Genomic DNA, 60,948 nt, shown 5'->3' with positions numbered 1-60,948 from the left:
TTATCAGGACTTTATTTATAGAGAAAGATAACTTGACAGGAAGGAGATGTTTCACAAAGAAACTTATTTTTTAGTCATGAGTTATCATAATTTAGGTCCACTAGTTCCTTCAACAGAAAGGAATTAACATTATTATAATAAATGTTAAACAAAGGTCAGGTATATGAGGCTGTAAACCTTCACTCTGAACCTCCGAAGTATAAAACTACTATAGAGGCAGGAAGACACGAAGGATAAAAAATACATGAATACATAATCATCAAAAGGAAAGAAAAACGGTTCAGTTTTGAAAGAGAATGTGGGGAGGGCTGCTGGGTTTGACTCCGCCCACCGAGGTTGGCGCCATCTGTCCTCTCTTACGTCCGCAGATAAGATGTAAATACAGCCGGTCTGGTGATGTTGAGCTCATTCGTTTCTAACGATCCAACACCGACTGAAGTCAAAATGTCTGGAAGAGGCAAGGGAGGCAAAGGACTCGGTAAAGGAGGCGCTAAGCGTCACCGTAAAGTTCTCCGTGATAACATCCAGGGCATCACCAAACCCGCCATCCGCCGTCTGGCTCGCCGCGGCGGAGTGAAGCGTATCTCCGGTCTGATCTACGAGGAGACCCGCGGTGTGCTCAAGGTGTTCCTGGAGAACGTCATCCGTGATGCCGTCACCTACACCGAGCACGCCAAGAGGAAGACGGTGACCGCCATGGATGTGGTGTACGCTCTGAAGAGGCAGGGCCGCACCCTGTACGGCTTCGGAGGTTAAACCTGATCCGGACAAACTCAACAACACAACGGCTCTTTTAAGAGCCACACACTTCATCTAAAGACACCCTTCCATATGTCATAAATTATGCGGTCGTACGGGTTCTTGAAATATCAGAACTAATTTTGAACCACAACATTGAAACTTTAAGGTTATCAAATCTCTGAGGAATAAGTCAGATCTGGGCTTAATTGGTTTTTCTAATTACTTAAAGGACAATTCTGGCGCAAAACGAACCTAGGGGTTATTAACAGTGTACCTACTGTCTCTCTGCGACATGTTTTCATGCTAATCGAATGAGTTTGGAGCTCTAATGGGGCTACCGCAGACCGCTGGTTAGTTTACAATGCTAGTATGTAGGGCATGGGGACACTCAAATTAAATCGCTATTTAATACCACTAAAAAGGCTCGAAACATCACCACACGTTAGCATAATTAGGGTTCCTAAATGTGACAGTCGCGTTCATGTTTACTTGCGGGAGCCATCTTGAAAACCAGTCATGACTAGTGGAACGCCATGCAACGTGTAATTCCCATACTGTCTATGGAGATTATCTGAATTGTCTGACAGTAACACGTTTGTCAATGGAATTACAGATGTTTTTTTAAATAAAATTAATAAGGAATATGTGATAGGCCTACCACAATGTGTCCTATAATAACCCATGTATTGAAACATAACATGAATTCAAATTACATTTCACTCAATATGGTCACTGTTCTATATCAAACAGGTTTTTGATTAAAACAGAGACTGCAGCTCTGTTCCTTATGTGTGGGGGTGCAGTGGATATGACACATGCCTTTGGTGTGGGAGACCTGGGTTCAATTCCCACACACTTACTCACACACTTACTCACAACCCCTAGTTGCTCCAGAGACGTGTGACCTCTGACATATATAGCAATTGTAAGTCGCTTTGGATGAAAGCAATAAAGTAGGGTTTTTACACCTTCATATCTGAAACACTTCCTGATATAAACAACATAGTATAGATAAATCCACAGATTTGTACCAAAAAAACAAAACCCAGACATTTGTTAAACTTGTTGGATTATTTGAGAACCCAATAAAACTTTAGTTATTGCATAGGCCGAGATCAAACTCCCCCATGATGGAAAGTCTGTTATTGTCCTCTATAAAACACTTATCACAGCAATAACAAGGCGTCCCTGTTGTATCGAAACAGTTGCCGTGTGTAACATTTCAAGGCACGTTTAAGTTGGGTTGATTTACATTTTGTATTTTCCGTTTTATTTGTGTTGCTGTGGATGAACAAACATCCGTTGACGTGTAAAGTGACAAGCAGCTAAACTTTATCAGAGTCCTGACACATTAAAGCAACACTATGTAACTTTTAGCGCGAGTTGTAGTTCCAATGAGACAACCTGTAGGGGGGACCGAAGTGGGAAAACGCCGCCTCGGCACGTACGTCAGTAGGCCTACAAAAAGAGTAAATATTGAAAATAGAACATTTGACAAACAGTCAAAAGCAAACAAACTTCAAATAATTAAATTAAATACTTTATACACCATGAGAAAGTAAACAAGAAAACACATCAAGAAATAAAATAGAGGTCTAGTCAGGAATCAAAATGTGCATGTTTTCCTAAACATTAAAGGCTTGTTAGGATATACTATACAAATAGTGGTTTGGAAACAGAAAATCTACTTCCATTGATACATTGTTTGGTCATTAGAATCACACTATCACAGTTGTTCTTAATTGCTAAAACACAATTTCTGAAACCTTGCTCCATTTTCTGAAAACATTAAACACAAAACCTCATCTTCAAGCACTATTTACAAAACCTCGGACTCCTCTCGCCTCAAAACAGTTTTACTTGTGTTCAAAATCAAACACTGCTCTCAAATCATAAACAAAGTGATCAACATGATATACACTATCAAGCAGTCAGTAAATAATACACCAAAAAATAGAAAACACATTGTTCATAACATATAGGGGAGAGTGGGGGCAGTTGCAACACTTTTTACATTTCCTTCAGTTTCTCAGCAACCGTTTGTATTAGAAAGACAAAAAATATATATTTTAAACCCATATATGTCACCTACCTGCCCATACTGCTGCAACATGTGTACATATGATGAACATATTTGAACTTAAATGGACCCTGAAAAATGTTGCAACTGTCCCCATATATGGGGACAGTTGCAACAGTACCGAGGGGCAGTTGCAACAGTCATTTAGATGTAATAAAACTCAAACTTCGGCATAATTCAAATATTTTTGTAGTTTATTTGAGACCAGAGTTATTAAACCACTGAATTGCCTTTTATGTCAATTTTATCCAATTGTCATTATTGTTGTCATGAGGGACAGTTGCAACACCATGTGTGGATAGGGGGACAGTTGCAACGATGCAACTGTCCCCCACCCAAAAGCCATCTTAAAACTAATGATGCTAGTCTAACACATTAGCTTTAACACATGGTACTGAAGTCTGTTAAGAGCTAAGAAACTGCACATTCAGACTATATAATGATAAAGATCAATACTTAAACAGTTTAGACAGTATGACAACAAATCTGGTCGTAAAAAAAGTTACTTTTTCACCTTGAATTTCAGTTCTCCCATAAGGAACTTGATTGCTTTGACCTGCTCAAAGAAACTGGGATCCACTCGGTTTTCATCATCACTGTCTCAGCAATGGTGTCCGATTTGAATTTAATGAATTTTTGTGAACATTAGGGGTTTTGTTAGCTACGACTGTCCCTCCAATCCTATGTTTACAGATCGCGGCTAGCTAGCTTCACTTTCGGCATAATTAAAGTATATTTACAGTTTGAATTTCGTCCCGTCGTTTCACTATGGTGTCCGATTTCAATTTAATGCATTTTTGTGAACATTAGGGATTTCGTTAGCTGCTACTGTCCCTTCAATCCTATGAATCGCGGCTAGCTGCAGGCCCTGGAGCTCCATCAGGGCCGCAGCATTTTGTAGTCCAGTAACCCACAAACGGTGACTTTGCGCGGGTATGGAGCGCCGCGGGCTTCCCTTCGTGACGGAGATCCAGCTAGCTCACAGCGAGCCGGAGTCTATGAAGTAGGACACGCCGGGCGGCGAGGCAGCACCGGCCGCTGTCACGTAGCCTGCCGAGCTCCTGCTGAACTGCGCACACAGTTGGACAAAATTTGCAATTAGCCATCAATTTTCGTAAAACAGCCCATATTTGACCTCTACATAGTTTATTTCTCGCATAAAAAAGTCTTAGAAGTGAATTTAATAAATAAAAAAATTTAAATAGCGTACCTCTGGAGATCTGCATGACCTAGCTAGATTCAGAAGACTAAGACTCAGGTCAGCGGTGTAGCCTACGCAAATGTTGGGGCGTGACAAAGACTAGGAGTTGGGATGCTGATGTCTTCTTCTTCTTTGGGATTTTACGCAGCCGGCATCCAAAAAGTTGCATTGCTGCCATCTATGGAACTAGCACCGCAGTGCATTATATCCTGTTATACAGTCCAGTGTCTATTAAAAATTTAAACAAACAACGTTTTCCCCTCCCACTTGATCCTACTTCTAAAATACTCTTCAGAGATACTTCTTCCAAACCAATTTCTCGCAATTCTCTGAGTAGATCTAGTCTTTGTCGATCATAATTTCGACAAGAAATCAAAACATGATGCACTGTCTCAGGTTCTTGACATGAACACAAACCACTCTGATGTTTACCTAAAATGGATGCTGACGTCAGCTTCCAGCTTTGTTGCGATTCGCCCGTTTTCAGCGGCAGTTTCAAAATGTGAGATTTGCTGAGGATAGGGGTAGGCTATCAATGGGATTTTGAGCTTCTATGTATGTCCTATTTACCAACTGTCGTTATTCAACTATGACAAGGTAAAATCGGTTTTGCATTCTATCACCCCTTTAAGTCACAGACTATTATTTTGCAGATTGTCTTTAGATGTGCTGTGTGTCTTCCAGTCAGGTGGTTTGATGATGGCCTTCATGAGAAGAAACATAATGGTAATTAGTAGTAATAGATTTTTGTGCTGTTCTTTCATGCTTTTATCAGATAGTTTATGTGCTTAAGCACTGTAGGCTACTTCAGAAATGATTGTGCTTTTTACTGCACTACATTTGTCTCAAAGCTGGAGTTACTACTGTAACTGTAGTTCCCAAAGTGGAGTCCGGGGTCCTTGAGGGGTTCCCAGGAAATCCCCAGAAAAAGGGGAATAATTTATTTTTTACTATAATTCCATCCATAAGTAACACCATGACACAATGTATGACTATTTTGGTCATGGATTGTATACACTGTAGGCTAATCGCTCACACATAAAAACAGAGGTGGAAAGGAAATTGAAGACTCGCAAAAAATAACAAACTCAAGCCCATTCATGCCAATGTGATGAAACCAAAGGAAGCTGTTTAATTCATTATGATATAATAACTCTCAAAATAATGATAGTATACCGCACTAACCCGTTATTTTGAAAAAGTAGATAGTATCATTATTTTGAGATACAAAAGCTTCTAGGTTTCTAATTATAAAGACTTAGTCTTTTTTCATCACATTGGCGGAAAGTGGCTTCCATCGACATACATTATCTAAAGCTTTCATGTTATTTACAAAAACATATTTGCATCCCACATTTCCTTGCATTTTTATAAATAACTGTGACCTGATCAGATCACGTTACAGAAAGATTTTGAGGCAAACTGAAGCTGGTTGGAGTGATTGACAAACAGTCAGGGTTGTGTACAGCAGAAGAGAGAAATATGACCCTGTGTTTGGAGTCCCATCATGTCAAATCCACAATGTTAAGGATCAATGCTAGCGGATAAACCTGTGACAGGTAACCGCCTAGATTCACACCCAGCACCCAGTGTGTGTTTACCATCACCGAAAACTCCCCCAATTTAAACTAAATAAAACACATTAATGCAGTGATTTCTATTTTATTCTATCCTCACATGTATCTGCTTACCTGAACACAACAGTCACATTTAATTCATATTACTTTTAAATATTTTTAAAGACAAAATGTGAGGAAAACTCGGTGCGAGTAGTCCAAAATGGCTGTGTATCCGAAAGGTTTGAAGCCTCCTGTAATCAAATGAACGAGTCCTCGTCGCCAAACATGTGCTCAGTGTGAAGGGGAGAAGGTTTGCTCGCCGCTACAACAACTATTGTGCTTTAAAACGTTTATCTTCTATGATTTTTATCCCCAAATTGTGAAAGAGAAAACACAAAGTGTCGCCACATTTTCAGCAGGGCAGCGGAGAGGCTGTGGGTTGACCCTCCACGGTTCTCATTAGCTTTATAAATCCCGCCTCCTACCCGAGCTGGAGCACAGCAGACTGTAACGCGACAGAAAAAGACAGACATGGCAGAAGAAGCTCCAGCAGTTCCCGCGGCGAAAGCCCCGGCCAAAGCCCCAAAGAAGAAGGCAGCTCCCCGGGCAAAGAGTGACGGACCCTCCCTCCCGAAGCTCATCCTCGACGCCGTGACTGAGTCCAAGGACCGTAAAGGCACCTCGCTTCCGGCTATCAAAAAAACGTTGGCTACTAAAGGCATCGACCTGGAAAAGTCCAACAAACGCATCAACACCGCGGTGAAGAAGCTGGTGACCGACGGAAAGTTGGTCCAGAATAAAGGGATTGGGGCTTCCGGATCCTTCAAGCTCCCCAAGGCTCAGCCTAAAGCCGCCAAAACAGGCAAGAAAGCTCCCGTTAAAGTGAAGAAGCCCGCGGCCAAGTCCCCGCAGAAGAAAACGGCAGCTAAGAAAACGGCAGTAAAGAAGACTGCAGCCAAGAAAACCGCCGCTAAGAAACCAGCAGTCAAGAAGCCAGCAGCGAAGAAGTCTCCTGTGAAGAAAACTGCCAAAAAGCCAGCAGTCAAATCTACTCCCAAGAAGGCTGCCCCGAAAAAGGTCGCAAAGAAGAAGACCCCTGTGAAGAAAGCTCCGGCAAAGAAAGCTGCAGCGAAGAAGTCCAAGAAGTAAAGTGGCTCTTTAATCTGCACTCAGTGCACCAAAAGGCTCTTTTAAGAGCCACCACACATTCACGAGAGAGCTGTTTTCCTACGTTATCATGTCTGTTTCCATTGTTTATTTTTTTTATCCAATCGAAACATTTCTACATGAAATATGCTCGGTGAAGAGTAATTTGTTTGCAGTTAAATTAATGTGCGACATTTTCAAAGAGCAAAAACAATCTGAATATAATTTCCAACACTAGTCCTTCAGTGCTTTGTCCTCTGAACACCACAGGATGGCGCTAACGCACAGGAAGTGAGTAACACTTCCTCAGAACTCAACCACACTGAAGCCACAGATTCAAAAAAGAGATTTTCCTAAAACCTTCTCATTTATATAAATATTTAATTATAAATATATTTATATGAAAATGAAATGTCCGGATAATGAAGACTTACATTTTGTAATGCATAGGTCTATATTCAAAAGAAGCATGTGATGATTTCATCAACCCCCATACTCAATGTATCTTTTTCTGATTGTAAATCAGATTATGGCACACCTTTTTGATTTTGAATATATTAGTCCCATTGAGATTAACTATCCTGTTTTTCAAGAGAGAGCCAAGACAAGACAGACAACGACATACATTTAAAACCACAGTTACTATTATTGTTATATTCAATAGGAGAAAACAATGGATAATCAACCCTCTTGTTTTATCAATTTAATACCTGATTTTCTGATTGTATATCAGATTTTGTAATCTCATTCAACAACCTTTCTTAATTTGGAGGTGTATAATATTTTAGGCTATTTATATTTATTTTTTTCAAGGAATACCTGGCTAAAACATTTAAAAAAATAAGCATAGGTAACATTTCAAAATGAAATAGTCAGTTACATAACCTGGTCCAGTTCAAAACATTGACATCTCAATGAATCTGCCTCTAAATGTTTCTGTTTGGATTTGAAATAATTTAGCTGAATTAATGAAATAGTCTTAATTCATTCTGTAGGCTACAATAACTCCCATAGTGTGGATGAACTATGTAACGGTGTAAGTAACCAGGTGTGTTTTGATGAAGAAATATTTTATTAACAACCGTTTTAAAATGATACATTGTCACTACATTGTTACTTGACAATGTAATGTCTTATACATTCTACAGTGACTTGTAATGCTTAGTAAAATGTGCGAGAATTCATTTTTCTTCAAGAAATCAGAATGAAGTGTTCAATTCAGTCACGACAAACAGCAGGAAAAATAAACCACAGATGAAAGTAATTAAGTAAAAATATTGACATAACCTAAGCTTTACTGTTTCGACCCTTATATTTCTAACATTTGATGCGACAGCAGCCGTTATCGAGCTGCTGTGTGAGTTTTACTTTGTCCAATAGTTACTCAGCTACAGCCCGCGTGTCTCCCGGTCTGGACCAATCAGCGCTGCCCTGGCTCCGGCAGTTCCTTTATAAAGCCGCTGTTCACTCCGAGCAGTATTCCTTCTTGAACTGTGAACACAGAGAAGATTGAGAAACTAAAATGGCAAGAACCAAGCAGACCGCTCGTAAATCTACCGGAGGCAAAGCGCCCAGGAAGCAGCTGGCCACCAAGGCTGCCCGTAAGAGCGCCCCGGCCACCGGCGGCGTGAAGAAGCCTCACCGTTACAGGCCCGGTACCGTGGCTCTGAGAGAGATCCGTCGCTACCAGAAATCCACGGAGCTGCTGATCCGCAAGCTGCCCTTCCAGCGCCTGGTCAGAGAAATCGCTCAGGACTTCAAGACCGACCTGCGCTTCCAGAGCTCCGCCGTCATGGCTCTGCAGGAGGCCAGCGAGGCTTACCTGGTCGGTCTGTTCGAGGACACCAATCTGTGCGCCATCCACGCCAAGAGGGTCACCATCATGCCCAAAGACATCCAGCTGGCCCGTCGTATCCGCGGGGAGAGGGCTTAAACTGCTGCTGCTACTAAACACACAAAGGCTCTTTTAAGAGCCACATACAAACCCTAATAGAGCAACAGTCCTGAAACAATACGGTTCATATCATACTGTGTATGATAGACTTATGTGGTAGATAGTCTCCTTATTACACCATACAAAAACAGATGTGTGTATTGCTTATTCACTAAGGCTTCATGATGACAACTTAATCGACCTAATAAAATTTAAAAATGTGCCCACCGGTTATGAAAGTAGAGGCTCTATAAACGGTGACTCGAAAAGTACCACTCGGGCATATGCAGTGGGCTACACGTTTGCATTAGTTTGGATTTCATGCATGAAACTGGCCCGTTTAACGTTGCACAGAAATGTGCTTAATGCGTACAATAGGATGACTAATACAAATGTTGTGTAAATTTCATTTTATTTAAAGTAATCCACAATAGGAACGTTAATGGCTCTGGGTGTGTGGCTTTTTCTTGACTGGGGAAAAAGTGAGGTTTATACTGTAACTTAAGATTCAAGACGTATTTAATGTCACCTACACGATCATGTTGCAACAAAACACGGAAAACGATTTACAAGTAGTAAATAAGGACTTGTCTTTAGTTGGATGTGTGTGGCTCTTAAAAGAGCCGTTGTTGGTTTGGTTGAAGCCAGTTCCGGGTATTTATTTCTTGGCGGGCTTCTCGGTCTTCTTGGGCAGCAGGACGGCCTGGATGTTGGGCAGCACGCCGCCCTGAGCGATGGTCACTCCGCCCAGCAGCTTGTTGAGCTCCTCGTCGTTGCGGACAGCCAGCTGCAGGTGACGGGGGATGATACGGGTCTTCTTGTTGTCACGGGCAGCGTTTCCAGCCAGCTCCAGAATCTCAGCGGTCAGGTACTCCAGCACAGCCGCCAGGTAGACGGGGGCGCCGGCACCCACACGCTGAGCGTAGTTGCCTTTGCGGAGCAGCCTGTGAACACGGCCTACTGGGAACTGGAGCCCAGCGCGGGAGGAGCGGGTCTTGGCCTTAGCTCTCGCTTTTCCTCCGGTTTTTCCTCTTCCAGACATCTTTCGGGTTTCTTGTATCTTCGAGTACGAGGAAAAAGTACAAAGACGTTGCCTAAACCGGCATATATCTACCTAGCTGCTTCGTGATTGGCCCGAGTGAGCGTAAGCATGATCGTCCAATCAGAGAAGAGACCAGTCGAGTTGCTGTATTTTTCTTCTTCTTTTTATTTCCGGCAGACTAGACGCATCTATGGCGTATTGCTGCCCTCCGCTGTTCACTAATCGCTATTCACAACTTGCTTAAAAGTAATTATCTATATATTTTTATATACTCCAATACGTCGCAAGTACTCCATCAGTTTCTTCAATTTGTTCCAACTGTCCAAATTCAATAAAGTGCATAAAGTAAAAACAGTTTCTCCAGTTGCACCCAGTTCTCTGAACAGTTTCTTCCTCTGAGGAGAGTACTTCCTGCACTGCACTAATACATGCTTCACTGTTTCCTTGTCTCCACAGTCACACTTTCCATCAGGATGTTTACTAATCAGAGCCAGCCAACTCCTCAGCCCACAATGCCCAAGCCTCAATCTGGATAAAACTACTGCATCTCTTCTCTTACATCTATAAGCACATCTTTCTTTCTCTACCATTCTTTGTACTGAATAATACGTTCTCCCCTTCCTTTCACAATCCCATACATTTTGCCACATTTCTTTTACTGACCTATTAATTATTTCTGCGTAATCTGGTGACCCATACTGCACATTGATTTGAACTCTTTCCTCCTGCACTGCTCTCTTTGCCACCTCATCTGCCTCCTCATTACCCTCCACACCCATGTGCGCCGGAACCCACATAAACCCCACCTCATACCCTGCTTTACCCACCTTACTGCCCATAGAACTGCCACCAACTCTGCAGTAAATACTGATAAGTGATCTGGAATCCTACAGCCTTTTTTATAACCTATTTCAGGTATACTAATACCAAAAGCCACTTTACCGCTCTCAGGATCCTTCGACCCGTCAGTATAAATTTGTAGGTAGCCTCCCCACATTTGACACTGACGGGCTTTTATCTCCTCCACTACCCCCTCTGACATCTTTCTTTTGCTTGTTTTCAAAAAATATAAATCAACAATGGGATCTGGAATCAACCACAAAGGTACATCTGAACGACATATTGGTGGACACACATTCAAATTCACAATACCAATTTCATCTGCTATAGATTTAAGTGTTTCTGTAAAGTTTGTTTTGACCAATCTTGCTGTTCCCATAAACTCCCAATGCTGACTCAACAGGTTTTTTGTTGGTAATTTCCCAGTCTGTCCTTTTAGTTTCATTAAATACTTCAATGCCAGTTTACGTCTTCTTATATCTAACGGCATCTCCCGTTTCTATTAATAGCGCTGGTATTGGAGTTGTACGAAACGCCCCACTACACACTCTAAGGGCTTTTGCTTGGACTATATCAAGTTGACTAATCACTGAAGGGGCTGCTGACCCATATACCATACAACCATAATCAATAGTTGATCTTATCATTGCTATCATTGTATATCATCATCATAGAATCACTATCAGCCCCCCAATCAGATCCAGCCACACACCTTAGAACATTAATTATTTTCCCACATTTAGACGAAACCATCTCAAAATGTTTCCTCCATGTCAGTCTTTCATCTAACCACATCCCCAAAAATTTAAAATTTTTAACTCTTTCAATAGTTGTATTATATATTTGTAACAGCCGTGTTGGCATTTTCTTCTTATATCCAAATACCATGTATTTTGTTTTTTCTATTGATATTTTAAAACCCCAATCATTAGCCCATTCAGATACCCTCTCCAAAGCAGTTTGCGTTTGACCAAAAATTTGACCAAATTATTCCACTCTGTTTACTTGTAAACATGTAATTGTTTAAATAAATCTGCATGCAGTGAACTTCTGCAATCGACATGGAGTCGTCTGACTATTTATTCTGTATGGAGGCCGCTGTGGGGTCTCACGCAGTTAGCAAGTAAATCACTTAACTTTCAATTACATAAATACGCCCTTGAAGTTGAATTAAATGAGTAAGATTGAACCGACAAACCAAGAAAACCACCGCTACAGTTGTTGAGATATTTCAGTCTGGACCAAAGAGGTGGACAGACTGAAATCACCAAACATAATGAACTGGGAAGGCTGCTTCAGCAGTGAAACGTTAACAAAGAGAAGAGAACACGTTTTGCAAGACAAAGTTTTACAAAACTATAAACTGGGAATAAAAAATAAGTGACACCACAGTGTGACAGAGACATATGAGCTGGAGACAGGCTGAGACAGAGAGGCTGAAGACTTCAAGATGAAAGCATCTATTTCATTAAAGTTATATTCCTTTATTTCCTCAGAATGAGTCATATCAAACATGTGACAAACTGGAACTTGTCACTTTACATCATACTGTGTAACTCCAGTAACCTCACACGATGAGAAACAATGGAATGACTTTAGTTTAAAATCTTAAATTTCAGCAGGTAATCTGCAGTCTGGAGGTCTGTTAAGACCAGACACTACAGGCAAAAACATCTTTCAGACAACGCAAATACATTACATTACATTACATGTCATTTAGCTGACGCTTTTATCCAAAGCGACTTACAATTAAGTGCTTTCAACTGTGAAGGTTCAAACTCCAGACCACAAGTAGTAAATGCAAATACAGTAGCTTTAAATAGGCAAAGCTACAAAGAGACAAATGAAAGTGCAGGTTTGAAAGTGCATGTTTTTTTTGTTTTGTTTTTTATCTGAGGTGTAGTCGGAAGAGATGTGTTTTTAGCCTTCGGCGGAAGATGTGTAGGCTTTCGGCCATCCTGATATCGATGGGGAGCTCGTTCCACCATTTGGGAGCCAGGACAGTGAACAGTCGGGATTTCGTTGAGTGATTAGTTCTCCCTCGCTGTGACGGGGCAGCCAGCAGTTTGGCTGATGCAGAACGAAGTGGGCGGGTTGGGGTATATGGTTTGACCATGTCCTGGATGTAAGCGGGTGCTGATCCGTTCGTGGCCCTGTACGGAAGTACTAGTGTCTTGAAGCGGATGCGGGCCGCAATTGGTAACCAGTGAAGAGAGCGGAGGAGAGGTGTAGTGTGAGAGAACTTGGGGAGGTTGAAGACAAGTCGAGCCGCTGCATTCTGAATGAGCTATACACAGCCAGCTGTTTATTTTACAACACGGTGTCTGTTTGTGTCTGTAGATTTTCTCCTAAATGCCTCTTTTGCACATTTAAACATAACATTTCAGAAAAATTGCAATACAAAAAAGATTAGTCTTAATGTCAGTAATCAACAGGGGAAGTTTCATGGTGATATCTATTATTTTTTACTCTATTCACCTGTGGTGTGTTCTGAGAGGAACTTGCAGCACTATTCTGCTGCTGCTTTATCTCCCTCTGCTGATCAAAGTGTTCAACTGAACAGGATTCAACTGTAATAAATGTGACCTGTTCAATTCTTAATTTAACTCGTAATTCACCAGTTTTTTTTTTCCACATTCTGATTATTCTTATTTAAAGAACAAGTTCTCTCCTGAGCCAACACAGCTTATCTCAACATAAAATTCGCTTTATTATAATGTACTTAACCGACAAATTAATAATACAGCTTATTTTAATATTTTTTTCGGAATGGACTTAATATGTCGTCATTGTATTTATGTAAATATCACTTTACACATGTGTGTAGAGATTTTATACTAGGCTACTTCACATTCAGATCACGGTCTGTAAATATTATCGGAGTGATAATGTTACAGCCTGCAAGTTCAGAGGTTTCCTACAAGCTTTGGTGTTTCCTCCCCCCCCTTCAGTTACGCTCAGCTCATATGTTTTAATATTTCATACAAAGTAGGCCTACAGATTGTGCGTTTCGTGTTTAAGACGGAGTAAGAATAAAAAGGAAATGCTCTTTTAGGATGATTTGGTGGCTCTTAAAAGAGCCGTTGTGGTGTGTAGAGCAGCAGCAGTTTAAGCCCTCTCTCCGCGGATGCGACGGGCCAGCTGGATGTCTTTGGGCATGATGGTGACCCTCTTGGCGTGGATGGCGCACAGATTGGTGTCCTCGAACAGACCGACCAGGTAAGCCTCGCTGGCCTCCTGCAGAGCCATGACGGCGGAGCTCTGGAAGCGCAGGTCGGTCTTGAAGTCCTGAGCGATTTCTCTGACCAGGCGCTGGAAGGGCAGCTTGCGGATCAGCAGCTCCGTGGATTTCTGGTAGCGACGGATCTCTCTCAGAGCCACGGTACCGGGCCTGTAACGGTGAGGCTTCTTCACGCCGCCGGTGGCCGGGGCGCTTTTACGAGCAGCCTTGGTGGCCAGCTGCTTCCTGGGAGCTTTGCCTCCAGTAGATTTACGAGCGGTCTGCTTGGTTCTTGCCATGGCTTTTCCTTTCTGCGATCAGGAGAAGTATGAAGTCAAACGGTGAAGCTGTGCTCTTAAACTGTGGGACCGGATGTGAGCTATGCGAGACCGCTTCAGACCTCCGGCTCCTGATTGGTGAGGGGCTCCTCTGGAGCTCAGCACCGCCTCAAGGAGCGACCCACCGCCCGAATCTCCGCTGCTCATTGGCGAACAATGTTTTGAAAAAGTCCGCCAAAAATGTCAGAGCGGGCCGCCCTCTGCTGCTCTGCTGGAAGCCTCTTTTCTGGTTGGTCTGGCTGGAACTGGTCGGCTCCCGCGCTCCGCGGACATAAAAGGAGGGTTTCAGCCGTTGTGAAAACATTTCTCTGAGTCGAGACTTACGAGAGCATCTGAAAATGAGTGGTCGAGGAAAAACCGGAGGAAAAGCCAGAGCTAAGGCAAAGACCCGCTCATCCCGTGCCGGGCTCCAGTTCCCAGTCGGCCGTGTTCACAGGCTGCTCCGCAAAGGGAACTACGCTCAGCGTGTGGGTGCCGGCGCCCCCGTCTACCTGGCGGCTGTGCTGGAGTACCTGACCGCTGAGATCCTGGAGCTGGCTGGAAACGCTGCCCGCGACAACAAGAAGACCCGTATCATCCCCCGTCACCTGCAGCTGGCTGTCCGCAACGACGAGGAGCTCAACAAGCTGCTGGGCGGAGTGACCATCGCTCAGGGCGGCGTGCTGCCCAACATCCAGGCCGTCCTGCTGCCCAAGAAGACCGAGAAGCCCGCCAAGAAGTAAAACTGGAGACTCGCTGACTGCTGGAAACAACACACAAAAAGGCTCTTTTAAGAGCCACACACTCTCCTGATAAAGAGATGTTTCTCATGTGTCGTTGAAAGAAGAATATGTATTGTTTTGAAAATCCAGAGGGCTTTAGCCTATTTGTGTATATAACATCACCATAACTAAACGATATGCTAATAACTTGGAGGAAAAACCCTACAGGCCCCTTGCCATTTGGGAAGATGGTCAAGAATAACACTTAAAGACTTACATGAACTAAATAAGGATTTCTACTCCACCTTCTCCAGGCAAATATTGTTCATTTTACTATTTGTTTAGGCTTTTTTTTTTTTTACTTCAGTTTCCAGATTTAGATTTAGCCTTCTCCAAATATAATCCACATTGACCATAGATCAAGAAAACTTCCTGTTTTTGTTGGTCAATGAATCACTTATTTTTTAATGAGGTTGTTTTATTTAAATAATTTGATAATTGTCATAAAATAACATAAGAAAAACATTTAATATTAACAATTAACTTAAAACTTAAAACTGGTTTCACACATTACACTGTAAACACAGCAGAATTTTGGGGGGCCAATTGTCATCACTGTTCATTGCAACAATAGCCAAACAAAGTCTAAATTAGTTCATAATATCCCTCAAAACCAGATCTCAATAAACACCGTTAGCTGCTTGATGCCTTCAGGAGTGTCCACTGGACTTCAGAGTTTACTGAGCAGCACCTGCATTTAGTTCCCATTTGATTTCAAAATCAATACAAATATTGATATAAATTACTGATTCATCTGGACAGGCTTTTTTATTTAGCCTATCCAAGTCATGGCATCACTTTTCATCATTTAGCATAACCGTCCATAAAAGAGGTTATAATACAATTATGTTGAACAGGTTTTTAAACAAAGTAACTCATCATCACTAATAGTCTATGTCTTATCAGTTATTAACAAACTATAACAGTTTTAGAAAATGATCTATCTGTATAGTTCACAACCGTGTTAATGGTGTAGCAAAGCGAGACTAATGCTGTAGTGATATTTCTTATGAACACACACGAGCACATTCTCTTAATGCATCAATCACCAAACACATTACTTCTCTTTGTTCACGACAATTTGCTCACAGGAACGGCTTCTTGTTCAGCGCATGCTCAGTCCCGTACTCAGGAGACAACCAATCCTGTGCGAGCAACAGCACAGTCACATTTGCATCGAGTGGATACAAATTGAACGTTCTGTGCTGCGTCGCTATATTCGATTTAGGAGAAACTGTCAGTGTATTAACATGCCGGAACCCTCCGTCAAAGCGCCCAAGAAGGGCTCCAAGAAAGCCGTCTCTAAGGCTGTCAGCAAGACCGGCAAGAAGAAGAGAAAGACCAGGAAGGAGAGCTACGCCATCTACGTGTACAAAGTGCTGAAGCAGGTCCACCCCGACACCGGCATCTCCTCCAAGGCTATGGGCATCATGAACTCGTTTGTGAGCGACATCTTTGAGCGCATCGCCGGTGAGTCCTCCCGTCTGGCTCATTACAACAAGCGCTCCACCATCACTTCCAGGGAGATCCAGACCGCCGTGAGGCTGCTGCTGCCCGGGGAGCTGGCCAAGCACGCCGTGTCTGAGGGCACCAAGGCCGTCACCAAGTACACCAGCTCCAAGTAAACATCCCGCTGCTGTAATTCTCTAAACCAACGGCTCTTTTAAGAGCCACTCACTTAATCTAAAGAGGTCTTCCTGTTATAGAAAAACTTCCAGTGCATTATACTAAGTACAGGGTGGCCGCTAGGGATGGGCGATACTACACTTTTAGGATTCGATACCGATACTTTTTCTTGCATTTTCATCGATATCAATACCGTTAATTTCTTATTGGCGATTTTTGTCAGTAAAAATATTAAGACAAAAACAGACCCATTATACAAAATGTATTATGGTCAATACATAATAAAAATTTAAATGAATGAAATAAACTAAATATGAACAAAAACATACACATTGTCACTTTTCTTATTTATATCTTACGCTTCTCTGCTTTTTCCATCGGCTCCCGCATTCGTGCTGGGCTTGGCTGTGTTGCTGTCGGCTGTGTCGCACATTGACGCTCATTCACTCGTCTCCTGTCACGTGACATGGGCCAGCTCAATATGCTGCCAGGTACAGGGGTGTACCGGCACATAGTAATTTAAGTAAGTAATCTAAAACAGCTGAAAGTGATGCATACACCCCCAATTATTATTTTTTAGTTTATATCTATTTTTTTAAGGAAATCAATGCCAAATGAGTAGCGTGGGTATATCGATCTATGATACCACAGGATCAATACGCCCATCCCTAGTGGCCGCAGGTCTTTAAAGCCTTAAGTCTTAAATTACTTTTCCTAAAAAATAAGGCCTTAAAGTATTAAATTGTCTTAAATTCAAATTGGATGGGTCTTAAATATGTGTCATGTTACTGCGCTAGCTATTAAGGTTAGCCTGCAGTTTCGTGATCAGAGCTCATCCATGGCTTCATCCCTCATCCACGTTACAAGCTTTACAGCCCTCAGATGTATCATAAGAGAGAACCAAGGCGATGTAATCACTAGCTATATGTGTGTAAACGTTATGTAGTCATATCGCTAATTATGGTATTACTGTTCTCTTAATACATCCATGCTAGCTACCGCTGATGGCTACTAGCCGATAGCCCCACCAGTTTGGGAAACGCTTCATACATGACATTATATCCGCGTTACAGGCTTTACAGCATACATACATTCCTCGGGTGTATCGTAAGATAATACCATGGACGTATTAATAGAACACACGGTGAATTACAACCATTAGCTATATCCATTATTACAGCTACAGGGAACAGTCATGTGAGTGGGCGGGCGCAGTCCCGCGGGTCTGCTCGTACATAGTATACCTAGTACATACTCTGGATTCGGCTACTAGTGAATGTTAAAAACGTGACGTTTTAAACAAGGACCCTTTAATTGTTCAGGCTGGTAAGTTGATGTACTCCAAAAAAAATTATCCACTGAAATATAGAAGTTTCTTTCGCCTATGTGAAAAGTCTTTCTGGGCCATGGGGTGCAGTACCATCGTTATCCGCTAAGCCCATGGTGGCTTTAAGACATGGAGCTCTTCCTGGGGGCTTGGTTTACTGGCCCATGACGTCATGATGGACATGCACACTAGCAACAGTTTGTTTGTTTTGTCGTAGCAACCGGTAGTAACATGTTCATTCATGAGCTCCTCTCTTGTGTCTCTTACAAGTGGCGAACTCATGAACTTGCCGTTTCATTGTATAAAATATTCACTAACGTTAAACATTGTGTTTTCGTTGTTCCTGAACGTTTACATGCTTATCTAAATAAACAATGGATGTATTTAGACAACCAAGAAGATGTAATCATTATGTCGTGCTACTAGCTAGCTAGCTACTAGCTAGCGCTAGCTGCTAAGGTTAGCCTGCAGTTTCGTGAACAGAGCTTCTCTTAATAACATCCATGGCTTCATCTCTCATCCACGTAACCGGCTTTACAGCATACATACTGTGGATGTATTAATAGAACACATGGTGAATTACAACCATTAGCGTTAGCATTATCCATTATTACAGCTACAGGACCTCGGGAGAACAGTCATATGAGCATGTGCAGTGCAGTCTCCTCGTGTCCATATGCACGTTCATCATGCCTAGTTTAATAACTCTGGATTCGGCTACTAGTGAATGTTAAAAACATGACGTTTTAAACAAGGACCCTTTAAGTGTTCGGTAAGTTGATGTACCCCAAAAAAAATTATCTGCTGAAATATAGAAGTATCTTTCGCCATTCAAAGTCTATGTGAAAAGTCTTTCTGGGCCATGGGGTGCAGTACCACCGTTATCCGCTAAGCCCATGGTTGCTTTTAGACATGGCGCTATTCCTGGGGGCCTGAGGTCAGAGACTACGTAAACGCACGCCAGCAGCCTGCAATTGCTAGTTTCTGCTCCATCATTTCCACCGCTAGCAACGATGTCAACGCTACAATGCTGGATGTTACGATAGGAAATCCACAGCCAACAATGCCATCTGACCTCCGAGCAATTTGTGGCTCTACGCTAACACTCCCAGCAGAGGTGATTTGGGTGCTGAGGACGGTGACAAGCCACAATTCATACAGGTCTAATGACGGGATTGAAGAAGTGTTCAAAGCAATGTTTCCAGATTCTGAGCTTGTACAGTCATTTACCTGTGGATAAGACAAGACCAGATATGTGGCTAAATTTGGAAATTTGGAATTAATCGGTCACATAGAGACATGAGAACATACACATATACACACACACACACACACACACACACACTCACTCACTCACTCACTCACTCACTCACTCACTCACTCACACACACACACACACACTTATTCCCACACACCTCCGCAAAACACTGTTACACACTCTGCTGTCTACTCTCTGTCCATGAGTCAGATGATGCACAAACTGCAACCCATCCATCTGTTTCTCTCTCTGTCACACACACACACACACACACACACACACACACACCTGTATGTAAATTTATTTGCATTTTAAAAGCAGCTGGAATTGTCATTTATTTATGTTACTTTATTTTTTTGTTCAAAAGGAACAGTATTTTTTTTTTTTTTTTTTGCTTGATTTTATAAGCATTTGTTCGTGGGACCTAAATGTTCTGAACATATTGTAATAATAGATATAATTTAGGACAGCAATATTTTTTTGTTATCCTTTCGCATTACATACATTTAGTCAATGTTCTTAAACTCAACCGATTATTATTTTACCATACTGTTCATTTTGAACAGACATCAGTGTGTTTACTTGGAAAGATTACTGTATATTTCTACTTTTGATTTGTATTTCCATCGTAAGTTTGGTCTTAAATTTCATTTAGAAGTGGTATTAAAAGGTCTTAAAAAGTCTTACATTTAACTTGTTTATACCTGTTGACACCCTGTAAGTAATTTCAAGAATGTTTAGGTTATCTATAGTAACAAATAAATGGGAACAATTCAGTAAATGCTCATATAAAGTAAGATGAGATAAATAGGAGCTGCCTGTTCCCTGGACACAAACCAGTAAAAAAAGGAGTTCCACAGTTTTGCAGGTGAATGATTTTCACTTTGAAATAAAAGATTATGAATTATAATTCTGTTAATGATGGTGCTGCAGCCTCAGAATGGGATTAGTAGGCGTAGGACTTTTTCACCCGCAGGATTGCACCTAAATGAAATAGATTATAGGTTAAATACACTTTCACCAGTAACATTATACTTACGATTAAATATGATATTAATACACTATATTGGAACTTACGCATTTACTCTAGCAGCAAATTTTCTCTCTTTTGCAGCAGCCGCTGTGTTGCTTTTTTAATGAAATACATGCTCAAACCATAGACAGTGAAATGAATGGACAAAGCCACGCCGTAGACTTCCACGGAGACCAGTGAAGACTATTAGAAACACTTTTCTGGTGATGGCTGAGCGCTACTGCGCAGGCCATAACGTGAGATACAAGGTAATGGAGCCTTTTATACATTGTCGTGTTTCTTTAGAAATAAACAATGGGCAAATAGAGTCTTTAAACGCTTCAGATGTAAAGTTATTCGCTGTCAAAGTGACGCCAAAATGAATGACAGTCAATGGAATGCTAACGGAAGGTGATTGCTTGGTAGCATCAAAATGGCTCCATAGAAGGTACGCTTTGCGGAGGCTGGCTTACCCCCTTGAGATTTCCATGGAGACCAGTGATGTCACTTTTATGGTGATGGCTGAGCGTTACTGCGCAGCCTCAAACTGAGCTTGACGACGTAGATGTGACGTGAGCAACCTGTCTGAAAGTTGGAAGTCTTCTGGTAGCTGTGCCAAGAGAAATCTCAATCATTCCCAATCTTGCAGATGTCACGTTCCTGCTCCGCTCTTATTTTGTGTTTTTTGGATTTCCTGTTTTATTTTGAAATGTATTGTTTGTTGTTATTACAGGTCACTTGTCTTCCCCTCTTTGTCTGTTTTCCCACCTGTGTGATTACCTTTCCATCCCTAATGTGCATCACCTGTTAGTTATCGTCATCCCCAGTTCCCACTGCATATATTCTCCCAGTGTCCACTCAACCTCTGCCAGATTGTAGTTGTACTTCGTGTCACTCTCTCCAGCGTTATTTTCCTTGTTTGTTCTCTAGTGTTATTTGACTTTTGCCTTACTCCTGACAACGATTACTGTCTACTACTTTCTGTACCGTCGCCTGCTTTGTTCTGAGAACAATAAATCTACTTACCTGTGATTCTCTGTCTGAGTTGTGCATTTGGGTCTGCCATTGTACCGTAACAGCAGAGACGGAGAGCGTAGGTATATTGTAAGGAGATAACATAGGCACAGGCTAATTATTGCTAACTAAATGCTAGTTAACATTAGTAATTAAACTTAACCAGCTAATGTAAGTCCAAACTGCCTGCGATCTTCTCCTGTACTGTACGGTAATTCCTCTACTATGCGACAGTAAGTCTCGTGGTTATGACCCAATCGTTAGCCTATTTTTACAAAAACGTCTGCTATGGAGCCATAACGTGAGGTACAAGGTAATGAAGCCTTTTATACATCGTCGTGTTTCTTTAGAAATAAACAATGGACAAATAGAGTCTTTAAACGCTTCAGATGTTATTCGCTGTCAAAGTGGCCCCAAAATGAATGGGAGTCAATGGAATGCTAACAGGAGGTGATGGCATGTTAGCATCAAAATGGCTCCATAGGAGCTACGCTCTGTGGAGGCAGGCCTACCCCCTTGAAAATTTTGCACGAAAACCAAGATGGCCGACTTCCTGTCAGGTGGAAACATTTAAAAAAAAAATGCTCCATGGACTTCAAGATGAGACCTATGTTCCCTCAAAATTTGGTATATTAACTTCTCATTTTTTCAGAATTCCGAACATCGTTTGGGAGCACTATGGAGCCCCTTGGCAACGCTCGAGCCCAATCACTACAGAACTTTGTAGTTTTTGCCAGGTCTGACGTGTGCAAATTTTTGTAAGTTTTCCAGCATGCTAAGCCCCTCAAAATTGCGAGTGACATTGCGGAATAATAATAATCCTTACATAAACAATAGGCTCCTTCGCACTTTTGCTCGGGCCTTAATAATCCTTACAAAAACCAATAGGTTTCCACAGCCGTGCTGTGTGAACCGTGTAGCATTGCTACCGCGGTTCCCAGCCCCCTCGGGCTTGGACCCCTAATAATACATTTTATTTGGCGGACGCCTTTCTACATACACAAGGTCATCTTACATGTTTAAGAGGGCATAAAAGAAGAAAATACAATAAAATACATTTAGCTTCATAGCAATACATTTTACAAAATAGACATCTGAAAAGTGCTAAGAACGTCTGAAAAGCAGTAAAAAAGTGTGTCGGGAGGGTTTCTATGGCAATGCAGTAGCTACTATGAAGACTTAAAGATTAAAAGCTTTCTTAAAAAGGTCTTTAACATTTTTTAAATGAGTTGAGTCTTGGTGCAGAACAGCTGAAGGCCCTGACCCCCATGGCGGAGAGGTGGAACGTGGGGGTGACAAGGAGGCCAGCCGAGGAACGGACATAACCTGGTAGGAGGTCAGTAGGCTAACGTAGCTGGGTGCGAGATTATGGATTGCTTTGTAGATGAGGAGGGTCTTATATTCAATACTGTAGTGCACAGGGAGCCAGTGGAGATTAGGCAGTAAAGTTGAATTGACAGAAATGTTTGGTCATATTGAGGACTCATTGCGTGCATGTGGCATACATTTGATACAAACAGAACGTCACTAGGTTGGTTAATAATTATTGTACAAGTGGCGTTATGTGGTACTATCACTTGAAAATGAAATTTGATACCTTAAAACTTCCCACCATAATTAAAATGGTAGGTAAAAGTTTATGTTATGAGTTTATGATAACAGGAAGCCGGTCTTTAGATGAAGTGTGTGGCTCTTAAAAGAGCCGTTGTGTTGTTGAGTTTGTCCGGATCAGGTTTAACCTCCGAAGCCGTACAGGGTGCGGCCCTGCCTCTTCAGAGCGTACACCACATCCATGGCGGTCACCGTCTTCCTCTTGGCGTGCTCGGTGTAGGTGACGGCATCACGGATGACGTTCTCCAGGAACACCTTGAGCACACCGCGGGTCTCCTCGTAGATCAGACCGGAGATACGCTTCACTCCGCCGCGGCGAGCCAGACGGCGGATGGCGGGTTTGGTGATGCCCTGGATGTTATCACGGAGAACTTTACGGTGACGCTTAGCGCCTCCTTTACCGAGTCCTTTGCCTCCCTTGCCTCTTCCAGACATTTTGACTTCAGTCGGTGTTGGGTCGTTAGAAACGAATGAGCTCAACATCACCAGACCGGCTGTATTTACATCTTATCTGCGGACGTAAGAGAGGACAGATGGCGCCAACCTCGGTGGGCGGAGTCAAACCCAGCAGCCCTCCCCACATTCTCTTTCAAAACTGAACCGTTTTTCTTTCCTTTTGATGATTATGTATTCATGTATTTTTTATCCTTCGTGTCTTCCTGCCTCTATAGTAGTTTTATACTTCGGAGGTTCAGAGTGAAGGTTTACAGCCTCATATACCTGACCTTTGTTTAACATTTATTATAATAATGTTAATTCCTTTCTGTTGAAGGAACTAGTGGACCTAAATTATGATAACTCATGACTAAAAAATAAGTTTCTTTGTGAAACATCTCCTTCCTGTCAAGTTATCTTTCTCTATAAATAAAGTTGATTTGTTTCAGATATTTTCTAAAATCAAGCTCTATTGTTTTTTACTTTAGTTCACAGCTACCTGACTTTTTCAGTCGAGTTTCAGGATAAAGACTTTATTTCACCCTTAAAAGACTATCAGTTTTAATATATATATATATATATATATAAAATCACACAGAGGTAATGTACGGAAGCCGAGAACGGCCACAAGATAACAGCAGCAAGAGAGAACATCATGGTGAGCTGGGAGGGAATCATTACCAAATGTAACAAATCACAGAGAGGTACTCTAACTACAGGCTATATGTTTGAGACTGATCAGAAACATCAGGGGAACAGATTTGAAATGATAAAAACATAATAGCCTATATGCTGAACAGTTAGAGTCAGAAGCTCACATAAGGAACATATAGGTCAATGGAAGAAACTACATGTATGTATTTGTAGAAAAAAAAGAAGTAAATTTCCCCAAATACAAATGTTTGACTGCAACTGTATGTCTGTCTGTCTGTCTGTCTATCTATCTATCTATCTATCTATCTGAGCAGTTTAACCCATTTTTGTCACTAAGTATATCTCATGCATCATGTTATCCTTTTGTGTGTGCTGATTGCACATTTACACGTCATCAGTCCCAGTCAGATTCAAGCTGTACCAACATTTCCATCTCTGTAGCTCAACGTTATCATCTCTAAAGCACAACGTTTCCATCTCTGTAGCCGCAACGTTTCCATGTCTATAGCACAGTAAGGACATCATTTAATTTCACAGCCCCCACAAACTATTCACAGCAAGATAGCTTATCTAACGGCTTGAACCAACAAGAGTTGTTGGGTCCATCAAAGGAGTGTCCTGGGGCCACTCTTTCTTTAATGGCTTCAGCTGTTATTGTGTCTCATGGAGATTTAGAAGTTGTGTGCAAATAAAATGTCTTGTTCTGGATCCAGAATTTGACTTACTGGAAAAGAGCCAGGAGATGAAAGTAAATGTAGGTGACCCTATCATATTAGAAAACAGTGAACTATTTAGGGATGTACATTATAACAATTATCAGGCGAGGCCATGACTTTGAAAGGCCTCACTAAAAATTGCCAAAATACTCAACTCTTGACAAGAAAATCAGGGTTGCTTTAAGTTGAGTTTGTGAAGAAAAAAATGCTGTTTTATATCCAGCTGCTTCGTTAAAACTATACAAAAAGAATGCCGTATACTGAGGAAAGAAGGTTTATTTTTAAGGGTGCAACAAATGTCGTTCTGATGTGCTGTGTGACTGGGTTGTTGTGCCACGCCCAGTACCATATGACGAAAGCCTCAACGCAGCGTTATTATGGATCCCACTACACAGTCCAACACATCAGGACGATATTCATAAGAACACAGTTCAATAACAAGACGACAGAAGTACAGGTTAAAGTGCTCATATTATGCTTTTTGGCTTTTTCCCTTTCCTTTATTGTGTTATCTTTTTTGTGCATGTTATAGGTTTACAAAGTGAAAAAGCCCAAAGTCCCCCCCAAAGGGACTTACCATCTCCAACAGAAAACACTGTTCACAAACTGCTCCAAACAGCTCTATTGTAGTCCAGCCTTTACTTCAGAGACAAACGTGGTCACTTTGGAACACGTTATAATGCTCACCTAGCTTTGCAACTGACAAGCTAGCAGTACTTACTGAGCATGTGTGACTCCCAACAAAGATGGTACAGAGTGAGATGTCTCACTCTGTAGCTAAAACAGAGAGCTCAACACACAGGGTGAAAAGAGGAGCTGCAGCAATGTGCAGTACAACAAAAATATGGTGTTTTCTGAAAATTAAACCACATAAACCTATTCTGGTACAACCTCTAAATACAATTATGAACCTGAAAATGAGCATAATTAAATTGATTGTTTCTTCACATGTTCAGTTGAGCGTGTGGCATCATTTTGGCACAAATGGATCCCCATAATAACCAAGAGGGAAAATAACAAAAATTATGAAAGAACTGCCAAAATGATTGGGTCATATTGAGCTGTAAGGAGAAATGCCTTAGTTCATTTTAGCTCTGTAGAATCTGAGCTGCTGTATTGATCTGAGGTTTTAAAGGAAGTCCAAATCTAAATTTCAGTCAGTCAGTCTTTACTTTCAACCTCAGCAACATAGCCTACAAAGAATAACTTAATGTAGTTTTCCACTTTTCAGGAATGGTATCATTAAAAGAGTGTAACTGTAACCAGTGGTGTAGTCTCCCTGGAGAAGTGAGTAGCAGTAGCCTAGTATATAACTAAGGAGAAATCCTCCTTTATTTGAATGGGTATAGGTCTGATGGTGATTATACTGTAAATTGACAAAAAAAAAAGATGTGGATATACTCCATTTTTGTCCGTGTGATCAGAAGAACTACTCCCTATAACTATATTTAACGTATTCCTCAGCAGAGGAGCTGTTCACAGCGAGCAGCTCTGATAGGAAGTCTGGCTAAACTCGGCCATCTTCAGTGTGTTTGCTGCCACCAGAAAAACTCCAGTTTATTACAAACTCATCGACAGCAGATGGTTGTTTTAACGTCGAGTCCCTGAACAAACATGTGGGCCAGCTGGAAAACGGCTTTAAATTAAACTGTGATGCGATTTAAATCATTTTAGAGGAGAAATGAGTGGGAAAAGCCGCTGAGCAGTTCTGTTCACGGCGGTGAGGAGGTGAGGTTTGGAGGCTCCACAGACTAAATGCAGAGAGCACCAGAGCTCTGCGGGACTTCAACATGAAGAGACACGAGTCCGGTATCGGCCCCGACACTGTCACACTGCAGCACGTCTCCCACATTTAGTTTGGAGGCTTTTATCAGCGAAGAGAAAACACAAAGTGGCATCCAGACTGCACAGAGGAGCCACCGACTGGGATGGACTGAGTCTCCACGGTTCTCATGGTGTGTTTAAGTGCACCGTCCTGCTCTGTACTTTTCATCAGTCCAGTAAGACTCTGTGTTAAAGTGAGTAGGAACAGAAGCTTGAGTAGAAAATGGCAGAAGTAGCTCCAGCCGCCTCGCCGGCCAAAGTAGCCAAGAAGAAGGTTTCCAAACCGAAGAAGGTCGGCCCCAGCGTCAGCGAGCTCATCGTTCAAACTGTGGCCGCTTCCAAGGAGCGGAGCGGCGTGTCTGCGGCCGCCCTCAAGAAGGCTCTGGCCGCCGGAGGCTACGATGTGGACAAGAACAAGGCCCGCGTCAAGACCGCCATCAAGAGCCTGGTGGCGAAGGGGACTCTGGTCCAGACCAAGGGGACCGGGGCCTCCGGATCCTTCAAGATGAACAAGAAGGCTGTTGACACCAAGGCTAAGAAGCCGGTCAAGAAAGCCGCTCCTAAAGCCAAGAAGCCCGCAGCGGCCAAGAAGCCCAAAGCAGCGGCAGCTAAGAAGCCCGCAGCCGCCAAGAAGTCCCCGAAGAAGGCCAAGAAACCCGCAGCGGTCAAGAAAGCAGCCAAGAGCCCCAAGAAGGCCACAAAGAGCCCCAAAAAGGCGACCAAGAGCCCCAAGAAAGTGGTCAAAAAGGCCCCTGCAGCCAAGAAAGCCCCCGCGAAGAAGGCTGCCAAGCCCAAAGTGAAGAAGGCAGCACCCAAGAAGAAGTGAGCTGTAGTCCGTCTCATCAACAAACGGCTCTTTTAAGAGCCACCACATCATCCTCAGAGAGCATTTTCCTTTTTAATCGTCATTAACAGCACGCTTTATTAGATCAGGAGTAAACACAATGGTTATAATTTATTAAGTCTTTAAAATAAGAAACCTGGCCTACTTAAACGAGACAAAGTAAGAATAATAAATAGAGTAGGCTATTTATATTTTTGTGTCTTTTAAAACCAACAAGTTCCTAAATTTCAGTTTTGTTATATAAATGATCAGTTCAAAGTCCCAGAGGTTGTCTGTGGAAGTGCAATCAAATCCAATAACATCAACATAACTGTAAACATGATCGTTTTATTGAAATAACAAACCAGAAGGGAACACAAATCTTAATTTAAAAAAAAAAAAAAAATTAAACTTCATTTTATACCAAAACAACTATTGTTCAGTCTTTGCTACAAATCTATTCAATCTATTTTTATTAATAAAAGGATTATTTCAGTCTTTTGAATAAAAAGTCTTACATTGTATATTTATGGGCATATTTTATCAAGGGTGAAGGGTCTCAATGGTTCTATCATGGATACACTCAGTCACGTTTAAGACTTAGATTCTTAGTTCTTTAATGGGGGAAAAAAAGTCTTGACATCTCATTTATTCCCCTTTTACATTATGGTTGGATAAACTTATTCTCATAGAGAGCTCTTATTTGTCTCATCTGTTTTACTGTATGAGCTTAAACTGTTCCCAATTGTTTTAGTTTACAGTTCAACCACTGTTGCTATAGATAACCTGAACATTCAGTCACTTTCTTTAGTGTTTAACATTGATAGTGTATCGGTGATAACAGGAAGACCTCTTTAGATGAAGTGAGTGGCTCTTAAAAGAGCCGTTGGTTTAGAGAATTACAGCAGCGGGATGTTTACTTGGAGCTGGTGTACTTGGTGACGGCCTTGGTGCCCTCAGACACGGCGTGCTTGGCCAGCTCCCCAGGCAGCAGCAGCCTCACGGCGGTCTGGATCTCCCTGGAAGTGATGGTGGAGCGCTTGTTGTAATGAGCCAGACGGGAGGACTCACCGGCGATTCGCTCAAAGATGTCGCTCACAAACGAGTTCATGATGCCCATAGCCTTGGAGGAGATGCCGGTGTCGGGGTGGACCTGCTTCAGCACCTTGTACACGTAGATGGCGTAGCTCTCCTTCCTGGTCTTTCTCTTCTTCTTGCCGGTCTTGCTGACAGCCTTAGAGACGGCTTTCTTGGAGCCCTTCTTGGGCGCTTTGACGGAGGGTTCCGGCATGTTAATACACTGACAGTTTCTCCTAAATCGAATATAGCGACGCAGCACAGAACGTTCAATTTGTATCCACTCGATGCAAATGTAACTGTGCTGTTGCTCGCACAGGATTGGTTGTCTCCTGAGCGCAGGACTGAGCATGCGCTGAACAAGTAGCCGTCCTGTGAGCAGATTTATTTACTCAAGGGATCAAAGAAAAGTGTCTTGTGATTATGATTGACTGCATAAAGACAAAGTGCTCGATGTGTTCATAAGAAATATCACTACACGATCAGATGTAAATTATACATTATAGGTACATCTTAAAAGCACTAGACTACAAGCTGGCTTTTTAATAACTAAACATATCTTTGACCTACATTAATCTTTCATAGGTTTTGGTAACCTTTGAAAAGTTAGCTAAAACTCTTAAAAAGTTAAATATCAAGAAATGGTTGATTTTGAAGATATGAAGATGCAAGTACGCTTGTTAATAACTTTTATAAACATGTATGCTAGTGGTAATGAGACATTACTTTTGTTAAAAAAAAATCTGTTAAACATTAAAATGTATACCCTCTTTTATAGAAAGTTATGGTAACTGATAAAAAGTGATATTAAACATGGTTGGTGAGGATATGTAAAGATTAAAATTAGCTGTACCATTACACATCTTGCCATGACTCATGGGGCTATGATTCTAAACAAAAAAAACACCAGTCCAGATGTTTTGGAATTAAATATATTTTAGTCATTTGGGCAGTGGTGACAGAGGTTAAAAAGCGAGGGAGGTCGCAGGTTCAATCCCCAGACCGGCAGGATAAAATCTGGGTGGGGAAAGTGAAAGAGCAGCGCTTGTCCCTCCCTCATTACCACCACTGAGCAAGGCCCTTAACCTCCAACCTCTCCAGTGGAGCTGCTCAGTGGCCAGCAGATCAGACTGTGGTTGTAGGTACTGGGAGGCTTCCAGGTATGAAGGTTCCTTCGAAAATGAAATGGGAACCAAATTCAGGTGCACAGTAAACGTTTGAGTACAGTTGACACTCCCTAAAGGCATCAAGCCACGTGTTTGAGATCTGGTTTTGAGGGATAATATAAACAAATATTGACTTCGGCTATTGTTGCAATGAGTTGTATTGCTTCATGGAAGTTGTTGAAGTGGTGGAGGAACTTAGAGCTTTTTCCTCAAGTAGAAGTAGTAATTCTACTGTAGGCATACTGTTAAAAGATAAAATCCTCCATGAAGTACAAAAATATCAAAATATAGGCTACCCAAAGTGGCAAAGAAAAAAAGTATGCCTAACAATTTTGCAGAATGACATTTCATAAGCTATTGTATTATAGCCTATAGAGGGGAAAAAAAAACAGTGCTCTTTATCAGGAGAGTGTGTGGCTCTTAAAAGAGCCTTTTTGTGTGTTGTTTCCAACAGTCAGCGAGTCTCCAGTTTTACTTCTTGGCGGGCTTCTCGGTCTTCTTGGGCAGCAGGACGGCCTGGATGTTGGGCAGCACGCCGCCCTGAGCGATGGTCACTCCGCCCAGCAGCTTGTTGAGCTCCTCGTCGTTGCGGACAGCCAGCTGCAGGTGACGGGGGATGATACGGGTCTTCTTGTTGTCGCGGGCAGCGTTTCCAGCCAGTTCCAGGATCTCAGCGGTCAGGTACTCCAGCACAGCCGCCAGGTAGACGGGGGCGCCGGCACCCACACGCTGAGCGTAGTTGCCTTTGCGGAGCAGCCTGTGAACACGGCCGACTGGGAACTGGAGCCCGGCACGGGATGAGCGGGTCTTTGCCTTAGCTCTGGCTTTTCCTCCGGTTTTTCCTCGACCACTCATTTTTAGCTGCTCTCGTAAGTCTCGACTCAGAGAAATGTTTTCACAACGGCTGAAACCCTCCTTTTATGTCCGCGGAGCGCGGGAGCCGACCAGTTCCAGCCAGACCAACCAGAAAAGAGGCTTCCAGCAGAGCAGCAGAGGGCGGCCCGCTCTGACATTTTTGGCGGACTTTTTCAAAACATTGTTCGCCAATGAGCAGCGGAGATTCGGGCGGTGGGTCGCTCCTTGAGGCGGTGCTGAGCTCCAGAGGAGCCCCTCACCAATCAGGAGCCGGAGGTCTGAAGCGGTCTCTCATAGCTCACATCCGGTCCCACAGTTTAAGAGCACAGCTTCACCGTTTGACTTCATATTTCTCCTGATCGCAGAAAGGAAAAGCCATGGCAAGAACCAAGCAGACCGCTCGTAAATCTACCGGAGGCAAAGCGCCCAGGAAGCAGCTGGCCACCAAGGCTGCCCGTAAGAGCGCCCCGGCCACCGGCGGCGTGAAGAAGCCTCACCGTTACAGGCCCGGTACCGTGGCTCTGAGAGAGATCCGTCGCTATCAGAAATCCACGGAGCTGCTGATCCGCAAGCTGCCCTTCCAGCGCCTGGTCAGAGAAATCGCTCAGGACTTCAAGACCGACCTGCGCTTCCAGAGCTCCGCCGTCATGGCTCTGCAGGAGGCCAGCGAGGCTTACCTGGTCGGTCTGTTCGAGGACACCAATCTGTGCGCCATCCACGCCAAGAGGGTCACCATCATGCCCAAAGACATCCAGCTGGCCCGTCGTATCCGCGGGGAGAGGGCTTAAACTGCTGCTGCTCTACACACCACAACGGCTCTTTTAAGAGCCACCAAATCATCTTAAAAGAGCATTTCCTTTTTATTCTTCTGTTTTAAACACGAAACGCACAATCTGTACTTGTATGAAATATTGACACATATGAGCTGAACTGAAGTCGAAGGAAGGAAAAAAACGTGTCTGAAAGTTGGAATTTTTCTGGTAGCTGTGAGATAACAGGCACAGGCTAATTATTGTTAACTAACATGCTAGTTATCATTAGTAATTACACTTAAACAGCTAATGTGAGACGAAACTGCCTGCGTGCTTCTCCTGTATTATACGGTAATTTCTCTACTGTGCGACAGTAAGTCTCGTGGTTATGACCCAATCGTTAGCCTATTTTTATAAAAACGTCTGCTACGGAGCCATAACGTGAGGTACAAGGTAATGGAGCCTTTTATACATTGTCGTGTTTCTTTAGAAATAAACAATGGACAAATAGTCTTTAAACGCTTCAGATGTGAAGTTATTTGCTGTCAAAGTGACTCCAAAATGAATGGAAGTCAATGGAATGCTAACGCGGGGGTGATCGTTTGGTAGCATCAAAATGGCGCCATAGGAGGTTCGAGCTCTGAAGCGAAGCCTACCCCCTTGGAAAGAGTAGGTTTTTGTCACCACGGTCAGGTTTTCGTGGATATCCTCACGGCTGTGGTTTGGCTTCGAGGCTGTGGCCGAACCACAGCCGTGAGCCCATATTTATTGTGATCAACAATTATATTCTAGCCTCCGTTGAGGATCGTTTGGAGGTTTTCGTCACCACCGTCAGACTGTACGTGACCACCATGTTTGTTAAATAAAAAAACATTACCTTTTCTATTTAGGGTTAAAGAAAACATTGCATAGATCTTTTAAAGGAGTACACGTGAAACAGTATAAAAAATGAACAAAAGTGAATATTCAACATTTAACAGCATGTGTGTGTACTAAGAATGCCAGATAATGATTTAAAAACTCTAAATACATATTAGACCAAATAAATAAAAAATAATTTGCTTTTTATTGTGTCTGACGGTGTTGACAAAAACAAAGTAATAACTGGAAAAACGTCTATTTTATGAAAAAAATACAAAATGAAGAGGTTTCACCTGTACATTGCTGAACAGCCAAGATGTTGGTCTATAACGATATACCTTCAGATTTTGTAATTTAACTAACTTTTTATTTTCAAAATTAAAACCTGTTTTATCCAAATTCCCAAGAATTAGTGAAATACAATGACGACATATTAAAGTGCCCATATTATGAAAAAAACACTTTTTCTGGGGTTTGGGGTGTTATATTGTGTCTCTGGTACATCCACACACATACAAACTTTGAAAAAAATCCATCCATGCTGTTTAGAGTGAGATACGGTTTCTGAATGTGTCCTGCCTTCAGTCTCTGGGTGAGCTGTTCAAAATCGGCACGGCTTGTGACGTCACAATGCCGATTTTGAACAGCTCACCCAGAACCCTGATACGAGCAGGCTAACCGCAACCATTAGCTCGTAGCGTTAGCATGCTAACGCTAGCATGCTACCTCGTTCTCAATAGCAAAGCACTGCTACAACACCACACAAGTTCACCATAATCTACAAAAGAACTACTTCCATGTGCGCCCTCATTTAGAAGTCTCCCAGCTACTCCTGCCTTGTAACTGACCGAAGTTGTAGAAACAGCCTTTCTTTTACGGTCTATGGAGCTAGCTAGCTGACATGATCTACATCTGAGCTACTGGGCATGTGCATTGCAATCAAAGATGGTACAGAAGAAGAAGAAGAAAAGAGGTCTCACTCTGTAGCTAAAACAGAGACCAGGAGAAAAGAGGATCTGCAGCAGTGAGAGAGAGCGGTGCAGTACAACAAAAATATGGTGTTTTTTGAAAATTAAACGATGTAAACCTATTCTGGTACAACCTTAAAATACAATTATGAACCTGAAAATGAGCATAATATGGCTGCTTTAAGTCCATTCCGAAAGAAAAAAAATGAAATAGAAACAAATCTTTAATGGACTAAAAAACAGCTGTATTATTAATTTGTCGGTTAAGTACATTATAATAAAGCTAATTTTATGTTGAGATAAGCTGTGTTTGCTCAGGAGAGAACTTGTTCTTTAAATAAGAATAATCAGAAGAATGTGAAAAAAACTGGTGAATTATGAATTAAATTAAGAATTGAACAGGTCACATTTATTACAGTTGAATCCTGTTCAGTTGAACACTTTGATCAGCAGAGGGAGATAAAGCAGCAGCAGAATAGTGCTGCAAGTTCCTCTCCTCAGAACACACCACAGGTGAATAGAGTAAAAAATAATAGATATCACCATGAAACTTCCCCTGTTGATTACTGACATTAAGACTAATCTTTTTTGTATTGCAATTTTTCTGAAATGTTATGTTTAAATTTGCAAAAGAGGCATTTAGGAGAAAATCTACAGACACAAACAGACACCGTGTTGTAAAATAAACAGCTGGCTGTGTATAGCTCATTCAGAATGCAGCGGCTCGACTTGTCTTCAAACTCCCCAAGTTCTCTCACACTACACCTCTCCTCCGCTCTCTTCACTGGTTACCAATTGCGGCCCGCATCCGCTTCAAGACACTAGTACTTCCGTACAGGGCCACGAACGGATCAGCACCCGCTTACATCCAGAACATGGTCAAACCATATACCCCAACCCGCCCACTTCGTTCTGCATCAGCCAAACTGCTGGCTGCCCCGTCACAGCGAGGGAGAACTAATCACTCAACGAAATCCTGACTGTTCACTGTCCTGGCTCCCAAATGGTGGAACGAGCTCCCCATCGATATCAGGATGGCCGAAAGCCTACACATCTTCCGCCGAAGGCTAAAAACACATCTCTTCCGACTACACCTCAGATAAAAAACAAAACAAAAAAAACATGCACTTTCAAACCTGCACTTTCATTTGTCTCTTTGTAGCTTTGCCTATTTAAAGCTACTGTATTTGCATTTACTACTTGTGGTCTGGAGTTTGAACCTTCACAGTTGAAAGCACTTAATTGTAAGTCGCTTTGGATAAAAGCGTCAGCTAAATGACATGTAATGTAATGTAATGTATTTGGGTTGTCTGAAAGATGTTTTTGCCTGTAGTGTCTGGTCTTAACAGACCTCCAGACTGCAGATTACCTGCTGAAATTTAAGATTTTAAACTAAAGTCATTCCATTGTTTCTCATCGTGTGAGGTTACGGGAGTTACACAGTATGATGTAAAGTGACAAGTTCCAGTTTGTCACATGTTTGATATGACTCATTCTGAAGAAATAAAGGAATATAACTTTAATGAAATAGATGCTTTCATCTTGAAGTCTTCAGCCTCTCTGTCTCAGCCTGTCTCCAGCTCATATGTCTCTGTCACACTGTGGTGTCACTTATTTTTTATTCCCAGTTTATAGTTTTGTAAAACTTTGTCTTGCAAAACGTGTTCTCTTCTCTTTGTTTACGTTTCACTGCTGAAGCAGCCTTCCCAGTTCATTATGTTTGGTGATTTCAGTCTGTCCACCTCTTTGGTCCAGACTGAAATATCTCAACAACTGTAGCGGTGGTTTTCTTGGTTTGTCGGTTCAATCTTACTCATTTAATTCAACTTCAAGGGCGTATTTATGTAATTGAAAGTTAAGTGATTTACTTGCTAACTGCGTGAGACCCCACAGCGGCCTCCATACAGAATAAATAGTCAGACGACTCCATGTCGATTGCAGAAGTTCACTGCATGCAGATTTATTTAAACAATTACATGTTTACAAGTAAACCGAGTAGAATACACTACATGTTGCAATATCTTAATTATTTATGTTTGGTAGATCATATTACTTTGGAATGGAGCCAGGTACAAGTGAGTTTGATAGTTTTACACACATCATCATCAACTCAGCTTTGTCTCAGAGAGAAAACTCCTCACAGACAAGATGCACATCGGCTATTCTGCCTTCCATGTTTCTGCTCACTCACATCTCCTTCAGTTCATCATCGTTCAAACTGAAGACAGCTTTAAACCTGCCAAGTGGTAGGGGATCTCCCTAGACTCCTCTTTAACCGCTGTGGAGAGTTGCGACCCAGCGGGGACCGATTTTGACAGGCAGGCCTCCTGCTAACTCACCGGGGGTGCATTTTAATAATAATTAATACTGTTTATTGATCCCCAGTGGGGAAATTACAATTTACACTCTGTTTGTTAGAAATCACTACACACAGGTCTGAAATACACACACATGCTCAGGACCTATTCATGCACAAATGGAGAGATGTCAGAATGGGTGGGCTGCCAGTGCTGGACCAGCACCCTGAGCGGTTGGGGGGGTACGGTGCCTTGCTCAAGAGCATCTGGCAGTGCCCAGGAGGTGAACTGGCATCTCTCCAGCTACCAATCCACACTCTGTACTTTGGTCCGTACTGGGACTTGAACCGGCAACCCTCCGGTTCCCAACCCAACTCCCTACAGACTGAGCTACTGGACCTGAACCTTCAGTAGTCCTGTGAGGAACGGCTTCAAAACCGTGAGTATTAACAAAAGACATATGGTTATAAAGCTCCCCTCGGGTAGTACTTTTTCTGTATAGGAGGTTGAAACGCCCGTGAACAAGGGGACATCTAGGGTAATAATCAAAGTCTCTTGCTTCGCCTCTGGGTTCCCTGACCCAGGCGAGGACCCTATAGTATGGGTGTGTGTGTCTCAATAATTAACTTAAAACAGGAAAGTATCTGAAATAACTCCTTTTCATATAGGTCAAAACATCCGCTCCGCTAACAATGACTGGTGTTATTGTAAAGCAGAAGAGGGCATAGTAGACGCGAGGGTTATCGAGGGGAAGATAAAAAGGGAGTTGGCTTTAAAAGAAAAAGTGATACGAAGCCTCGATAACTGCCACATCGCTCATCAGTAGCCCCCAAGGATCACATGAGTAGCCCTCAGGCCTGTTCTAAAAATGAAAATTGAATATTGATATTATCTGTTTCCCACCTTGTTAAGTCATTGTTGATAATTATTGATCATGAGAAATCATTAACGTGATCAGTGTCTTCACATAGATGACTATCATTAATCATTAATAATCATATATAATTAAAGGCAAACTGAGCAAATTTGTTATTTCAGAAGAGTGTACCAAACTGGTAGCCCTTCGTATGACTCAGTACCCATGAAGTAGCTCTCAGTTTCAAAAAGGTTGGTGACCCCTGCTCTAATGTATTGTGTTAGATGAAACAACGAACACAAGATGGCAGCAGGAGATGACATCATGGTGGGCTGTGAGGGCATCATTTCCAAATGGCACAAATCACAGAGAGGTACTCTCACTTTATATGTTTAAACATGAGCCTGATCAGCAACATCAGGAAAATATATCTGAACTGTTCGCCTACATACACAATATATAGGCTACTACTGTCAAAAGTTCGCATTAGGGACATTTAGGTCAATGACATTTGGGGATTGTAATGATGTAATGAAATGTAAAATGTACAATCCATCCATCTGGAAAAGAGCAGTTTAACCCATTTGTCACTAAGTAGGATATGTCAATGCATCAGAGAGTTACATGGATGGTAGATTAGAAGTAGGCCCAGTGTGGTAAATGTCAACATTTAATCTCAAAAACTAAATTTGACAATATTTTGAATTCTATCTACAGCCATTACTTCTAAATGAAGACAAAAAAAACTCATTGAAATCTACGTTTACGCTAACAATTCAATCATCTTGGGATGAAGAAGGATCACATTCAGTTGATTAGATCTTTGAATGAAAGTTCAACTTGACGAAACAGGCATTGATGTAGTTTTTATTTCATCATTTTAATTCTAATTGGAACCTTAAACCACTTGATTGCTTACAACACCTCCACCCAACAAACACCTCATTTAGTTCAACACCAGGGTAAGTCACCGTGCAGAGGTAGGCCTAGTAGTTAACAGATCATATTAATGACTGTGTTGCAAGCATTCATTTTAATGTTTCAAAGTTAGTAAAGCTGCCGTGGCAACATGATAGGGTCTTGTTTTTTTTTTACAGATTTGTAAGTACAGTCTTCATAGCAACATTATGTTTCCACAGCATGAACAGCATTATGATATACAGAGGTGTGCACAAGGCAAAGCATGGTCCTCTTGAAACCCGGAAACCTACACTCCACTCTAGAGTTGTTATATTACTCTAGTTATTTGTCCCCTCCTTCCTCATTTCTCTTGTTTTCCTCTCTTTCAGGCCCCGACAGTAACAGAGCTCCCAGTGACCCGGACTCCATACCAACCGTGCCAGAACTTGGTGTCTTGTCCTCCATGTTCAAAGGTGATGAAACGCATTCCAGGGCCGTAGTCAGAAAACGTATGTTTGATCTGGAGTTCAAACAAAATAAAAGCAAAAAACACTGTGATCTGTACAGTCTGGTGAGTGTGTGGATGAGAAGAACAGTATCAGTAGATTAATTTAGTGCCCCAAAACGTCTTTACATTCAAGAGACAGTGGCTGTGTCTCAAACCGCCTACTTGCACACTTCAAACACTTAGTTTTAAGTATATCGTGTAGATAACGCAAAAAGTCAGTGCACTGAAAGTACCCGGATGACCCCCTAAAAACGGTCAAAAAGTTCAGTGTGGAACGATGGACCCTACTCGCACTAAACGGGCGCCATCTTGACTACAAAGCGGAAGGGGAGGGACCAGGGACGTCGGCAACACCCTTGACTGGCAGCTGATTGGACGAACGTGTCATGTGGGTCTGGCTACTCCCGAATTTCAAAACCTACCATAATGGCGGCTCGTTCGGAATACGATCTCGTATTTTACGCAAATAGTTCACCGAAACGTGTTTCTGAAAACATTTTAAGAGAGAAATAGGCCGTGCAGCTGCTGAATCTCTCTTCATTTCAGATCGACAACGCTCAGTTTAAAAAATTTTCGTCAGATTTTGAGAGGAGGCGTGCCGAGCGACCGCTACTCATTTGCATACAGGAAAGCCCGTATTTTTTAAAATCGCCTTCACATGTGTTGCCTTCGTCGCGTTCGCCACGCTCATCCCACTCATTTCCGGTAAGTGTTTTAACATAAGTGTTCCTTTTGGTACAATACTAACCATTGAAAGTGGGCACTACGGCAGTAAGTGGTCAGTGCACATTAGCAGTGTACTGACGGAAGTATGTGGAATGAGACACAGCCAGTGCCCTCTAGTGGCTGCAGAAATGATGATGGTAGGGAAGGAGGAAGTCAGGTGAGAAATATAGAGTGACAAAGTCCATATTGGGATGAGGTCATGGATGGGTGAACAAAATACCGTACTTTAACACTAAAGACCCTGTTCAACCGTTAATATTAAAACAAAAACATGACCACCATCATTCCCAAACCTTGAAGGAGACATGGTCATTTTCATGTTCATACTTGTATTTTGGGTTTCTACTACAGTGCCTGACAAAAGTCTTGTCTCTTATCTAAGTTGTAGGAACAACAAATAATAACTTGACTTGTAGTTGATCAATTGGAATCAGAAATGGCTTACATGAAAGGCAAAGGCTTCTGGATTATGCTTATTATACCAAAATAAAGTTTTGTATCATTCATTGAGTTTTATCATTGAATTAGGACAGAAAGGTCAGACTTGGCTTGGACAAAAGTCTTGTCGCATACAAAAATACAGTAATGTACGGTAGAAATTATACTTTGTGAATACACAAACATGCTACAATAACATCAGAGCATACGTAAAGTCATGGTGCCTTGGGAAAAAGAAAATGAGCTTGGAGGACTACATCCATACGTCTCGGCAATGACTCAAATAACGTATTGATGAAGTCATCTGGAATAGCAAAGAAAGCAGTCTTGCAGGACTCCCAGAGTTCATCAAGATTCGTCCTCCTTTATCTTACCCCAGACATGCTCAATAATGTTCATGTCTGGTGACTGGGCTGGCCAATCCTGGAGCACCTTGACCTTCTTCGCTTTCAGGAACTTTGATGTGGAGGCTGAAGTATGACAAGGAGCGCCATCCTGCTGAAGAATTTGCCCTCTCTTGTGGTTTGGAATGTAATGGGCAGCAATAATTTGTTGATACTTCAGGCTGTTGATGTTGCCATCCACTCTGCAGATCTCTCGCACACCCCCATACTGCATGTAACCCCAAACCATGATTTTTCCTCCACCAAACTTGACTGTTTTCTGGGTGAATCTTGGGTCCATGCGGGTTCCAACAGGTCTTCTGCAGTATTTGCAGCAATTGGGATGCAGTTCAATGGATGATTCATCAGAAAAATCAACCTTCTGCCACTTTTCCACTGTCCATCCTTTCACCAAGCTGTGGGCCTTTGCAAATGCAACACACTTTTTTAGTTGTCTTCTGTTTAATGCTGGTTTGTGAGCACTAATTCGGCCATGGAGACCACTGCGTGAGAGAATTCGACAAACTGTTGTTATAGATACAGGGGTTTCTGGTGGCCAGCCCAGAAAAAGGGCTGGCCCTGGACTGTCGAAGCAACAAACGGTCCTCTCGAACAGTTGTCTTACGGGGTCTGCCTGACCTGGACTTGTCATGAACTTCACCAGTTTCTTCAAATCTTTTTCTTATCCTTTCCACTTGACGTTTGGATACATTGAAGATGTCTGCCACCTCAGCAGCAGACTTGGTCTTCAGGCTCTTGATGATCAGCACTTTGGTCTGTGGTTGAATCTTTGGCATGTTGTGAGAGGTCAGGTTGCACTTCACATGAAGGTCTGGTGTGCTGGAGTTCTTTTTATACACACCCAGGAATGTGTTAATTACAGTATTTGTCCCAGGTGAAACTCTAATCTGGGATTGGTTGAATCATATAAAGACACAACAAGACTTTTGTCCAAGCCAAATCTGACCTTTCTGTCCTAATTCAATGATAAAACTCAATGAATGATACAAAACTTTATTTTGGTATAATAAGCATAATCCAGAAGCCTTTGCCTTTCATATAAACCATTTCTGATTCCAATTGATCAACTACAAGTCAAGTTATTATTTGTTGTTCCTACAACTTAGATAAGCGACAAGACTTTTGTCAGGCACTGTAGAACATGTTTACATGCTTTAATGTTCAAAAAACACATTATTTTTCTCATACTGTCTGTCTGAATTTACCTGTGTTCAACTTGTCTGAAACGCTCCGTTTTAGTGCCTGTCTCTTTAAGACATCCTCCAGAAAAGCCCAGTCTGCTCTGATTGGCTTGCAAGAAAAAAATGGCGCTTTCAGAGCCCGTCTACGGAGAGCCTGTTCACTCCCTATTCAGCCCCATTGTACCGAATTTGGTTGCCGTTCCACCAGAGTTCCACTGGGGGTGATCCCAGGTGAGCGCAAAATGAATGGGAGTCTTTGGAGCTAGACGGCTAAATTTGTCTCTTTTGCCTGATTGTTGTTGAGAAATCTCAGATTTGATTGTAGTTTTTGCAAGTTCAACATGGATTATAGGTCGAAAGTTGAATGAACGAGTACTTATGTCCTTTCGATTTCTTACAGGTTGAGTCGTTGTTGCCCATAACACGCTAGCATTCTGCTAATGAATGCTGATTGGTCAGTGAAGGACTGATTACGATCGGAGATCCCGATTGACGGCATCCGAAGCAGAACCAGAATGTCAGAGTGAATATTTCGGCGTAGTCTTTAAAACATTAGAAAACCTCTTTCTAGCACGTATATTGACAGGGAGAGCCTAACCTGTCAGCTGTGTTGTCGATGCCTCGACTATTATAAAGCCCAGTTCAGACCAAAGATTCGCGATGATTTGACCGGAGAAAACCTAAGAATATACCGCAAACCCAGACAGAGTACTAAAGGGAAATGAAAATTGAGCGGAAGTAATTAGGAGGGCGGAACCAGGCTAGCGGATCTGTAGTTCCAATGAGACATAATGAGACATTACGACAGCGGTAATGGACAATTCCGCTTCCAACCTGTAGGGGGACCGAAGTGGGAAAAGTGCTTTAGTGTTGCTTTAATATGCCTGCATGTGACGTAGGAAGGGGAGCCAAATTTGAATAGCGTAGCTCAGGAAGATAACGACCCTTTGCCTTGGCCCGGATCCTTCAAGACAAAGAGCAATGCAGGTACACCTAGTGAAAGAGGGGTCATCACAAGGGGCATCTGGCAAAATAGTTGAACCTGGCCTAATTTTTGCCGAAACGCAACATCACATTCCTGGAGGATTACTACATATCGGGAATGCTAAATTTCTACTGTTTACCTTGCGATTGTAGTGAGGAAAGATAAATAGTTGCCGCCATGATAACTTTCCAGGTTTGAAAAACTCTGTCTGTGAGTAACAGTTGTGTTTTAGTGTCTGATGAGCCGTTAAACACATGAATCTGATGACTTCTTGGATTGTATTTTGTTGTCTCACCAGTGTCTTAAACTACACGCCACTACCAACGCAGCGCCAGGAAGTAATGAATGGGGACTTCTGCGACCTTAGTTTGTTTATTGTATTGTATCATGCATGTCCCTGTAGGCTACTCCAGGATGAGCCACTGAATGTACAGAGCGTTCCCCTCTCTGTGTACCTGTTTCCACGAGCAGTCATCAGAGTCGGGGTCAAGAGTCACCAGCTCAGGCTTGAACTCCTGTATGACCTCTTGATTCTCGTCCAGCAGACTCGCGGATATTTGGTAGGTGCAGCCACAATCCGTCCTACTGCAGTACCTGCGGGATGAGCTGCCCATTAATCAGTGACACTAAGCACTTAGAGAAGGTGCATACATGCATGTAACTCTGTCTTACCAGTCTTCCACTGTGACGGTAGGCTGAGCGTCCAAGTGTTCGTCAGTGAAATCCTCCGCTAACAAGTCAATCACCTGTCTCTTCAGACACAGCCTAGGACACACATTGTTTTTCAGAAAGCAGGAGAATTTTGCATAAAAAATAAGTGGCTTTCCAATAAGTTATTCAATTATATTTTTCCCAGAATGTCTTTAACAAAAAACAAATAATGACGCATAGTTTCCCCCACATCCTCTCACTAATGAATTATAGTTTGTTGAATTAGAGTGATAGAATACATTTTCGTGTATTCCATGGGTATTCTCTCCAGAAACTGGATGCAGTAGTTGTATGTATGTGTTTTTCTACAAATCTCTCCCATTTGTTGATAGTTACGCATATTCCCAGTCCTTTTTCCCATCTTTTCTTAGTTTGTACATATTCATCTTGCATCTATTCTAAAATGGTATACATGTTTGTAGTTGGATGTTTGGACTAACTAACTAGTAGATACAGACTGCAGCTGTGTTGACCAGTGCATTGCATTTGTAGTATTTAAATACAGCCACATGACTATACATACAGTAATAAACACTCACTCAAAGGAGGTTGCAAAGTATTTGGTCACTCCGTCGAGGCAGAAGTCGTGGCCACAGTCTCCCGGCATGTCCTCCACTTTCCACTGACTCCCACCGTTCTCTGTCAGCTCCCAGAAGTCCAGCTGTTCTGGGAGGGAAATGCACAGTCTCAGGCTGCCAATAGCAGTATTGCCTGTTTTTTTTATCATGTACACTATCAAGTTTTTACTGAGTCAAGTTCAATTACAAGAGCAGGTTTAGATAAGTTTGACCAGCAACAAAAGGAAATGGTACTTTGACAAAAAACAAGACCCATTTACTGGCTTTGTTCGAAGAATCAACCACATCTCAAGGGGCTGCTGATGAAGACCATGAGATACAGTTAACATTCTGGGATAGGGGAAAAAAACTCTGGGTTGTTTGTATTTCTTTAGTCTCGTTTTGCCAGACCTTCCTCCACAGCGCTGCGGAGGAGGGTCTGGCTAGTCCATACAGCATTACGGGATGGGAAAAAAACATGCTCTGGTTTATTGGCATTTCTTTAAACCAATCACAATCGTCATGGGTGGTGCTAATGGAGCCACGGTGCCTCTGCAAAATAGCCTCGGGAAGGAACTTGTTTTGGTGGAAAATGTGTACGTTCAAAAGTAGTTTTAGTCGTGCAACAGAAAACTCAGATTGGACAGATAGTCTAGCTAGCTGTCTGGATTTAACCTGCAGAGATCTGAGGAGCAGTTAACCATAGTCCTCAGAAATCCACCGGAGTTTAAAATTCCAACACAAAGAAAGCAGAAGGTAACGGACATCCGGCCAAAAAGCCACCTCTAGGAAGTGGAACATTGTGGATATAGACTAGTATTTCTTTAAACCAATCACAATCGTCTTGGGCTGCGCTCATGGAATCTTTAAAAACTTTATTATTTTATTCCTTGGCTAAGCCCCAAATGCACTGACGGTGCCCTTGCAAAATAGATAGCTGAAGGGAAGGATAAAGCCTGACATGTCAGATGTTAGGCTTATACCTGCACTGCACATCTGGTTAACTACACTATAGTTGCAGATCCTCTATGAAGAAAATTACCTCTTACCTTCCCCGCTGGGATTCTTTAGCAGGTTGATGGCCATGATTACAACTTATACAGAGTAGGCAGGGCCTGCACAGGAGAAACAAGAAACAGAAACTCAGATCAATATTTGTCTGTGCTGCAGTTTCAATCGGGCTGCATGGATCCTATCCAACCCGCGGAAGTATGCTGCCATATCCTCATGTTATTGTCCCAAACACGCACACACATACAAGGATCGATTGACTGCTTTAGACTGACTGAAGTGTTTGTGATCTTAAGTAGAATTAAAAATATATTGCTGTAGACACAAATATGTAAATATGTAAGTACCGAGAGACACAGTGTTGGGTCCACCAGTATTGAAAAGGTTAAAAACAAAAGCAGCCCATTAAGAAGGTGGACCCAGGTCATCTCCACAGATTTCAAACACTAATGTCCTATCTGCTGACTCACAGCACAACAGATGGGCGAAAAGCCACCCTCTTTACATGCTGAATAGAAGGTATCACAGAGGATTAACCAGTCATCAAACAGACATCAGTCAGCAGGAAAACAACCTGGGATTGCATGTTGCCGACCATACAAATCAGTGGTTCAAGGGCCTGTTTTAGGACAGTTTTGAGGGTGTCCCGACTCCCGAGTGACACTAAAATGTAAGAGATGAGGCACAGAGAACAGAAAATACTTTAGTCTACCAGATTTGTATGCATTAAACCACACTTCCTGCATTTCTCAGCTCACTGAGGCTCCACACAAAAACAGCTGAATCATCTCTGCCCCTGCAGACTCAAAGTCATACGCATAAACAATGCAGAACAATGCACCTGATGTCATGCTCGACTGTAAATGACACGCTCTGCTCTGTCTAAGACGGCAAATTTGTTACTCACAGCCAGGGGAAGGCGAGTGCAGTCTTCTGTTTCGTCTGTCTCTTTCTCTCACTAAACTTGAGCTCTTCTGCAGGGTAGCTTCCTCGTCACTGTGTGGCTTATATAGCCAGGAAGCACACATACACATACACACACACACACATGCAGTGAGAGAGAGCAGGGAGGGAGGGAGAGGAGGAGGAGAGACATAAAACACCCAATCTGCAGGTTGGGAAAAGCATCCATCCAGCAGAACCACACATGCACACACTCAGCACAAATGTCAGTTAGAGCAAACACATCAATACCAACAGTGGAATAAAACATCCATGCTCTTCTTTAAAGATCAGAGTTTATGTTGCACAAGTTAACAAAAGGAATAAATACAAACAAATACAGAAGAAACATGTAAAATGCACAAGGATGGGTTTAGGAGATGGGTTAAGGGCCAATACCTAAATCTAAAACAAATGCATGAAATAATATCAAAAAAGGTACATCAGTCCAACCTTTCCAGGTCATGCAGAAGGTTACAAAAAGCCACAAAAAGTGACAAAAAAACCCCAAAAAATGTCAGAAAAGAGACAAAAACGTCAGAAAAAAACAGACAAAAACAGCTGTCTGGCAAAATCTTGCCTAGAGCACAAAATTGGTTCTCCTTAAAATGACAACAAAATATAGTAACAGATAGTACCAATAAAAAACAAACATACCATTAGTTACTGTATTTGCCTCATTGCACTGCCTGGGGCATCTAATCTCACTTGTTTTTTTATTGACAAAGTAAACAATGAAGTGTGTATGCAATGATGCCATCCCTAGAATTTGCCTCACTTTCTTTCTGAACACACTTTTAAGGTGTGACAACAACTCACACTTTTTCATTATTATTACTACATTGAGTTTGATGACATCACTTAATTTACATTGCTCTGAGCCGAGCAATGTGGGTGGGCACACTCACTCACCCACATATACAGCACATGTATTATGGGATACAGACAATTGACTGACACCCTCCCATCCCTCCTAGACAACACACACCCTCCCGCACACATATGTGTAAGATAGCAGCAGGTTTTAGCATAAGAAAGAAAGTTCACAAATGAAGTAATGTCCAGAGGTAGTGTGGTTGGTCATGACAGGGGATGGGAGATGGGTTGGGGTGGGAAATGACTGTTATTGCACAGGGTTATTGTTTGTTCAGTGAACGTATGGCCCAGGGGAAAAAGCTGTTTGTTAGTCTGGCAGTGCGTGCTTTCATTGACCTATAGCGCCTGCCAGAGGGAAGCAGAAAAAATTTAAAGATGGACACAGTAACGTAACTTTGTTGGTGTCTTGTGTTGATTTAACAATCATATTCTACTGCTTCAGTAGACCCTAAAGGTGTACATACACACCAGGCACAATATATTTACAGTAATATGATATTAAAACAATGCAATTTACTTGCACTGAAATCACCCTTAACCACGTATCAATGTCCTCTAAATGTCACATCTTGGCATCTGGGTCATTTTCATTACTTGCAGTCATATTAAAGCTATAGTGTAAGTTTCTGAACATAGCCATACTGAGAAACACAGAGAGAGTTGTGTGGAGCTCTTAATTAGCTTTGTAGCAACTCATTTGGCAATGGCTTGACGGACGTTCATTTATATAAAAAGTTATGCACTAAAACTTTAAAATACTGATATTTGTGATGGTGCAAGTAACATATATCACCAGCAGAGGGAAGTCATGGACCACCAAAACATTTGCTGAGTGGTGTAATGCAGTTTTTGCAGTCAACTGATAGATAGATAGCGCATATGAAATGCAATGCGATGCGCGTTGTATGGAATCATCTGTGTTATTTTTCGGTAATTACAATTAGGTAGTAACAAAGAAACCCATATTTCTGATATAGACATTTAGAAAATGGGTCAAATTTGACCCAAAGACAACACAAGGGTTAACAATACTTTTGTTTAATGGCAACTGGTGACAAATATAAAAAAAAAAAAAAAAAGTAACTGTGTGCACATCCCACCTTCTGGCAGATGCAGGACAAATTAAAGTACTGGTGACAAATATCCAGTCTAAAAATCTACATGATGAAACTGAATCGTTTCCTAATAGTTATTGCACTTTTCACTTCCATGACGTGAACATACTCATGACTAACACATCAAAGCATTTTGGGTGGGTATATAAAATTAGGTTTTATTCTGGGCCACAACACCAATGGGTCATAACACATTACAACATACAAAAAATACCTCCCAATATGGGAGAGGAATAAGTCAAGTTAAACATCGCAGTTTCATCAAGACTGTCCTGCAGACAGTACAGCACAACATTCAACAACCAAGGAGAGGAGAAACACTGTGCCATAAATAAAGAGTGGTGTATAAATCATACAAAGGCAGGCATTTCAAGAAATATCAAACACTGGGATTGCAAACATGGCTTAAAACACACCTTTTAGGAATGAAGAAATACTGTAGCGTTAGTGCCTTTTGTTGGAGGTGCATTCTTTTCCTGTACTGATTTGGGCTGTGACGTTCTAATCTTTTCCTGGTCAACACATTGTATTGAGTATTTTCCAACTGACCATTTTCCCACTGAGATGAGCTTCATAAACCTTCTTCTGATTTTACAAATGTGTGATTTCCAAAACAGCAGTGCATATTTAACTGCATGACAATTGTAGTTTTTCCTGCTTTGGCATTTTAGTGCAGGTCCAGTGATACAGCACCCAACTGTCCCTTCATAAATGGGTTGCCTGCTTATCATTAGCAAGTTTCCTCTTTTGTTTGGGAATGTGACGATAATTCCAGTTCTTTGGAACAGCTGCAGGGGAGGCTCCTTCTCGGATCTAAGCTTCAGAGGACGCCTGGGGTTTGAGCTGGGCCTTCTCCATAGTTGTACCGTACGGATCTGACCTTTTGAAGAAGCCCATCTGGAGGGAAACATGGAGAGAGGAAGATGAGATACAAATTAATCTGACACAAAGTCTGGACTGTAATGGCTGGGGGTGTATCCGTGGAAATGTATAGCCTACACACTCTTGTTTATTATAGCTACAATTTGTACAGTTTGCAGTTTGGCCTTCAGAAAATAATCTGAGCATGGCTGGGTTATGATATATGATATATATGATATTTATGATATAAAAAGTTGGTTTCAGTCACACACTGTACGATCACATCCAAAAAGTACCCCTTGTGACGCCATCATAGACAGAAGAAGAAGCGTGTTGCTTCCATATTTAACTCTTTTTAAGTTAAAACATATTTTATAAAGAAACTGTTAAATAATAATAAGTACAAGTGTGAGACAATGGGCCTCTGGGCACAAACATGTAAAAGGTCCACCACCCATGCTAAATAGGAGCAAGACACCCCCATTTAAACGGTACCTGAGATGTTCAGATATTACATTTTAACACATGCCAGCCAGTTAGAAATGGTTATTTTTCTTGTATAAACTGGGTTATTTATCGGCTTGTTACCTTGTATAGTAGATATATGAGCAGGGAGAGTAATAGCAACCCAGCTAGAATAGCCAGGATGATGATCCATACTGGAACAGGGAACGGACTGTCTGGCTTGTTCCACATCACTGCTGTCACCACCTGAACAACAGGAAACCACAGCATTCAGATGAGCCTCCGCAGACTTGTACCCAGATTTGTAAATATAAAAAAATCTGCCCAATAAAACTTCTGATTAAGTCACCTTTTTGGATCCTGATGGCTTGAATTTGGGAGGAATAGAATAAGGCATCCTCTCCACCTTGTACTCAATAGAGCACTCCAGAACATACTGCTTATAGGCCCTCTGTGGACAAACAGAAAACAGTTTAATAAGGGATGGACTAATAGGCTTGAATGCTGCCAATATCTGATATATTTTGTGTCACTTCTCAGTGTCTTAAAAGTGTACCCATATCAAGCAGATCAGACCAGAGTCACTGATAAAACCCACATTTTGAAAAACAAAATATAATTCAGACTTTAAAACACTACTGAAACTAGGAAACCCAGAATGCTACTTATGCATTATATATATAATATTATATACATATAACAGTGTACAAGTGAGTTCAGTGTGATACCTTCCCTGACACAATGGTAGAACTACAGTGTAGAATTTATCAGTTCTACCAAATATATCTAAGGCCCCATACTGTTTACTACATACTAATTCTACCCAGGAAGATGCCAGTAAACTAAAACTGATATTTTTGGGAAACCATTTTGCTTTGTCCTTGTTAAGTGGTTGAAGACTGTCAGTGGGCATGTTGTATTGTTTGCTGGTATTTTAACTAATACAATATACTATGAAAATGGGTATATAGTTTTGTATACTGTATCGAATTTGCATGTATGGAGTGGACACACATCTGTAATTGGTGTTTGATGATCTGCCCGACAGAGGGCAGTATGAACACAGATTGTCAGACTTTATGGTTCTTTTCTCATCCAGTCTGGGATTTCCTCTTGGATTTCGTTTCCTGTACTTAACAGATTACATATGAACAACCGTGCTGCACTGTAGAGCAGTGTGTCCTGTAGTTATACCTCGATGAAGGTTTCAGCCCACAGTCTGGAGCGTAAACTCAGGATAACGCTGGCACCTCTCTCCAGCAGCCCAACATTACACTGCAGTTGCCAGCACTCCACTGTAGAGCATGTCTAAGAAGGGACAGAGCCACAGTCAAACACACAGCACACAGCTAACAGTAATGATTGGATTGGCTGATATTGGCCAAGAAGTCTCAAACCAAAATGATTTGTTACCGAATGATAAAATATGAAATCATTATATTTTATGATTAATATGTTTTGAGTGTTTATTTTGCATATTAGGCTATGGTTTTAACCTTGGAGTCTGTCAACAATTTACCCCTTTAGGTTAATACTAGTCTATATCCACGACGTTCCACTTTCGGGATTGCTCCGGTCCTCTGTCCAATCTGAGCTTTCTGTTGCACGACTAAAACAACCTTTGAACGTACACGTTCCACCAAAACAAGTTCCTTCCCGAGGCTATTTTGCAGAGGCGCCTCTGCTCCGTACGGTGGTTAGTGCCACCCAAGACGATAGTGATTGGTTTTAAGAAATGCCAATAAACGAGAGCACGTTTTTCTCCCATCCCAGAATGCTGTGTGGACTAGCCAGACTCTCCCCCGCAGCGCTGTGGAGGAAGGTCTGGCAATGCGAGACTAGGTTAATACTAATTCAAAAGTAACTTCAGTACTTAAACAAACTTCAACTTTCAAGAATTCAACTTTCAAACAGTGAAGCATGGATGTTTGAAAAAACATCTTCAACATATGGTTAGATTCTTCAATTTAAAGATGGTTCATTTGAGTAACAACAGATTAGCTGTCAAACATTACAGTCAGTGACGCAAACCGCACAAAAGCAACCCAGTAAATCACCAAACTAATTAACTTCCTCTCACAAACAATTACAGCAAGCAGCAGGAGATGTTGACCAGAACTCATTATATCTATTCCCATTTCCTCTGTTGAAAGAGATAATCTCGTTAGAATTCAAATCTTTTTCAAGTTCAGGGGCCAGTGCTACTGTACCTCTTCCTACAATCTGATTGGACTATTTTGGTTTGAATGTACTACATGAATGTGCAAAGCTCACACAGGAGACTGAAAAAAAAGACACAATCCACTTCAGTAAAGAGCCACACACTAATGGAAACACTCTCCCATCAGAAACCTTATGAGGCTGAACACACAACTCAAGAGCCATTGATTCAATTTAAGAAGGAAAGAGAAGGAGAAAAACTCTATGGGACACATGGAGCCAACTCCTCTACGTGGATGAGGAACAACTGTTCTCAGGAAGAAAAGGTAAATCTTCAAATTTTGCCAGTTTACATTTCTGAATTGGCTAGGTCTGTGATCAAGTGAAAAGACACCTAAAAAAATACTGCAGTTTTTGAGTTGCTGGAAAACACATGGTTGCCTTAGCTATGGCTAACAGTTTCACCTTGCTCCAAGTCTGTGTGCTAAGCTAGGCTACACAAAACAATTTGTGGACTAGAGCTGTAATCCCGACAAGTACATTTTGATTGACAGCTTTTTAAAAGCCCGAACCCGTTTACAGCCCGACATTATTCAAATGTGCACACGCACACAGCTCTTTTTCCTTTTTTCAAGAATGAGTCATTTAGCCTATACATTTTTTAACATAATTTATTCATGACTAACGTAGGCTATAGGCCACTTGGAAGTTGGAACAAAGAAATAAAATAAGTCCTCCAGAGGCCAGTCTCCGTTTCACCTCCTCAGCATCCATTTTCGCACTAATCGAAACGCATCACCTGACCGCTCATTTACTGCGCAACCTGGAGCGCAAGCCCGAGCCTGGCCCGAGCCCGTCGGGCAAAGATCTTCAGCTCTATTGTGGACATACAAATACAGGGTTTTCCCTGCCATTATAAGGCTTAGGCACAGTACCCAAGCCGTTTTGGGCAAGCCAAATGAATGTAAAATCAAAAAGAGCATCAAAACTAACTACATTACTTTTCTCAGATCTAATGATTGTAGAGGGTGCCCAGTAGACTTCTTTTGCACAAATTGCGTTTTTATTGAAAAAAAATTTCTTGAGGGAGGACCCTAAACCCTCCGCCAAATACGTGCACCTTAAGCCGCCAATATACATACATACAGTTACAGATACGGTTTCTGAATGTGTCCTGCCTTCAGTCTCCGTGTGAGCTGCTCAAAATCTGCACGGCTTTCTACGTCACTAGCTGAAACGAGGGGCCTGGGGGGCTAATCGTTAGCATGCTAGCGCTAGCATGCTAGCTCGTTCTCAATGGCAAAACACTGCTACAACACACACAAATTCACCCTAATCTACAAAATAAATTGTATAGAACTACTTACATGTCCCTGTTCTGCAGGTATTCCACACAAAGTTGGAAGTGTGCCCTCGTTTAGAAGAAGTCTCCCGGCTAATCCTGCCTTGTACAGGCCGAAGTTGGAGAAACAGCTAGCTAGCTCATGTAATCCTTACCTAGCTACTGCGCATGTGTGACTGACAAAGATGTTACAGCAGTGAGAGGTCTCACTCTGTAGCTAAAACAGAGACCTGAACACAGGGTGAAAAGAAGAGCTGCAGCAATGTGCAGTACAACAAAAATATGGCGTTTTTTGAAAATTAAATCATGTAAATCTATTCTGATACAATCTCAAATTACAATTATGAACCTGAAAATGAGCATAATATGGCCACTTTAAAACGACTTGGCAAAAAACATATTGTAATTTGAAAACATCTGAATAAGCTTTTTACCTCAGACGAAGTCAGACGAAACCGCCTCACCACGGTTTGAATATTTATAAACCCACAGAGAGAGACATAAAGGGTGGCCGATAGCATTGATTTATGAAAAAAAAATTACGAAATATGGAGATACAAGGTTTCTGCCCGACAGCTAAGATATTGTCTTTTATAATTACAACTGGAGGATTTCCTATTCTTTCCATGTTGTCTCACCAGGTTTCCTTGTTCAGCCAGGAGATCTCTGTACACCTCCCTCGTCCGGATGTGGTGCTCAGTGCCGGATTTCAGTAACGTGATCCCCTCTGCTGCTGCAGACTGGAGCTGTATACATAGAGACAAAGACAGAGTCATTAACAAACACAATCAAATGTTCAAGGCCAGGAATAGACCAAGGGTAATGATCTCACCATGGTAGTCTCGCTTTGCCAGACCTTCCTCCACAGCGCTGCGGAGGAGGGTCTGGCGAGTCCACACAGCATTCCGGGATGGGAGAAAAACATGCTCTGGTTTATTGGCATTTCTTTAAACCAATCACAATCATCATGGGCGACGCTAAGCGCGGTACAGAGCCCCGGCGCCTCTGCAAAACAGCCTCGGGAAGGAACTTGTTTGTACGTTCCAAAAGTAGTTTTAGTCGTGCAACAGAAAACTCAGATTGGACAGATAGTCTAGCTAGCTGTCTGGATTTACCCTGCAAGTGGAAGGTAACGGACATCCGGCCTAAAAGAAGAACATACGGTGGAATTTCCGGCGACAATGGAGCAATCCCGGAATGGAAGGTCGTGGATATAGACTACACCATGGCAACCAAGTTGTGTCTGTGAGTGTGTGTGTGTGTGTGTGTGTGTGTGTGTGTGTGTGTGTGTGTGTGTGTGTGTGTGTGTGTGTGTGTGTGTGTCTCCTCACCTTGAGTTTCAGTGCATTGAAGGTGTGTTTGGAGGAACAGCTGAGCGGCCCCTCGGTGACCACCTCCACAGGGTAGAGCAGCTCGTGGCCGTGCGCCCGCAGAGGACATCTCACCTCTAATGTGGACTGGCTGACTACGCTGGGACCATTATTCACCAACTGAAAGAGAGGGACTGAGTTTGAACTTTTGCTTTGTTTGCTGTTTTTGCAAACACCTGCTTCAGAGACACCAAGGGCTTTTTGTGGGTGAAATAAATCTTCATGAAGGACAAGCCGCATTGCATGTCTGGATGCAGGATATTTAAAGATCACATTTTCTCATAATATAACAGATTTGTGTTTGACTTAAGACCTGTTCAGACCCAACATTTGCGGCGAGACGAGACCGTTTTAGAACATTTTAGAACCCCATTCAGCAAAAATACATTTTAAAAATAATAATAATAATCATCATTTTAATGCAGTCCCTTAATAATCACTCAACCCAAATGTTTTTTTTAAAATTGTAAACATGCATTAAAGAAATGTTAACGTACCTCATAGACCTGCTGAAGCTCAGGGCCGATGTCCCGCTCGTCCCTCAGACTCTGACTAATACTCCAGTTGGGGGGGGGGAAGATGACTTTGTCAGGGCGAGAAACACTGCAACAGAAAAAAAACTGAGGTTTTTTTTTGGCAGTTAACTTGGCAGGGACCACACTGATATGAATGATTATATAACGGTAATGTGATGATGTAGTGGGAAAGTTGGCAATGAAGCCTCACCCTTGCAGAATGACGTCAGCCACAGCAGCCACCTCCAGCTCCAACAGCACCACTTCACTCTCTGAGTTGTTTGCATTTTTACTACCACAAAAAGACAAAAAGTTCTTTCAGAAACATCATTTATTTATCACCTTACGAAACACTGTAAAACTACTCTAGAATCTTGTAAAGATGTCATTTAATCTAGAATTATTTTTAACAGAATGTAACTAATATATACCTACAAATAAATATATATATATAAAGAAACTGGATTTTAAGACTTAAAAAGAAATGGTAGCTGCATATACAGTGCTAAGCATAAGTTTATGAACCCATGCTAAAGTTGACTAAAAAGAGGAATAAAAAAACATCTTTTGGAAATTGATCTTAATGCCTTAATTAAAAACAATTTGGAAAAATCCAACCTTTTATGTACCAATTTTCTTTGTGAATGAATAATGTATCGTAAATAAATAAATGTTCTTCCTTAAAATACAGGGGGCATAAGTAAGTACACCCCTATGTTAAATTCCCATAGAGGCAGGCAGACTTTTATTTTTAAAGGCCAGTTATTTCATGGATCCAGGATACTATGCATCCTGATAAAGTTCCCTTGGCTTTTGGAATTAAAATAGCCCCACATCATCACATACCCTTCACCATACCTAGAGATTGGAATGGGGTACTTTCCATAAGATCATTAAAATCACTGAAATAAAACCATGCCCATCTCTAGGTATGGTGAAGGGTATGTGATGATGTGGGGCTATTTTAATTCCAAAGGTCAAGGGTTAAGCCAAAATTAAGGCATTAAGATCAATTTCCAAAAGATGTTTTTTTATTCCTCTTTTTAGTTAACTTTAGCCTGGGTGTGTAAACTTATGCAAGCCACTGTTTACATATATACACCTGCATAACATTGTGGTAACATCAATACATGTTCTGACATTTAAGGACTTGCAGATAGCAAGTGAACCTATCTCACCATACAGTACTGTCTGAAAAGTGACCTACCTTCGTATTTGGAGCTCAAACTGTACAGTATTGTGAGTGTCCTTCACTCTGGGCACAGTGAACCGAAGGCCGGCCCATAACTAGGAAATGACCCACAGAAAATGTTTACAATTAATCCCAGGAACATGAAAAAGGAATAATATAAAAATGAAAAAGATGTCTTGCATTTGATTTAGTTCTGATATTTAGTTTTTTACCACACACTCAATACTTTTCTACAATTTCCTCAGTCATGGCCTCACCATGAACAGATAGTAAATGGTCAAACAGAGCCTGAATTCTTGTCTGAAATACCCCCCCCCCCTCCGCTTTTGGAAACAAGGGATAATCTTTCTACATGAAAGTCTGACTTACATTTTGTATGTTTTATCAAGTGAATTCAAAAACTGTTTGGGGTTTGTGTATGATTAACGCTATGCCAGAACGACTTGACTTGACTTAATTGTACTGAGACACAAAAACTGAACAAGGCCAAAGACAACATGTGGGCTTTGTTGGCTCTTACACTAGTACCAGACTTCATGGGGTTACCCAGATCACACACGAGGTAGCAGGTCTGATTCTCGGCCTCATAGCTGCACGTCAGCTGAGTCAAGCTCTGAAGAGGACACAAAAACATAAAATACTGTCAACTTGGATATTAAGATTAGGACTAAGATCAGGACTGTGGAAAAACTACTGGCCCGATTTTCCTGAAACTTGGTGGAAGGGTGTAGAATGGGCCAAGAACAGCACTTTGGGCAAATTTGGTTGTTTCAAAGTGCTCTATAAATAAAGTTTGATTGATTGATTGATTGATTGAAGAAAGAACCTAATACATTTTGAAACGGATCCAAATCACGGGGTGAATACATAAATTATTTTTCCCTTTCATAATGTTGCGAAATAGGGCGTTTGTGCTGCATTCATGTGGTGTAGGAATAATCAGAAAAAAATAGTTGCTGACAGGGAAAATTCATGATGCATTAACATTGTGAGATGGTGCTTTTTTTTGAGGAAAGGATTAAAAAAAGTAACATTTAGTTACAGTTTAAAAACGGGCCTGACTCAGTTTAAAAACTGGTTTCTAGCAGGTTCCTGTTCTGCAGAGACATGGAACATAGGACACAGTTATGGCACATGAAGACAAAATCACATGTACAGGACATCAGCATGGGCAACACAGATACAGACAACTAAAACAACAATACAGACAGTGCTAACAAGACTTGGACAATACATGAACAATCAGTGAGTGCAAGTGTAACTGTTGAGAAGGAACAGTTTGTATGCCTTTTTGAAATATGTGATGGATGGTAGTGTTCTGATGTGATGGGGAATGTCATTCTAAATGTTGGTTTATGTATGAATAAAGGATTTCTGACCATAGTTGTTTTTGTATGGGGGGGGGTCTGGAATGAGTGCCTGTGAGACTGACCTAGTGAGGCGTACTGGTCTCATATTGTGTGTCGGAAGAAGGGCAGCAAGTGTTGGTGAAGTGCTATTTTGAATCTGAAAATAAAATGTAATAACGTGGCTGTTTATGTAGTTCTGATATGTCAGAGTGTTTGAGCGTGTGAATGCAATGGTGAGACCACTTTGGAAGATTACTGTGGATCTTGAGAGCTCGATTAGGAGCTATTGGTTCAGTAATTTCCTTAGTGGTAAGAGACCAGATTGGAAGACAGTAGGACATAGTTGAAAACACAATTGCATGTAAGTAGGTTTCAGAAACAGAACAGTTTGCCTTGGCAGAGGTCTCACTCTCCGAGTGCCCTTCTAGTTCATATATTTATTGATGTCTGGCAATGTTAATGAAAGTGAAAAGTAAATTGTGTATCCGTGTTGTGATTCGGATCCTCTCCAAAATTCAATGGGTTCTTCCTTGGCCTATACACCCTTCCGCCAAATTTTAATGAAAATCGGGCCAGTAGTTTTTCCGTAATCCTGCTGACAAACCAACAAACAGACAAACCGAACTGAAAACATAACATCCTTGGCGGAGGTAATAAGGACACTATAAGTGAAACAACAATGGGAAAGAGAGGTGGACTATGAAATAACTGAAGACATGTGGCTGAATGCCTGGGAAACACAAACATCCTCTATACCAGCTCCTGGACCTGGAGAGACTTCTGTTGGAAAAATTTGATTCATTTTTCAAGTCTAAACAAACTGGCACTCAGCTAGGCTGCTGGAGGGAATGTGGAGAAATCAGGGTTGGTCATGCTCATGTTTTCTGGTCTTGTTCCCTCTATTCAGACGTTCTGGAAGGAAGTAGCAACAATCATCTCAAAAACCTTAGGTTTTAGTATAAGTACAACTAGGGATGCACCAAATCCAGATTTTTGGGGTTTGGCCGAATACCGAATCCACTGATTAAGATTCTGCTGAATCCGAAACCAAATACCGAATCCTACTCCCACCCTCAGTCCATGAACACAGTAAACACATTAATGAAGTAAACAGTGACTGTCCTTCCTTTGCCGTACCTGAAGTTGCTGCATTTTGGCTGCTGTCTGTAGATTCCTTCATGCACAACTCGTATTCTTTCGGATGTTTCATACCAAATGTTTTAACAGTGGTGATGTTGTGTATTGTTTAGGGTCCTCGCCACCACGAGACAAATCGGCATTGCAAATTGAACATGTAGCTGGACTTGAATCGCCTTCTTGTGACTCACGAGTTCCATTTTCACTTTCTCACAGCCTACTGCATTGAACGGTCCACCTACGTAAACACCTTCCCGTAATCAATGGCGCCGTCATTACGTCGACCAGTGTAGCACGCGTAGTGCAAGCGTAGGGTTCGGTTTGGTGGAAAATAATTCTACGGCTTGGCAGAAAGCGGACCCCATCAAAAAGCCCAATTTTCGAATCCGAAGCCAAATCCTGGATTCGGTGCATCCCTTAGTACAACATTCACATCCCTCTATCTCGGACATATCACTGACAGGCTAAGTAAAGATGATAATCCATGACCGTAATATTTGTTTGCTGTTCTGTTTTTTGCTTCTTATTTGCTTTTTGCTTACTTTCCATATAATGTGAAATAAACATTCATAAATAAAAAGTAAAAGAAAAAAGATTACTAGATAACTAAACAAATAACCTAAAGTAGTTTGCCTTCAGTTGTTTTAGATATCTCAATACCTTATGGTGGACAGACTGTTTTTATGACAAGGATTGTGATGTGTTTTGTTAGTTTTTTGGCATATTTTCTTATGCTGTGTTTTTATTCTGCTCAGATACTGGTGGGGATGGCCACAGTGTGGGTTTTCCACATCACTTGCTGTGCTACTTTGTTGGAAACAAAAATCAAATGATGAGCAAACATGCCGCACATTGTTAAGGCTCTGACACACCAACCCGACGGCTGACCTTCGGCAGAAAAGGCAGTCGGACTGACTGCCTCCCTGAGTTGGTCCAAAAAGTGCCTCAGAACACACCGAAGCGACGCCGACTTGAGCGTACGTTTTGCCCGTGCGCAAGATGTAATACGTCTCCATAACAAGTAAGTAAGTAAGTAAACTTTATTTATATAGCACCTATCACAGACAGAGTCACAAAGTGCTTTACATGCAGCAAGTTTAACAATTTACAATCATACAAACATAAAAACAATGATAGTTCAGTCAAGTGAAAGCTTGTCTGTTTTTACAAAACAGTAAAAGAAACGATAGAATCGGCCACACGCAGCGACAGGGGCAGGGCATTCCACAATTTGGGAGCAACTGCCTGAAAGGAGCGGTCTCCCTGAGTTTTAAGGCGGGTTTTTGGGACCATCAGGAGATTTTGACCTGAGGAACGAAGCGTGCGGAAAGAAGACTAAGGGGTCAACAAGTCAGCGATATATTTCGGCGTCTGTCCATGTAGTGCTCTAAAAGTTAAAACTATAAACAGGCGGCGCTAATCTGTATTGTCGCCCAAAAAATGAAAACCGGCAGCTGACTGGACGAACGGGTCACATGGGTCTGGCTGCTCCTGGATTTTACAACGCAGCATAATGGCGGCTTGTTCGGAATACGATCTCATATTTTACAAAGATAGTTCACTGAAACGTGTTTCTGAAAACATTTTAAGCGACAAATAGGCCATATAGTTGCTGAATCTATCTTCATTTCAGATAAGATTTTTGTCAGATTTTTTGAGACGTTAGTTCCACTCATCCCGCTTGACATTTCCGGGTTAGCGCTCCACCAATCAGATTGGCCATGGAGTCCGACTGCCCGTCTTCCGATTCAACATGTGAAATCGGCCCAAATGTAGGCAGATGGCTCCTCAGGCTGACGACGGCACGGAACACACTGAACAGACTCGAGTCACTGACCTCGCCAGACTGTCCGACGGCGGATAATCGGGTTGGTGTGTCAGGGCCTTTAGGAAATCCAGAGATGCGTAATTTGTACTTAAGTCGAAGAATAATAATAATTCAGTAATAAGTAAGTAAATAAATAAATAAACAAATTACCAGTTCAACATTTTTTCACTCAAAGAATTCTACTTGTCCAAAGTCAATTTTTACTGGCCCCTGTACAAAAAAAGCAAGATGCTGCTTGCTTTTATCATGGTACTCCAGCATTTGTTTTCTGTTTGAAAGAAAAACAAAGCTAAAGTTATAGTTACAGTGAGAGTTGTCTGCCTCACCACATTGTTGCGTGCTATCCCGCTGTAGTCAGCCTCTGGGGGAAGCACCACATAGAGCTCGGCCTCGTACGCCCCTCCCTCTCCCTCGTTCCTGGCATTGAACGTCAGGCTCAAGGAGTTTTCATCACCCAGGTAAACCTCTGCTCTGTCACTGAGAGAGGAGAACCACAAGCACAACCACAACAACATTGTTGACAAAAAAGTATTTTGAGCATGTCCATGCATACAAGTGTGCGAATTGCAGTAATGTCTGCACAATGAATGTTACATTAAAAAGATGTATTGCTCTGTGCCAGACAGCACAGAAAATGTAATTGTAAGTCCAGTTAGCGAGTCCAGTAAAACCTAAGCATCCTCCCAGTCCACTAATGTCCAATATGTGACAAAGCAGGGATGAGTTAAACTTATAAAACAACTGCGTATTTACACGGAGAACTATTAGTATTCAGTTGTGCTTTTTTGTGCACCTGAGAAATGTAAGTTCAATATTCACTTATGTTCTTTGCCCAGTTTTGGTCTCCATCAACTCCTATGATAAATTTGTCTGGCTCTTTAGCTACTAAAGGCTGCACTTTGTTCACCAGCTAGTTGCTAACTCTGAATGTCTGCTGTTTGTTGCTGGGCAAGGAGTGTATGGCGTTTTTATTTTTTTATTTTTTAGAGCTTTTGCAATGACACTGAACCAAAACAGTACAAATGAGGACCATAAAAACAAAATAATGAGCTAAAGGTTGCTAAGTGCTCCGTTAAGCTGAAGAAAACTAGCCTAGAAATCTAGACGCACCCTATCGGCAGCAAATGTCATTTTCAGCCAGGGTCGTCTAGCAACTCTCCGTTGGCTTGCGAGCTGGAAAAGCCAAACTCTAGCCAGGCCAATCACATCGTGTATAGAGTCGGTGGGCGGGCTTAACATAATGAAGGCAGAGGTACGACGGTTACGCGTGAATTCCCTGCTACTTGTGCTACGAGAAGATGGCTGCTGCTGCTGGGAACAGCGGTCTTTGGAATCAGCTTTGGCCACGACTCTGGAAGACTTGAAGTTAAGCTTTTCTTTGAGAAAAGAACAAAGAACGGCACTGAAGTCATTCTTAAAAAACGAAGATGTGTTCGGAGTTTTGCCAAAAGTTGAATCTATCAACTAGCGTTGCTCTGCCTGGTTGTAGCGCTATCCCATTGCGTGCAGAGGGAATTTGAAAGACAACCGTTTATCCCGCCCCTCGGATTGAGCCCTGCCAATGGTGAGTTCCCAGACCCAACATCTGGATGTCGGTCTGGCTTGGCAGGCTAGAGAAAAACGCTAGAATCTGTTGATACTTCTATGTGGCTTCATCACTACGAGGGACCCGTTCCTTGTTACACAAAGTCATTTGATCCAGGGCTAATATTAAAAAAATAACTGGAAATGGGACAGAGGAGTTCAGATGTGTCTTGAGACTCCAGTGTGGATGATTTTGTTCCAAATACAGCAAGTGAAAAAGTGAACCAGAAATCTAAGAATAGTTAGTAGTTCAAGAATTTCATCAACACCTCTAATGTAATGGCCATTAAGATATTATATCACAGAGTCTGTATTTGCCCATAGCTGTAGACTCTTTCTTTGGGTGTGTTTTTTTTTTTAAGTGACTCGGTGCAGGGCATGACCAAAATGCCCAAGAAGCAATTGTAAAACTTAATGAAAAGCAGGGACGTGAAGTCTTTTCCAGACAATGCATCTCTGTTTTAGACAGTCCCCAAAGGCCATTTTCTCCTGCATATCTGTCCATGACTGACCTGGGAAATGACCCAAATCTGATCACTGTGATTTGTCTCAGGAAACCAACCCCCACCTTATTCCGCATGTTCACAGTGACGCCCCTGTGTGCAAACACACTTTCAGTGCAGTGATAAATCCTCTCGACACTCTCTCCGACTCCAGCCCTCCCCCAATAGCTTCACTTTGTGGTAGTAAATTCATGTTTCTATTGGGCAGAAAGGGGAGAAAGGCGTCTGGTTGAGGCTCATAATCAGGGTTCTTCTTTCATTCCCTGTTTCCTCCTCCCCCTTCCCCCCGTCTTCA

The 60,948-nt window shown here is 41.9% G+C and overlaps 12 protein-coding genes and 1 long non-coding RNA gene across 13 annotated transcripts in view; 6 read left to right on the top strand and 7 right to left on the bottom strand.

The window, feature by feature from the left end:
* Nucleotides 1–402: 402 nt before the first annotated feature.
* LOC116037300 (histone H4) lies at nucleotides 403–805 on the top strand. The gene has a single exon (XM_031281153.2). The coding sequence runs from the start codon at nucleotides 445–447 to the stop codon at nucleotides 754–756; it is 312 nt and encodes a 103-aa protein (XP_031137013.1). The 5' UTR covers nucleotides 403–444; the 3' UTR covers nucleotides 757–805.
* Nucleotides 806–6,098: 5,293 nt separating this feature from the next.
* On the top strand, nucleotides 6,099–6,812 carry LOC116037169 (histone H1-like). The gene has a single exon (XM_036002246.1). The coding sequence runs from the start codon at nucleotides 6,113–6,115 to the stop codon at nucleotides 6,728–6,730; it is 618 nt and encodes a 205-aa protein (XP_035858139.1). The 5' UTR covers nucleotides 6,099–6,112; the 3' UTR covers nucleotides 6,731–6,812.
* A 2,454-nt stretch (nucleotides 6,813–9,266) lies between these two features.
* Nucleotides 9,267–9,742, bottom strand: LOC116037255 (histone H2A-like). The gene has a single exon (XM_031281068.2). It carries the CDS (start codon nucleotides 9,700–9,702, stop codon nucleotides 9,319–9,321), a length of 384 nt encoding a protein of 127 aa, XP_031136928.1. The 5' UTR covers nucleotides 9,703–9,742; the 3' UTR covers nucleotides 9,267–9,318.
* Nucleotides 9,743–12,837: 3,095 nt separating this feature from the next.
* Nucleotides 12,838–14,076, bottom strand: LOC118495274 (histone H3). Its single transcript, XM_036002250.1, has one exon. It carries the CDS (start codon nucleotides 14,059–14,061, stop codon nucleotides 13,651–13,653), a length of 411 nt encoding a protein of 136 aa, XP_035858143.1. The 5' UTR covers nucleotides 14,062–14,076; the 3' UTR covers nucleotides 12,838–13,650.
* A 262-nt stretch (nucleotides 14,077–14,338) lies between these two features.
* Nucleotides 14,339–14,945, top strand: LOC116037261 (histone H2A-like). Its single transcript, XM_031281082.2, has one exon. It carries the CDS (start codon nucleotides 14,439–14,441, stop codon nucleotides 14,820–14,822), a length of 384 nt encoding a protein of 127 aa, XP_031136942.1. The 5' UTR covers nucleotides 14,339–14,438; the 3' UTR covers nucleotides 14,823–14,945.
* Nucleotides 14,946–16,092: 1,147 nt separating this feature from the next.
* Nucleotides 16,093–16,536, top strand: LOC116037276 (histone H2B-like). The gene has a single exon (XM_031281105.2). It carries the CDS (start codon nucleotides 16,112–16,114, stop codon nucleotides 16,484–16,486), a length of 375 nt encoding a protein of 124 aa, XP_031136965.1. The 5' UTR covers nucleotides 16,093–16,111; the 3' UTR covers nucleotides 16,487–16,536.
* A 6,247-nt stretch (nucleotides 16,537–22,783) lies between these two features.
* On the bottom strand, nucleotides 22,784–23,186 carry LOC116037294 (histone H4). Its single transcript, XM_031281141.2, has one exon. The coding sequence runs from the start codon at nucleotides 23,142–23,144 to the stop codon at nucleotides 22,833–22,835; it is 312 nt and encodes a 103-aa protein (XP_031137001.1). The 5' UTR covers nucleotides 23,145–23,186; the 3' UTR covers nucleotides 22,784–22,832.
* Nucleotides 23,187–26,250: 3,064 nt separating this feature from the next.
* On the top strand, nucleotides 26,251–27,228 carry LOC116037181 (histone H1-like). Its single transcript, XM_031280964.2, has one exon. The coding sequence runs from the start codon at nucleotides 26,562–26,564 to the stop codon at nucleotides 27,162–27,164; it is 603 nt and encodes a 200-aa protein (XP_031136824.1). The 5' UTR covers nucleotides 26,251–26,561; the 3' UTR covers nucleotides 27,165–27,228.
* A 727-nt stretch (nucleotides 27,229–27,955) lies between these two features.
* Nucleotides 27,956–28,488, bottom strand: LOC116037289 (histone H2B-like). The gene has a single exon (XM_031281128.2). It carries the CDS (start codon nucleotides 28,450–28,452, stop codon nucleotides 28,078–28,080), a length of 375 nt encoding a protein of 124 aa, XP_031136988.1. The 5' UTR covers nucleotides 28,453–28,488; the 3' UTR covers nucleotides 27,956–28,077.
* Nucleotides 28,489–29,864: 1,376 nt separating this feature from the next.
* On the bottom strand, nucleotides 29,865–30,364 carry LOC116037269 (histone H2A-like). The gene has a single exon (XM_031281091.2). The coding sequence runs from the start codon at nucleotides 30,257–30,259 to the stop codon at nucleotides 29,876–29,878; it is 384 nt and encodes a 127-aa protein (XP_031136951.1). The 5' UTR covers nucleotides 30,260–30,364; the 3' UTR covers nucleotides 29,865–29,875.
* A 6,478-nt stretch (nucleotides 30,365–36,842) lies between these two features.
* On the bottom strand, nucleotides 36,843–44,616 carry fbxo2 (F-box protein 2). Its single transcript, XM_031280991.2, has 6 exons — nucleotides 44,322–44,616; nucleotides 43,453–43,518; nucleotides 42,386–42,512; nucleotides 41,808–41,900; nucleotides 41,591–41,729; nucleotides 36,843–37,413 (listed from the first exon to the last, which is right to left on the bottom strand). The coding sequence occupies exons 2-6, from the start codon at nucleotides 43,487–43,489 to the stop codon at nucleotides 37,279–37,281; spliced, it is 531 nt and encodes a 176-aa protein (XP_031136851.1). The 5' UTR covers nucleotides 43,490–43,518; nucleotides 44,322–44,616; the 3' UTR covers nucleotides 36,843–37,278.
* LOC118495275 lies at nucleotides 42,989–58,057 on the top strand. The gene is made up of 3 exons (XR_004897623.1): nucleotides 42,989–42,999; nucleotides 48,645–48,648; nucleotides 57,914–58,057. It is a non-coding gene; the product is annotated as an uncharacterized LOC118495275 (long non-coding RNA).
* The window catches only part of LOC116036792 (integrin alpha-5-like), a 52,472-nt gene continuing 38,002 nt past the window's right edge, over nucleotides 46,479–60,948 (bottom strand). The window contains exons 20-30 of the mRNA XM_031280449.2: nucleotides 58,893–59,043; nucleotides 54,773–54,865; nucleotides 54,268–54,347; nucleotides 53,272–53,352; nucleotides 53,043–53,148; nucleotides 52,507–52,665; nucleotides 51,814–51,921; nucleotides 48,868–48,981; nucleotides 48,023–48,124; nucleotides 47,797–47,919; nucleotides 46,479–47,244 (exon numbers count right to left, since the gene is read on the bottom strand). Of these exons, the coding sequence (XP_031136309.1) occupies nucleotides 47,161–47,244; nucleotides 47,797–47,919; nucleotides 48,023–48,124; nucleotides 48,868–48,981; nucleotides 51,814–51,921; nucleotides 52,507–52,665; nucleotides 53,043–53,148; nucleotides 53,272–53,352; nucleotides 54,268–54,347; nucleotides 54,773–54,865; nucleotides 58,893–59,043 (1,201 nt within the window). The 3' untranslated portion in view covers nucleotides 46,479–47,160. The remainder of the gene's footprint in view (nucleotides 47,245–47,796; nucleotides 47,920–48,022; nucleotides 48,125–48,867; nucleotides 48,982–51,813; nucleotides 51,922–52,506; nucleotides 52,666–53,042; nucleotides 53,149–53,271; nucleotides 53,353–54,267; nucleotides 54,348–54,772; nucleotides 54,866–58,892; nucleotides 59,044–60,948) is intronic.

Source organism: Sander lucioperca, chromosome 6, assembly GCF_008315115.2.
Source record: "Sander lucioperca isolate FBNREF2018 chromosome 6, SLUC_FBN_1.2, whole genome shotgun sequence".
Lineage (NCBI taxonomy): Eukaryota > Metazoa > Chordata > Actinopteri > Perciformes > Percidae > Sander > Sander lucioperca.
This window is presented reverse-complemented; position numbering and strand designations above follow the sequence as displayed.

Bases quoted from the DNA above. Each gene is read 5' to 3' on its own strand.
- LOC116037300 (XM_031281153.2), top strand. From the start codon at position 445: ATGTCTGGAAGAGGCAAGGGAGGCAAAGGACTCGGTAAAGGAGGCGCT.
- LOC116037169 (XM_036002246.1), top strand. From the start codon at position 6,113: ATGGCAGAAGAAGCTCCAGCAGTTCCCGCGGCGAAAGCCCCGGCCAAA.
- LOC116037255 (XM_031281068.2), bottom strand. From the start codon at position 9,702: ATGTCTGGAAGAGGAAAAACCGGAGGAAAAGCGAGAGCTAAGGCCAAG.
- LOC118495274 (XM_036002250.1), bottom strand. From the start codon at position 14,061: ATGGCAAGAACCAAGCAGACCGCTCGTAAATCTACTGGAGGCAAAGCT.
- LOC116037261 (XM_031281082.2), top strand. From the start codon at position 14,439: ATGAGTGGTCGAGGAAAAACCGGAGGAAAAGCCAGAGCTAAGGCAAAG.
- LOC116037276 (XM_031281105.2), top strand. From the start codon at position 16,112: ATGCCGGAACCCTCCGTCAAAGCGCCCAAGAAGGGCTCCAAGAAAGCC.
- LOC116037294 (XM_031281141.2), bottom strand. From the start codon at position 23,144: ATGTCTGGAAGAGGCAAGGGAGGCAAAGGACTCGGTAAAGGAGGCGCT.
- LOC116037181 (XM_031280964.2), top strand. From the start codon at position 26,562: ATGGCAGAAGTAGCTCCAGCCGCCTCGCCGGCCAAAGTAGCCAAGAAG.
- LOC116037289 (XM_031281128.2), bottom strand. From the start codon at position 28,452: ATGCCGGAACCCTCCGTCAAAGCGCCCAAGAAGGGCTCCAAGAAAGCC.
- LOC116037269 (XM_031281091.2), bottom strand. From the start codon at position 30,259: ATGAGTGGTCGAGGAAAAACCGGAGGAAAAGCCAGAGCTAAGGCAAAG.
- fbxo2 (XM_031280991.2), bottom strand. From the start codon at position 43,489: ATGGCCATCAACCTGCTAAAGAATCCCAGCGGGGAAG. The intron at 42,513-43,452 runs GTAAGAGGTAAT...TTTCCCTCCCAG, and splicing joins AAAGAATCCCAGCGGGGAAG to AACAGCTGGACTTCTGGGAG. The intron at 41,901-42,385 runs GTGAGTGTTTAT...TGTGTGTCCTAG, and splicing joins TACTTTGCAACCTCCTTTGA to GCTGTGTCTGAAGAGACAGG.